This window comes from Lissotriton helveticus, chromosome 11 (assembly GCF_964261635.1).
Source record: "Lissotriton helveticus chromosome 11, aLisHel1.1, whole genome shotgun sequence".
NCBI classification, from domain to species: domain Eukaryota; kingdom Metazoa; phylum Chordata; class Amphibia; order Caudata; family Salamandridae; genus Lissotriton; species Lissotriton helveticus.
Window position 1 is genome coordinate 576,577,719 of NC_136072.1, and position 72,089 is coordinate 576,649,807.

Here is a 72,089-nt window from a genome sequence, read left to right on the forward strand (position 1 = left end):
GAGGTGGCAGTCCCCGGGGCTGTGGGGGTTCCCACGGGCCCTGCTATTATTTTTTGGGCAAGCCTCTGGGACCTGACCCACCCGGGGGCCCCATTAAAATGGAGCGCGGAAGTCAGTGCTTCATTTAAAAAAAAATGTTGGCAGGATTCGCGACCCCAGCTCAAATTCCACTGAACATTTTTTTAAACTAATGCTTTTTTTGTCCCTTGTGGGGCTCTCTGAACAGGCTTAGGGGGTCAGGGTGTTTCTACCCTGTCTCCTTTTCTTGTTTTTTATCTTTGTTTTACTGTTTTCTTGTGACTAGGTTCTACTGAGTCACAAGATGGCTGCCAACACTTCCTGGTTTGGAGTGATGGCAGTCAATCACAGTGAAGCTCGTGCTCTGGAGGGTTTGCCAACCCACCGCTGCCCTAGATATCAAAACTTATTCTGTTTCGAAATTCTCTGCAACTGCTGAACGGATTTGCACCATTTAAAAACGGGGCTCTTTCTGAACCAAAACCTACCTTTTTGCCAAATTTGGTGTAATTCGGTTCAGCAGTTCGGGCTGTAGTTTTGTCTAAAGATTCCTATGGAAAATAACATGGGGAATACGTGTTTTGGCACCCCCTTTTTTTCTCAGCCCCCCCCCCTTGGAGAATCACCCCGAAACTTACAAGACAGGAGCTGACCAGAGCTGGTCACTAGGTTTGAAAATTTTGCGAAGATTCATCAATCGGCGCCAAAGTTATTAGGAAAACAAAAAACGCTTTACCTATTGAAACTAGGTCCTAACTATAACTACCTACTGGTGACAACCAGTAGATAATATATATATATAACAGCTATGCGATTGCTAAACACATGAAAAGCCATCCAGGGAAAACTTGGAAAGACATAAAATATGCAGGGATTGCAATGATAAAAGAAAGTGAACGTGGTGGGGACAAAAAATAAGAAACTAAGACGGCTTGAATCCAAGCTAATAATAAGATTCAAAACCCGCAGCCCGTGGGGAATGAATGCGGATGAGGAACTGTACGTACATCTCTGAGACTGTAAATAATCACTAATAATTAATAATCAAGGACTTTATGTTTGACACCAATGAATAAACAGCTTTCTGTTGTAATTTAATCTTGGACATATAGCAAATAGGCGAATCATGACCTTCAATATGATGAAACTAAGATCTAAACTTGTTAAATGAATTCTAAGAAAGTATTTATCATCCAAAGCCTGTGCGGACCAGTAGATCGACATGGCCGTATAAAGTGGACCAATTATATACACCAAGGCACTCAGCCAACATGTTTAAACAATACCCAGTCAATACTCACAATATAGAAATAACCACCTGGGTTAACTTATTGAACAGGGGCACTTAGCCCTATATTTGTATATAATTTAATGACAATATAGTCAACTAAAATGACCTATGCCCTATCTTGAATCGAAAATGTCGAGCACAGGTCTGACACAGGCGAAGGATGAGCCCAAAAAATGGGTATGTATGAACAAACTACCAAACCCATAATGCAACGTAACACTGCCATATGGTGTCTATGGTATAAATAAGAGAAACAGACAAGGGACAAATGTTTGTTAACCGTGAAACGTGTAGGTGGGGAATACCTAAATGAAATAAAAACGAAAATAACCTTTGGAGTGGTGTGCGGCGATCTTCTTTATTGAAGGATTTTTGCTTCGAAATATATATATATATATATATATATATATATATATATATATATATATATATATATATATATATATATATATACTGTCAGGCTCTGCTTTCTGGCCTCTTCGGGGCTGTGTTGAAATACCTATAACCTCCCCTATGAACGACCTCAGAGTCTGAAGTTTTATAACACAGACTGCTAAGTGAGTCCAACCGGGGAGGGAAAGGAAGGGGACAGCGGGGAGGGAGATCTGAAACGACAAAGAACAACTTGTTTAGAAACCCCTCCCGGGTGTGTGATTCTATCCCACCCACTACTCTAGATTCCTATACATAAATGATTATCTCCAGGCCACACTCGTATCTGTAAAGGAAAATGCAACAGACTGTTTCTTTAGTAGACACGAAGGAAGGTGGTACCAGGGACTTTACCCAGCTGTAGAACAACAAACAGAGAGGTTTTTCATGAACATACTAATTTAGTACTAACTACGCTATGTCATTGGAGAACCCACACACCTACCTAAACATGGAAGACATACACTTAAATGGGTAAGCACCATCCCTCTGTTAAGGTACCCCTCCTGTGTCTCCTGAGTTGGGTAAATGATAAACAAGTGTTGTGGAGGGAAAAGTATAGGAAACAACAACATAAAATAATAAAGGAATGACCGTTCCTTCACAAATGATTGACGAGTCTATGCAGTGTGCATTAGAAACACACCCCAGGTTATTTGGTTCCGTAATTGTACATCCAGGTTACATCACTGTGTGTTGCTAAGAGTGAAAAGCAAACACCACGGTTCCCCGTACATGCACCAAAGTAAATGTCACTCTTAAAGACCCCCGGTTACCTCTCAGCCGAGAGGAAAGTGAACGAGAATCAAGTCTCTACGCCGAATGCGTGGCGCGTTTGGTCCAATGTAGCAAAAAAGCAAAAGAACAAGAGTACGCGGCAGAGTTCCACTTTCTTACCGCAGCTCTGTAGGTACCAACCGTTACCAAGGCAGAATCAAGGAATTATCGGCGCCGACTGGATCCAACGAAGCCCCTTTGTTTCCGCGTTGCGCACGCACCATGCGTCGCGTGCTTGGCATCCCTTCTGCCTGCCGGGAAATGTAGTTTTGGACCTTCCAATGCAGCGAGAGCGTGCTGCTCGAGTCGCCGCTCTCTTGTCCAGCGGATCTTGACATATACATACATATATATATATATTCCAAGAACATGATATATTTAAAACACAAGTCCTTTTAATTAAAATAAAAAATAACAACATAAAAAAGTTACTAAAAATATTAAACACAATAAAAACATTAAGAATAATAAACATTGTAATTTTAAATAAACAAAATATTATAAATTCCAACAGTATCACATAAATGATAACATTTTACATTTAATACATATACTGTTCCCACTACAATTTATACAAAAGTACGCAAAGTGTTGGGCTGAGTATGGATAACATTTTCTTCTCTCACTTCATGCAGTGCAACAGTAGGAAAACAGTTACATCGCACATGGTAAAATGTACTATTCCCACTACAGTCTTTGCAACAGTAGAGTAATTATTAACGTGCCTAGGGATACACTCTACTATTTCCAATACACTCAATGCAGCAATAGGGAAAGTTTTAGATTGCAGAGGGGTAAAATATACTAGTCCTACTCCACTAAGGACTTGATTACGAGTTTGGTGGTCCAGGGATCACCAGACTTGTGGGAGTGCAGCAGTGGTGGTCTTCCGACCGCCCTGTTACAATTAGGGGAGTCGGACCTCCATTGCCCTACCGCAGACGCCAGGGAACTATATTTACTGTTCCTCCTCCATGCAAACCGTGGCAGAGAGGAAACAAAGAGGGCCTTTATGGGCCCCTTGTTGCCTTTAGGCACTGGGGTGCATACATGAGGGCACAACATGCATCCCCAGTATGCATGCGCCCCAGTTCCTGTTTTTGCCGTTCCCATTGCAGTACCCATTTTCTGAGGCACCGCCGTGGAAACGTGATAACAAAAGCCCACCAGATATGACAAAGTGCCATAATCTGGCGGGCAGCCTAACTATGGAATTGCCGGTGCGACGGCGGGGCAGAACCGGTGCCGCACCGCTGAACTCTTAATCAGGACCTATGTGTAACAGTACAAAAACTGTTGGAAAGCGGAGGGGTACAAAACTATTTCCACTCCATTCACTACAACAGTACGCAAAGTATTGGATTGTGGAGCGGTAAAATTTACTATTCCCACACCAATCAGTGCAACAGTAGGGAAAGTGTTGGATTGCGGAGGGATATAAAATGTATTATTCCTACTCCAGTCAGTACAACATTAGAAACAAATAATTTCTCTTCAACGTAATAAAATAATAAAAAAAACAGTAAACAATTAAAAATATAAATATGTAAATAAAAGAAATACAAATATATTATATTTTAAAAATGTTATAAAATAAATAGGTACTATAATGTTAAATACATATCATAAATAGCTACAATTACAACCAATAAGTAAAATAATATTAACATTTAAAAAACACATCACAATTAACACATACAATTATAAATAACGTAGGGGCCGATTATGAGTCTGGCGGTGTTTGACCGCCAGACTTGCGGTGGTGCAGTGGAAGCGGTCATGTGGCCACTGCTGTGCCAGCTGCACCAGGGAACCGCCATTTCCTGGCAGTGGCACAGAGGAGAGGGGTATCCAATATGCGAGACGGGACCGCTGCAGGCCACCAAGCATATTACGAGTTTCTCCACAGTCAGCATTTTCATGGCTGTGAGCACACCATCAAAAACAAACCATTACAAGAGGGTCCAAGGGATATGAAATTTATAGACCCCACCTGGTTATTATCCCCAGCTCCTTCTACATATATAACACAAGAACACAGGGGGTCTAACAGACTAGTTCCTTAGCTGAGCTGCCAATCCGACTTGCCAGAATCTCGGAGTGTTTGAATCACATAAAACAGCCTATTATAAACGAGGGTGGACACTATGTTTATAGGAGACACAGACACAGTAAAGATCATTCAGAGATGGTTTTCAAAATCCAAAACATATAGCAATGGGTTACCATCAAATTGACTTGGTGATCAGTCCTATCATCTGACCAAACCCAGGTGTGAATAAGGCTGGTCCCCTGATCATTGGGACCTAGTAAGCCACACCATTTGTTGCTGGTTATGGATTTGGTCCACCAACACAAATGAACCGTCAATGATGGCTGATCTTTGATGGTAAAGTGAAAAATAGTGCAACAAAAACAGAATAGTGAATTTAAAATAGGATGGTGTGTCCTCCTATAACAAAATGTATTCTACGGTCGAACAACATCTCCTAATTAAAAACCTAGAACAGTGCAAAAGAGACAGTCTACAAATATCTGTCTAGTAATGGGCCAACATGTTTCTGCCTAACGGGCTTTTACGTCCCTGGGCTTTCATCAGGGCCTCTGTTCTTTCAATAGTTGCACTTAGTGATTATGAACAAAATCGACACCACCAACACCAAAGTGGAAAAATAATACGGTAAACGGTTGAATACGATACAACCTGTATCAACCCGAGACATTAACCCTCCATGTCAATTGAGAAGTAAGATTTCCGTCATGGTAGGGGACTTGACCTCACCTCACCTGGACCTTGCTCAGGTTCTACGAGGCCCCGCACTCTCTGTCGGTACCTCAAGCTCCCATCTGAGTCTTGGGGGAGGTGAGCACACCATGAAAAGGCTGTCAGTGGGGAAATAAAGGGGGGGCCTTACAGGGCCCCCAATCCCCCGACACCATGGGGATGCATTCAGGGGGGCACAACATGTGATCCATGTTTGCATGCACCCCAAGTTCCAGCACAGTATGGACTTCACTGTCCATGCAGTTCTAGACCTTCTTTTGTGTTCCTATTGCATGGCCTGTTTTCAGGGCACCCCAGTGAGAATGGCAAAAGAAAAGTCCGCCAGACATGAGTTATACAATTGGCAGGCAGACCATGCTCGGGGAAGCAGCGCCAAAATCATAATCAGGCCCATCATTTTTATACAATAATTTCCTATCTTTGAATTTGTTATAACTTAAGTTACATTCTACCCTATACTTTAATAAAGTATGCAACACATCTGAAAAAAACACTTAAAATAATGTTATTTACACGTTACATTAGTTAAAATATTAATAATAAACATGTATTCCTAATATCATTATGGTTAATTACCACCCCATCATTTATCCTTACAAAAAAATAGCTCACACCAAACAAATAAATTAAAAACTATTATTTTCAAAATTTTCATAATTGAATCTCAATTAAAAATATATTATTAACAAATTAATAATAATAATAAACTATTAATATATGTGATATATAATGTATAATATAAATAATATTGTATGTACATAGTTAGCATAATTATTTTTCATTTCTATAATTATTATACATTAACATTATTATTAAGTATAATTAAAGTCCTATACACCCTTCACACATAAACAAACTACAAAACACATTCACAATTTTTTAAAATATATTACACAATTTACACAATTGTTTTCATTTAAATGAATAATATTAGTTAAACACTATTTATTAACAAACAAATGTTTTTTAAATAATTCTTGTTTAGTGACTCTCCACCCTAAACCCATACAAAAAACACAACCTGCACCTAAAACTTACCTTTAGAAAAATTATTTACACTATTAACCTAAACATTTATCAATTAACTAATTATCATTATTTAACAATTAATTATTACTTGATTATTATTAATTTACTTCCAACAATATCCCCTATAAGACAAAAAACACGTTCCTAAAATTTAACTTAACAAAACATTAATTACACAATTAACATAATTTATTATGAATTTCATAATTAATAGTAATTAAAAATTAATTATTACTTACTTAAAATGTATTTACATCCAACTGAAAAACCTCTATGAAAATCACAACCCACACCTAAAATTCAACCAAAAAATATGGATTGCACAATTAACAGAATTAGTTATCAATTAAATCATTCATAATAATTAAAATCTAAATAATAATTAATTATAATTAGTTTACTTCTTACCCTCTACCCCTATAAACCCCACAGCTTGCATATAAAATTTAAATAAAAAAAATAATTGAACAGTTAATATAATTAATTTTCAATTCAATAATTATTATGAATTTAAAACTAATTATTAATTAATTATAATACATTTACTTCCCACTGTGTACTCCATATACCCCACAATCTGCACATGAAATGTAAATTAAAAAGAAATAATTTGCACAATTAACATAATTAGCTATAAATTACATAAATATTATTAATTTAAAATGAATTATTAAGTAATGATCATCAAATTACTTCTTACCCTGTACCCATATAAACCCACAACCCGCTACAGTACTAAAAATCACAAAATCTCATTCCATTTAATTCATTAACTACTAGAAATGTAACAATGATATTAAAAAAAGAATAATCATACAAAAAATGTACATCATATACATTTAAAATATATATTACAATACATAACAATCATTAGAAAACAATATTATTAACAACTATATTTTAGTAAATGATATTAATGATTTTGATATTTTCAAAATCGATATTACTTACCTTAAATTTGATATTCTTGGCAACAATATTCTTGCAGACCATATTTCCATATCACTTTATTTTGTACACAATATTTTGGTAGAAAGATATTTTGGATTCAATATTTTGTATGAACATCAAGGCTTGGCAAGTGATTTTAAATGACAAGTCAAAGTGGCAGTAAACAGCACACACAGGCCTTGAAATGGCAGGCCTGAGACAGGTTTAAAAGTCTACTTGTGTGGGTGGCACAACCAGTGCTGCAGGCCCACTGGTAGCATTTAGATTACAGGCTCTTGGTATATTTTATATCACTTTCCATGGGACTTATAGGTAACCTAAATATGCCAATTAGGCATACACCAATGTCACCATGTTTAGGTGGAAAGCACAAGCACTTTAGCACTGGAAAACACTGGTAAAGTGCTCAAAGGCCAATATAAAGATACAGAAAAAAGTGGCTGTAAAATGTTAAGCAGTTTGGGGGAAGACTACCCTAAGGATGATAGGTCTGACAGTACCAGATTACTTGTTTCATTGTCTGCCTAATGAACCATTACATCTAGCAGGACTCTGGTTAATTGCCAACAGACCTACAACTTAGGGCCCGGTATCGAAGTTGGACGTGAAGCCATCCAACAGACTGTCGGAGGCTTTCCGTCCGGCATCGAGGGTTTCCCTCCGACCACTGTATGATGATGACAGTGGTCAGAGGGAAACCAACTGGGGGATTCCGCTCCTCTTTGATGGGCTCTTTGAGCCCAATGGAAGAGGAGCAGAATTGTAATCCCATGAATGACATTGGAGCAAGGCTTTGCTCCGCCGTCAGGATCACAATTTCATTTTCTCACAGCCTTTCCATGTCAGCTTTTCTGACATGGAAAGGCTGTCTGAAAGTGACTTTGGGGGCACCTAGCAGGGCCCCTTTCTCCCCTGGCCTGGCGAGCACCTATGGTGTCACCTTGAAAATCCCTGCACTGTGCGTGCCACACGGTGCAGGGATGTTTCAAAACTACAATTTTACAAGGGCAGCTTGTGCTAAAGGCCTTTTCCGCCCACCGCACAGGCCTCCATTGTAGAATGGATGTTTCTGACTCCCCTATGGGCGGTTGCATCCTAATTCTGCAGTCAGAACCGCCAACCTATGGTCTGGCCATTCCTTTCAGATACGGTGTCCGCCCGACATTGTAAAGGGGTACTTAGTCTATATGAGGGCAAAACAGCAGCAAATGTAAACATTTAAAATCTTCCAAATCCAAAAAGACAGAATGTGCTAGAACCTGAAATGGTTGGTTTCCGTAAAGTTAAAAAAACTATGCATTGCCTACCGAGTCACAGCACCAAAATACTTGTAGATGGTAGAACTAGCTATGTTTCTGGCTGCTAAAAGAGATCTGACAATTCCAAACTAATTGTTAAATGAGCTTTAACAGGCATTTCGTGATGCATGATGTGCCAGTCACAAATTTTACTAAATAGATCAGTAAGTCTCCACACCAAAGAAACTTTAACATCTATTAAAAAAGTAGCAACCTCAAAATGTCTCAACACATCAAGTCACAATTTCCAAAAAAACAGTGATGATCTGATGACTTTCTCTTTCTCTAAAACAAATGTTGCCACCATCCGTGAATCAGTGGCGTAGCTAGACCCTATTCTGCCCGTGGCGGCCCCTGCTTTTGCCGCCTGGCAGCCGTAGGTTAAAAACAGGGGGGGGTGCTGGTGATTCCTGCATTTGAATGCCACCCTGCGACGGCCACAGGTAAGAGCGGGGGAGAGTGCCCGCCCCAAAACTCATGACCCCCGCATCCCCTTGCTGCGCCACTTCTGTGAGTCTATATCACTAAACCACATTTAATCTGCGTACCCCCATGTTGCTTCCTCCCATCAGGGTGTCACTCTGTTCGCATCAGTCTAAGAAAACAAAGTTTTAACATAAGCACTAAAATAAATCAAAGTATCTTTCATGGAAGTAGAGCCAGGTCCTACAGACGCCATGAAGCAATGTCACATGAATTTACCGGTTGAAAATATGTAATGCATTCATGTCCATGCAAAACTGTCTCTCGTCAGTTGAAACATGCTATTATTCACCTCCCCCCAGTAAAATATAAAGGCAAACCCAAAACACCTCACCAATCTTTCCTTCCATGCAAAATCCTGTTGGAGGTACTACATTGAACAAAAAATGTTTTTACACAACCCACACTCATGCTACTGACTGAGGAACAGGAGCTGCACTTGCAAATGTCAATGAAGACCTATGTAGATCCTTAGATGAAGACATGCAGCCCTTTCTGACCTGCCTAGTGGCCTATGACATTGAGGACCACAAAATCCTACTGACCAGATTAAATAAATGGACTGACTTATCTGGTGCAGCTCTAAAGTGGACATTCTGCTTCCAGCATAACTGCACAGAGGCGGTGTACATTCATCGAGATGAACCTTCAACTGGAAAGTTGACATACAGATCTCAACAGCAGGTTTAACTCATAACTTTTGTTTAACATTCACATGCTACCACTGGCCTATATACTATAAAATCTTCTAGTACTGTTTCAAATGCACGTCAATGATACCCACACTCATCCGCACATAAACAATAAATAGTGAACCATAAAAAACATCACTGAATGCCTTTGATGAAAAAAGTCTTCTTCTATCTGAATTCAGCAAAAACAGAGATCCTGGTGGAGTAGGGTCTAGACTCCAAAAAGTTTCAGTTCAAATGGCCCTTGGCTCTCCTTCAGACTCTACACAAATAGCAAGATATCTGGCAGTCATTTTCAAGAATGATCTTTTGTTTTTGCCACATTTCATTGCAAAGACTCGAAGGCAGTATTCTACAACACATGGTTCCGTAGAAGCTTGCTGAGAGATCAATAAAGGGTACAAATCTAAGCAGCTAAATTATGGGTCAATCTGCGGAAATGTGCCCCAGCCAAATTAGTCTGAAAAAGACTCCACTATCACCTAGTAGAGTTGAGGATAACATTCAAGATTCCCTGTCCCATACACAAAATTATCTACAACAAAAAATCCAGGATGTTCAAAACCTTACTTCACTATACACCCCTGCAAGGAACCTTTAATAAGTCAACTTGCACCTTATCCAACATCACACTGTCAATAAAAAGACACGTCGGCCCTTTTACTTGGAATTCTTTGAATTTCACCTTGAGAGCTGAAACTAACCACCTTCAACCAACTTTACAAGTTTGCATTTAGCAAAAAACTTGGCAGAAGTGGTCAGTGCACAAGACGAGTGCAGATGTGGTGGTAACAAGCGAGGAATATTGGACCATGCCTCACATCTGGATGAACTTCAGCGCCCCAACAAAGACCTGGAACTTCAATTCAGAAGTGTGTACCACTCTGAAATCACCATGAGGCAACATGTTGGATTATTTAGGCCATCAACATATCTAAAACTATCTAAATTAATAAATAATTTAATAGGAATTTAAAAGATGGTGAGATAGTTAGAGGGCAGGCGGAGGAAGATAGGTGTGGATGAGAGGAGGCAGAAAAGATAGGGTGAAGATAGATACAAGATTTCAAAAATATACCAGAAGGAAAAAAAGACCGTGCAGAAAGGAGTCAGGGGCAGTCGGTAACCATTGTCTTGAGACGTGGAGATGGAGGAGAAGTCTAAGGATAGTTTTCATAGGCGCCCGATGTGGATTCCCTTTCCGTGGTCATCAGTAGAAAGAAACATGTATCCATTCAACTTTGAGGTTAAAAACTAATGTAACCCGAAGAAGGTAAATTCAGAGACAGGATATTGGTCACTGATGAAATCCTGCACCCTGGCTAAGATATTTTACACTTGTGGTAAGCGGATGATCAGTGATCACAAGAGATGTGGACGTATTGCATACAGTAACCTAGTTTAGCTTCTTCTATGTGACGGGTGCTGCAGTTAGTACCTATTTCTTCCGCAACATATGTGGAGGATAGGTAAAGGAGACTATTGGAGGCTCTTTTCCTACGGCGTTAGCAAGTGCCACCTTTGGCTCTCCAGGTCCATGGCACTATCAGTTAAATTAAAGTTTACATAATATGTTTTAAACATTAATATAATGGTGAACTCATAGTATAACTGTCTTCCGACCTTTTCTCACGTTTGCGAGCCATAAAGGTATCAAAACTGTTTCCCCTTCTTTTTTCTCCCACCCCCACTGATAGTTTAACGTTTTTTGGGTTTCCATAAACACCACAAAATACGTTTTGCTCTATATCGCCAACTAGAACATCCTGACATTTATACTCTTGACCTTTACATCATTATGGAAATGTTCACACAACTGATACTGGAGTTACTTGCTGAAATTTGATGTAAAGGGGTCCTCCCCGCATACACATCACCATCACAGTTGTTTTTTGTTCACGCGCAGTGTTGGCTATTGTTTTTACGCAGTTTGATGTTCACTCTATTTGATATTGGATAGCACTTTATAATCAGATGCAATCATCAGAAGGACACCATATGCAACTTATGTAATATCTCCACTGCTCAAAGTACTTTCTGATGTTCTTAGTAAGGAGTAAAACGTAATTTTTATGTGTTTCTTCTAGCCCTGATGAAGTCCTAAGTTTGTCACCTGCTTGCCGAAACACATATTGACTGGCGCTCATGTAGTGATTGGAATGGAAATCTGTAGTGAAGGATGACTCTTTCATATTTACTTACAAGAATGAGGCCTTGTATACTGATTTGTGTATTAATGAACTTTGGTGTGTAAGCATTTGTTAAATTGTATTTTTGGAACATGCCAGTTCCAAATTGAAGGCCATCGGCGTAGCTGCACCACCTACATTACTGGGATCCTTTAGTTATATGAGCTTGTATTATTTCGTATGTTTTGATTTATGGTCTCAAACTGGTTTAAGTGTGCAACACCAATTCCTCGTGCTATTGATTATATTAAATAAAGCGTTAATATCACTCTTTACCCGTGAGAACTATAATGAGCATGCATCTGGCAATTACAAAAAATGAGAAATTCAAGTACAACTTAGACATCAAAGACACAGACAGATGCTTGTTGTTTAAACACTAAACCCAACACCAATATTAACAACATGGCAAACTAATAATGGAAATCATAAGCAAATTCAACGCTTCTGATAATAGCAACGATGTGTCTAAAACAATTTGCTAGTGTGCGAAGAAAAGATAATATTCCATAAGTGTTTAAAAGTAAAAGAGCAAGTGGGAATATTCCCAGCAAATAATTAAACACAAGTAAAAACAAAGACATGATTCTGAGGCTTTAACATTAGCTACAGCAGTGTATCAGATTTTATATTGTAGGTCGAATGGATCTTCCTGAGCTCAGGTCCTGTTACACAGTGCCTTTTTGGGTATTTTATAAAGTGCAAGCTTTCTGAATTATTATAATTTCAAAGCACTATATAAAAAATGCTAAAATAAAGCAGCATCCAGACAGTCACAAAGAACAGTGTGAGCCGCATGCATCGATGGGTATTTACTAAGACAGCGCTTGACCCAGTCTTCTCCTCCAGTAACCACAATTCCTTCAGCCACATCACCGGACTACACTGGACAGACCACAGCTGCGTCCACTTCAACTTCAGGAAAACGACGACCCACCACCACCAGCAACAGGCCCCCCGGAGATGCTGGAGCAAGATCACCACTGACCAGCTCACCGCCTCCCTGAGCCAGAACCCTCCCAACAACACCACAGACCCCAACGAAGCAGCCCGCAACCTCACATAGTGGCTCACCAACAGCGCCAATGCCCTTGCACCACTGAAGAATCCTCCCAGCAGAAAGCAAGAAAGCCTTGTGGTTCACCAACGACCTCAAAAACTCCAAGCAATCCTGCCGTACCCTCGAGACAGCCTGGCGCCAAGATCAATCTACAGAAAACTTGACAGCCCTCAAGACCGCCATCTGCAAACACCACCAGCTGATCCCCACCACCAAAAGGACAGCTTTCAAAGAACGACTGGACAACCACACCCACAACAGCAAGGAACTCTTCAGCATCGTCAAAGAGCTCTTCAACCCCAGCGCCAGCAACAACGACATCGCGCCCTCGCAAGACCTCTGCGACTCACTCGCCTCATTCTTCCACCACAAGATTGCCGACATACACAACAGCTTCAGCACCGAGACCGGACACCCAACCACCGAACCAACGCCCCCCACCGCCACCCTCAGCATCTGGACCCCCGTCAGCACTAAAGACACCACCCGCGTGATGAACACCATCCACTCCGGCTCCCCTGCCGACCCCTGTCCTCACCACATCTTTAACAAAGCCGACTCCATCATCGCACCCCAACTCCGGAACATCATCAACAGCTCCTTCGCATCTGCCACCTTTCCAGAGAGCTGGAAACATGCGGAGATCAGCGCCCTCCTGAAGAAGCCCACTGCGGACCCCACGGACCTCAAGAACTTTCGCCCCATCTCGCTCCTCCCTTTCCCAGCCAAAGTCATAGAGAAAACCGTCAACAAACAGCTCACCACCTTCCTCGAGACAAACGGCTCCCTTGACCCATCGCAGTCCGGTTTCCGAGCAAACCACAGCACCGAGACCGCCCTCAACGCAGCTACCGATGACATCAGATCCCTGCTCGACAAAGGGGAAACTGTTGCCCTCATCCTCCTCGACCTATCAGCCGCATTCGACACAGTCTGCCACCGCACCCTAACAACCCACCTCCACCACATCGGGATCCAAGGAAAAGCTCTGGATTGGATCACCTCCTTCCTCTCCGACCAAACACAGAGAGTCCACCACCCCCCCCTTCCGCTCAGCGGCCACCAAGAACATCTGCGGCGTCCCTCAAGGTTCCTCGCTCAGCCCCACCCTCTTCAACGTCTACATGAGCCCCCTCGCAGCCATCGCACACAAACACAACCTGAACATCATCTCCTACGCTGACGACACCCAACTGATCCTCTCCCTCACCAACGACCCCGCCACCGCCAAAGCCAGCCTCCAGGAAGGAATGAAAGACGTCGCAGAATGGATGAAACTCAGCCATCTGAAACTTAACTCTGATAAGACGGAAGTCCTCATCCTCTGGCCATCACCCTCCGCCTGGGACAACTCCTGGTGGCCCCCCGCTCTGGGCACCGCCCCCAAGCCCACGGACCACGCACGCAACCTGGGCTTTATCCTGTACTCTTCCCTCATGATGTCCAAGCAAGTCAACGCCGTCTCGTCATCCTGTTTCAACACCCTGCGCATGCTCCGAAAGATCTTCCGGTGGATCCCCATCGAAACAAGAAAGACGATCACCCAGGCCCTCGTCACCAGCTGACTGGACTACGGTAACGCCCTCTACGCCGGAACCACAGCCAAACTACAGATAAGACTGCCGCGCATACAGAACGCCTCCGCACGACTGGTCCTGGACATCCCCCGGCACAGCCACATCTCGGCCCATCTGAGAGTCCTGCACTGGTTCCCTGTCAGCAAGAGGATCACGTTTAGGCTCCTCACCCACGCTCACAATGCTCTCCACGACATGGGCCCCAAATACCTCAACAACCGCCTCACCTTCTACACACCCACCCGCCAGCTCCGATCCGCCAGCCTCACCCTCACCACCGTCCCACGGTTTCGCAGAACCACCACCGGAGGAAGATCTTTCTCCTACCTGGCGGCCAAGACATGGAACTCCCTCCCGACCCATCTGCGGCTGACCCAGGACCATCTCTCCTTCAGGAAGCAACTCAAGACCTGGCTCTTCGAATAGTAGCAGCACCTCCTCCCCCTCCCCCCAGCGCCTTGAGACCCTCGCGGGTGAGTAGCACGCTTTATAAATGCGATGATTGATTGATTGATTCTTAGCTGTTTTTAACCTTTTGACTTCTGTCTTCACCACTGGAAGACAGAGACCCCATGTACGCAGTTTCTATGATTTGAACCTCAGACCAGTGTACAAAACACAGAAAACAAATACACAATTTACAAAATATTTTATTCAATTCTCAAAAAAAATGCAAAAATCTACATTTTTATTTTAATGGAAAATTAGTGGCTTTTCAATATTTAATTTTATTTCCAAAGACAAAGCAATATGCTGGACTCTGGCATGTCACTCAGTCTTTCTTACTCTGAATGCATGCTCTCCTTTCGCCGGTGCATAACAATGCTTCACTTGAGGTCACCACTGGTGTCCATACTTGATTCAGTTTTCTGTACCTGCGCTGCTCCCATGATTCAAGCTAATACATTTAAAGAGCGTTTTAAAATGTCCAGTTTTCAATTTTGCTTTTTATGTATGTATACTTTATTAATCGGCTAATATTTTGGGGTCCATTATGATATCGGGCGGATTGCCTCCGCCAGGCTGGCGGTAGCCACCGCCAGCCTGGCGGAGGCAATCCGCCCGATATCATAACCAGATTTCCCCCCGCCATATTAGGATGGCGGGGGGGACCACGGCGGACGGAAAGACCGTCCGCCGCTTTTCCACCGGGGCGGAAAAGGTATAATATGGTGGCGGTGTCTAATAGACACCACCAGACATATTATGATGTGTGGTTTTCAGTGCCTTTCCGCGGCGGCGATGCCTGCCGCTTTGTAAATGACAATGTGAAAGTGCATTTTCAGCATTGTGGCGGGCGGTGCAGAGGGCACCTCCCGCCACAATGCTGAAAATACAGGATGTGCCCGCCACTGTGGCGGGCACATCCTAATGGCACCCCCGGGACCCCCGCCCTTATGGCGGGCGGTCCCGATTTACGATGGGATGACGGGTGGGCAAAGTCCGCCCGTCATCCTAATGAGGCCCTAAGTTTTCCAAAAAGTTACGGACCACCTGGGTAGACGTTGTGAACCCAAAGGGGTCCGCGGACAACAAGTGAACAACTGCTGTATTAGGAGGAGAAGTTTTCTCCTTCCAATGAACTCCTCTTGGTGACGCGCATATTCCCTAATGACGATTACCTATAGACAAGTAGGGACACTCACAGATTTGAGTGATCTTCAGTCTGAAGGTTCTCACAGTGCAAGTGCTCTGACCTAGCATCTATTCGGTACGCTAGTGCTGCAAGCAACTGTTCGGGTGTATTTAGATAGCTGCCTATCTCAAGCAAATGGTGGGTCCTCATGGGGTTTATCTGCATACACCAACCTCTTCCCAACACTCACTTTGTGCTACATTTGCCACCTTCTGTTGAAAGAGAGCGCGATTGTGACTGCTGAATTATAGAGGCCAGGGCAGCTGACTTCGAGCACAGGGTTCACGGTTCGATCCCTGGCTCCGGTGGCAGCTCAGCTCAGCACCTTGTGACTATGGGCAATAGGTCACTTAATTTCCACGAAGGCCCACAGCGCCTTGAGAACAGGGGCGTAACACAGGCCCCCGCATCCCCTGCGATGCGGGGGGCCTCTAGCTCCAAGGGGCCCCCTTGGCACTGCACGCTGGCAGGAGAGCTCTTGATTGAGCCCGGAGGGGGCCCCTCTAAGTACAGTGCAGGGAGACCCCCTCACTTTTTGTAATGCCAGTGCTTGAGAACCGTAAGGGCGAGTAGTTTGCGCTTTACAAATACGGATTTACATTTCCATACTTCAGCCTACTCGAGGGATCGATGTTGTTGTATTTCACTGATATCGCCCAAGGAAGACCCTTTGAAAGTTACGATATTTCTCTTTGAAGACAGGAACAACGGTCTCTGATCATTGAAAGATGGACAAAGATGGAGGAGATGAGCATCATTGCCCTTACTGTAGCGTACCTGGGGTTGGGCGGTGGGGATCACCAGAGCTCATGATGAAACTGTGCATTTTTGTGGGAGTGGGACATCGGACACACCTAAAGACAGTAATTACTAAGACAAGGAAGAGAAGACTCAGCATGATGAAAATTACAGGTAAGTCATTGAGATAGTGCCACATGGTGAACATGTTTACTTATGTTAGGCCTCGACATGCACAAAACTGCACATATTGAACATGGCAGGCTAAAACAGAGATATCCTAAAACAGAAGACTCCACATGTTCATAAAATTCCTAAACTCAGATTGTGTACATGATAAAATCTCCTCAGTACGTAAATGTTATCAGAAAACAGGTTCTCCTAAGTTGTTACTCATGTCTGATTTTGCAAAGACCTTATTAGATAGTGAAATCAACACTTTATTCCTAGGAAGTGCTGGAGACCACTGTTTAAATGTCAAATTCTTTTGACTATTTATTCTCTTATTATGGCCTGAAACCAGAAAGGGATCAAAATGTATGCTTTGGTGAACAGAAGCCTCTGTGCCCATGTTGGATTTGGGTTAAAATAGCTTTCAACAGTCAACTATAACACAAGAGGTTATTTTCTGGGGTTTTTTTTAGGTAAGATGCTCCAAATATGGCGACAAAATAAAGCAGATGCACTAACTCCAGTTGTAGCCTTGTTGGAACAAAGTATCTTACTATTATTTCAAGATAACGACTTTAATCATCTTAGTCGGATTGTATGGCCTCACTCTCCTTTACAGTTATTTTGGTGAGGAAAATTGATGTGTTTTGTGCATACTCTCCATAGCTTTGAATTTGCTTCAAGCAGCAACCTACCACAAAGCCGTGGAGGAGGCAGCTGAGATCTTATCCTTGGGCCCACGGTAGAGTCACCAAGATGTCATCTCACAAAGAATTTAACTTTACTTCAGCTTCATAAGGACAGTTGACTCACACCGATCTGCTACAATCTGTCCACGGATTGAGTCATAAAATAGTTAAAGAGTAAAGGAGAAGGATCATGTGTTTTTCAGATCTATTCAAAACAGGGAATGATTTCCTGAACCCAACAGTAATAACTGGAGTATTATCTAAATGCTTTATGCCAACATTTTCTTCTATTAGATTTTATTGTGCTTTTTTTGTAAAGTGTCAGTAGTCACTGCTAGGTATCGTCAGAGCAAATTGGACCAGATATGTTGGTTAGGTAGTGCGTCAACAGACAATAATTAACAAGAACAGGGGGCGTGGCTTAACGCGCGACCAAGGTGGCCGCGTTTTCGTGAGCTCCATCAGTCTGCTGTTGTGGACGCTCACTTTATCATGCTATTCTGGTGATTTTCGGTCACCAAACCACTGGATTAAGCGGTGGAACACCCTGAGAGCATTTAGGAGTGTGTACAGGTGATTAGTGAGCCTCCCTGTGCTGAGAGGAGTTTGACGAGTTTTCTTCATGTCGGGATCACAAAATGGCGGTCGTCACAAAGGTTTCCTAGTTTCAGAGCCTGACGACATAAAATCGTCTTGCTTGTCTGCTGGACCTCAAGTTCATTTTCTCTGCGCTGCTTGAGGTATTGTCTTGCCCTCTTCCTGACCTCCGTTTTTTCATTTTTGTCACCTCTGGAGGACACTTGGTACTGCATCAACATCTTTTTAAAATGGCGGCCGCTGACAGGCTTCTTCTGGAAGTTGCTTTCTACGTTTAATGTCTTACTCTCAGTTGACTGTACTTCAATGGATGTCTTTCTACATGTTTGCAACATGCTTTTCTGAAAAGTCTTTACTTTATTGTGCGGGCCCTGATATAAATGGTGGTTGCTGGTAGCCTTTCACCTGCACCACATGTTGCCTGCCATTTCAACACCTTTGGAGCTCATTTTGATTTTTGCTGATTATACAGTATCTACTTTGCTTCAATCCCAGGAGCTGGAGGGTGCCTGTTATTTCTCAATGTGATTTTTACCTGGAGGAGCATTTTTACAGCGTGTCTACACTTTTTGGGCTCTTTTTTGATCTGTGTGTGAATTTTGTACTATATTTGCATACTGGTTGGTCGCTCAGCTTCTGTTTATTGGGCATTACCACCTTGCTCTTCACAAAAAAAATTCATTGTATTCTGTGTTCACTTTCACACAACTACGTTTTTTAGTCAACTTGGTGTATCTAACATACTTGCTTCCAATGGCGGAGGGTATGGGCATTCCCTCCAAGGACATAGATACTAAAGGTCATTTGAAGAGGTCCAAGCAAAGGTCACCCACCCTGGATTCTCTGCCTAAGAGTAGTTTGGATTCTGCTTCTATGTTAGACACGATCCTATTTAAACTTAACTCAGCTGATGAGATAGCACAGAGTACAAAAATGAATAATGATTTACCATAAATTGAGGTGGCGGCAGTTCGTAATGATCTTAAAAACCTCTCATTATGTGTTTCCAATGCAGAATCTCGAATAAGTACTGTTGAGGATTTTACCAACAAACAAGCTAAACATGTCCATGGCTTAGAGCGTTCTTTGGCTTCCTTGAGGCGTGACCTAACTGAGCAAGAAGACAGAAGTCATAGAAGTAACCTTTGTATTTTTGGTCTTCCAGAGGATTGTGAAAAATCGGCTCCTTCTGTGCTGGATTTTCTACTTACCTGGATCCCTACTGCTCTGAATATTTCCTTTCACAAGGACTTTGAAATAGAGCGTGCTCATAGAGTTCCCACCTTTAAATCTAAGTCTCTATACTCTCCAAGACCGGTGATCTTTAAACCTTTGTGCCATCAGCATATTGAGCAAGTACTGGCCCAAATGAGGATAATAATTAACAAGACCAGCCAATAACCATGTAAGCTGATAACTGATGTTAAAGACTAAGTGACTGATTACGAGTTTGGTAGATGAGTTACTCCATCACAAATGTGACGGATATACCATCCGCCCTATTACGAGTACCATTATATCCATTGGAACATAATGGAACTCGTAATAGGGCGGAGAGGATATTCGTCACATTTGCGATGGAGTGACCTATCCGCCAAACTCGTAATCATTCCCTTAGAGACAGATGCAATATTCATTGCCATGATCCCATAAGGTGGGCAAAAGCTGGGTTAGGCGTCTAGCAAACATGCCCGGATCAAGACAAGAAACATAGATGGCAGCATGGGAATAGCTAACCATGCAAGTGCATGGATGAGACAGTTTTTATCAACCTTTTGAATTTGAAAAAGTTTGTTCCCTGTTTTTGATGTGGGTTGGGGAATTCCATATAAACGACCCTTGCACATGAAGGGTCCTACCTCCAAATGTCTTATAGCAGAATGCTGAAATGAAGAGTAAACCGGGCGAACCTAATATTCTATGAAGAAGGTGCTTGAACAGTGAGTATAAACGATTGATGAATTTAGAGGAAAATTAGCTACCTGTAAGGTAATTCCTGTTTAAAGTCAAGTAAATCTAAAGCTTGTAATTCTTCCATAGAAAGATGTGTCTTTTCATTTTATAGGGTTCTTGAGGATCAATGGGACCTATTTCAGCTTGTAGTGTAGTTCCTATCTTCCCAATAGGCTCTGCGCATTGGAATAGTACCTACAGCAGTAAAGGCCTAGGCCAGACGTTAACTAGGTCTACTACTGTCGATACTAGACTTAATTTTTGGGTTTGCCAGCTAAGCTCAGAGTTCGCTAGAAACTTTCTCGAATGTTCAAGGAAGGATTAACTCCCCTGATTAGACAAGAAGGGATTTAGTTTCTGACAACCATAGAACATGACAACTTTGCTCTCCCCTAATCAAGAGTCAATCTCAAGAGTCGTGTGAGCACAAGGCAATTATTTTACTCAGTCAGTACGTGCATTCTTAGTCTCATCAGAATGTAGAGAAAAGGAAGAGACGGGCGTGTTCAATAAAAGATGTTATTTATTGATCAGTCTCTTTTCTCGTACAAGAGAAATGGATCGATATTATTGCAATACTTATTGTTAAGTAAAGTGCATACATTAGAAGCAATAGTATAAAATAATACTGTAAAAACATTGATATGGTTTCTGAGCCATATGATGTTTAAAATGATTAAAATATATTTACATACACATATACATTTGACTAAACGTACTCAACTGGTGTTTCTAAATACGCCTACCCCGTGTACCTGACCTAAGTCTAATGCGTGGGCGGGAATAGAAAGTTACAGTTTAAGTTAAGTTTGTTTTTGCCAAGTGAATAACTAAAGAATTCTCTGTGAGGGGTTATTCAGTTCTGTACCTGGAATTTAGGATGAATGAGGAATGGTATCTCTTTCTCTGCTCTCGATATTCCAGGCTGCCTGCGAGGGCTACCCGGAAGCGCCGGTGCTGGGTCTCTCGGCTTGAGATAGCAGCGCGTCTCTCAGCACGTCAGGAAGGCGGGGCTGTTGCCTGCGGGGTCTGCTTCTGCTCTCGGCTTCGGCAAGTATGGCTGCTCCGTCTTGTCACCACGCGTGTGTTTGCATAGGGCAAGGTCGGCAATATTTATACCTTAAAGGTGCCGGGATTGACGTAAGGATGGACATAGGTACGTCAATAAAGATGTCATACGACTTGCTCGTTAACACATTCTTTACTAAAGTTCTCTGTGAAATCAAAACAATGGCCGCACGGATTATCCAGGTTGTCATAGGTTTGATTTGTTATGAGAACGTCGTATGCCTTATCAGGGGCTGGAGGAATGTCGCTTGTCTAATTAGATCTCAAGCGTTATGACCTAATCAGATAACACGTTCCTGTGCCGTAGTGTGACTGCGTCAGATAACGGTATCTGCATCATGGGGGTTTTCTTGCCTCATGGGCTGACTGTTAGTTAACTAGCTAGGTAGTTTAACCAGAATAGGGTCAGGAATAGGGGGGATCGATTCAGAACCTATAGAAATACACGACACCCACTCCACGCTAACTATGGTCATATCTACTAATCTATGCATAGTATAACATAGTACAACATACTATAGAGTATAGTGTATACCTTACCACCCCAAAATACATAAATGCATTTTGAAATTTTCAAATATACTGAAAAATTGCAGTCATATATATTGTATGCACTTAAGCTATGAATTAAATGCAAAAGTAAGCACGCATTTTATGCATTATTGCTTGTTGGTATATGAGAAATACACATGAAATGGCTCTTAATATGGCTATACAGAAAGAAAAGTCGAAACCATTTCATCACATAATATATTTTGTGAACATACCAGCGGGCAGCTAAAGTCTATATAAAGTCTATAAAGTATCTAAAAATAGAAATCTTAGTTCTCTAGGAATAGTTTTCTTACTTTAAGCAGAAGATCAGTGTCCCGGAAAAAAAATATGTAGAAAAATATTTTAAGGGCTTGCTGAAAAAAGTTGCTGTCCGTGAACTGGATTGTAATTGTTCATGTGACTTTATTTTTAAAGTTGAAGGCCGAATTCAGGGAATGCCGTGTGCGAGTTTACTCAAAAGTCTCTATTTCTGTTCCGGAGAGAACATCATATCATTCAGGCTTTCGAAAAAACTGTCAACAGCTTCATGGGAAAGTTCCTCTAAGTCGGAAATAGGGGTAACCATGCATTCGTGCGCATGATTGTCTCCATTGACATTCTGATTAGCATTGCTGACAGAAGGTCGTACCTGTTCGATGTTGCTTTCATCTTGAACTTCACTACTCTTCAATCGTAGTGGTGAAGATTCCAGGAATGCCGTCATCAGGATTGGCAGCCTTTGAGGGCAGCACAGTGCGTGAACCTTGGTAGGAACCAACAGTGTATCTGCATCCACCGGCGCATCCGATTGTAGCGTCAGACAGGTGTCTAACACGCATTCTTCTCCGCATAGCAGACACCTTAGTACAGGTAAAACTCACCTTTGCCACATTGGTCGAAATGATAGAAACCAAGTCATGTTTAGGTCTCTAAGCCGGGAGAGTCCCAGGATTTTTGATATCCGGTCCCGGTATCCAATGGCTAGGATCGTATCTTCCATTGTCGCGAGAGTTTGATCTGTGACATGGGTTGCCATAACGAAAAATAAGGACTAGGAATAGGATTCCTGCAATTAGTCCCAGGATCAGGGGAAGTCCGCCAAAAATCGAATGGACGAAATCTGGAAAAATACCCAGTATGGCTTTGAATGGTGTTAATGCCATCGAAAATACTGTCTTAAATACCTTTGAGACCCCAGTGGTATCAGAAATATTTAAGATTTCGCTCAGGATTTCCGCGAAATGTACGGGGGAATTAGTTGATAATAATGTATGTATCTCTGCAGTCGTCCTTGCGACTTGTAGATCATACGTTTCTTTAGATGACGTGAGCCTTGTAGGCGTCTGAAGAAGCACTGTTTTCATTCTGCTTAAAGTATCTATTCGAATAGAAGTAATTTTCAAACCGGGCCATGCCCTTGCCTCCCTGTCTGGAAAGGAGCTGGGGAATAAAGAACGTCCACAGCACTTGACCTTCGCCGTCGTAGTGACGAGATAAGGAGTCCCGGGCATAAGACTACAACATCTGCGGTCTACAATAAGAATGTAACTCCCATTATAGAGTCTTTGAAAGAATGGTTCTATTTCAGTTGCAGGTGCGCCTTGCTGGTGACATGAAAGGTTGTATGAATTCCCTTCACAGGCTCCGTGCAAACTAATACCGTTACACAGAAGCGTGCCGCTTAGTGACATAGCACAATTGTTGCCACTAAGAAACACTTTCTGTCCTTTGTTACTGACACATGCATGTGAATAGGGCAGGTTCCAAGTTGTTTTAAGGTACCCCTTTCCCAATTTCTCGTACATGCCAGCCTGTATATATTTTTGGCAGTATTGAAACCTGAAGGTTGAGATTGGAATATTTATGATTCCGTGGATTATCCATTCACTGACAGGTCGTTCTGACATTGTCATTGGTAATCTTTCTAGTTTTTCAATGCTCAAGATTGTATAATCAGCACCCTTCTGCGCCATACCGATTTGTCTATCAGTAAGGTTAAAGATTTGGAATAGTGACGTTGTGTTGATTAAACGCCAAGGCACGTAGCCTGAACGCAGATTTTGTAACGTCCAGCCAAGCTGTACAATAGAACGCAATTGTGACTGTCCATGTTGTAATAACAGTAAGTCTTGCGATAATATATCGATTGCTGAAGACACAATGCTGTCCAATGAAAAAATTCTGGAGGACAGAGTCATTAACCCATTGTCCACTACAGAAAGTGATTTTTCCAAATTAATACGATCAATTTCACGTATTCTCTCTGCTGTCTCAATTTGAGTAACCTTCCAGGCCTCATTGTATGCTGCATATACAGAGGCTGCTATGAAACGCTTATGACGCTGTTTGCGTGGTCCCAGTATGAAATCACGCAAGTCAGCACCATCAGTAAGTAAAGTTAGGTGTTGCTTAATTTCAGGCAGTGTGGAAGTTTGTAGCCATTGAAGGCATAATTTGCCCACACTGTAGGTTGTTATTATCCCTGGGTGGTGTCTTTGGGGATATCTAGGGTCTGGCCTGGTCAATTTGAAACCCTGTGTTTTATTCAGGAATCTATCTTGACAGTTATTTGTATCTGTGGGCCAGATCAACCATTGTTTCCAATCAGGATGTGTTCTGTTTTGGTTAAGTATATGGTTTATGTCTATTTCTTCATCTGTTTCAGAGCTATTGCTAAACATTGTCGGCTTTGGAATAGACAGGTTATTTAAATCTTTGATTTTGGCTAAGCCAAGACAGGTGGTTTGTTGAACAGTGTCATTTAAAAATATCATTTGTTCTGGGATCATGCAGGCTCTAAACAAAGCTTCTAAACCCTGTACTTGCCATTCTTTTGTACCCCAAACACTTTTCAAATCAACATTTTTGTCCCAATAATCAAATCCAAAAGTATTCATTTTTTCAAAGAACGAATCAGAATAAATCAATTTTGTGTTGGTTATCATGGTTTTCATCCCTGTCTTGTTTGACAATTTGTAATAAAATGTTTCAGCATTAGTTATGTTAAAACCTGAAAAATATGAATATTTGTCATAAACGGTTCTAGAGCTCCCTTTTGGAGGTGTAGCACAATGTTCCCATTGATTATAATTTAAAACATTTCTAGGTTGTGCAGATTTATGCAAGAAATGGTTACCATAATGGTTATAGCAATACATACTATCATAATTTGTAGAACCCTGCAAATAATCATGTTTTGTAAATTTAGCAGACATTACTAAGTCAGACATCATATTATTTATACTTTCAAAGTCCCAATCATCAGCAAATGAGTTTGGTTTTGCAAAATCACTCAAGGAGATCTTGATTTGGTGTGGATATTTCAGGATCTCGACCGGACCATAAATTTCATAGTCAGTGTTGTCCCAGGCTACCCCACCAGGTATTGGAATTGCTGTGAAGTTGGCTGAAGAAAGTTCTGAAGAAAGTTCTCGTTTCTTGACGTGTGAAGATGTGTGTGGTTTGAGGACCAAGTTGATGTTCTGACTTGCTGTGTCCATTTTAGCATATTTTCCCTCAATGAAGCGTCCCAAAGTAAATACCATGATGAGCCAAAGTATGAGGATAAATGCACCAAAACCCACCCAAAATTCAATCCATGGAGAAACCAGATATGTTTCTTTCAGTTGTTTCAAAAGTTCCTTAGCTTTGTCTTTAAAGGATTTTGATGATGGCTGTGTCTTTTGTTCACTGAAGCCGTCAGAGGAATCATCGAAGTTGATGAAGTAACCAGATGCAGTTCTGTCAATTGTTCCAATTGGTTCAGGATTTTTGTTTTTTGCATTTTCACTTGGTACTTCAGTATAGATTGGTGTCTCTCTGCTAAATGTCTTTATTTGGGTTTTCAGAGGTCTTAGTTCTATTGCATTGTTGCATAGTCCTTGTTGTTCTTCTGTAGGCGTTTCGAATGTGATGAGCCTCTTTGATAGGACCTCTGTACTGGTAGCAAACCTTGGTGTTCTGCTACTTATTGGGAGTCCACTTGGCCTACTGTTTGTTATCGGCCACATGTTGTGGTTTTACCAGGTCGATGGATACAACTCGGTTCTCCTTTTTTCCAGCAAGTGGCGGTAGTACAACTGATCTTGTCCCGTTGACAGACAAGACAGGAACTGCTTTTCTGTAAGAAGGCCCAAATTCCTTCTTTACCGCGATCTTCTCCCTGACTAGATCCCCGACTTTTGGAATCCAGACAGGTCTTGCTGGGACAGGTGGTGAATCTTCAGTGGTCGTTGGCTGTTGTTTCAACTGTATGTTGCTCAGGTCTTTTCTTGTTTTGTTTAAGTCCTGCAAAATAGCCAAACGGTCTTTGACATCAAAGGTTTTTTCTATTACCACTGAAGTCTGACTATCAAGGTCAGAGATCAACATCCTAGTTCCGAATAATAATTCGTACGGACTGAATCCCTTCAGAGAATTTCTTGGCAAGTTATTTAGACTACGTTGGACACTTATTAGATGTTTGACCCACCCAGCTCCCGAACCTAATATCCTTTCTATTATAGATTGCTTTCTGCCTTGGTTTTTTCTTTACACCGTCCCATACCCTCAGGAAGGAAGTGAGAAGATTCCCGCTGGGCTGTGCTCATTTGGCCATGTTTCCCCCCCAGGCTGGTTTGCTTGAGTGAAAGAAATGGTCGAACGTAGCATGCTCTTAGCGTATATGCCATTTAGACTCGCAAATCTTGTATAATAGTCCGGACGTCAGCCAAGTGCTGGTGATCTACATTATAAGTGGAAACTAGCCTGTATATGTTAATCGCAAGCCATTCTTTTTGCTGGTAATATTATCTGCCTTGATACGACGAGGTATTAAACTGCTTCTCTCCCCACTGCGATCTCTGTTGCAGTTTGGGCAGTTTTTTACAAACATGGTGTAGTGCAGGCTCATGCCTGGCCACCAGTACCGTGATTGTAATTCTTCCAGAGAATCTTTTAATTTAAGGTGTCTGTGACCCTCGCCCATGTGTGCGTCTGCGATTAACAAGTTTCTCCTGTCCATGTTTGGAATCACTCTATCCCCCACTCCAGGGATTCGAGCAAAAGGGACGGAGTTTGCATCGATTATGTATGTATAATTGAGTGGATAATTGATCGGTAACGCTGAGCAGTCGCCTTTTGATGACGTTTTCACCGCCAGCAATGTTTCGCCGTCAATGTATTTTAATGTACGCTTTTTTCGATCTACGGGAGCCGGTTTACTGGCTGCCGCTGCGGCTGTTTCAGCCAATGAATTCCCTACAACGTGAACGCCATCACGCTGGTGACTCAGTGAGTGTGTCACGTGAGTCTTTGGTAGTTCTTTTTTCAAAAGAGCTACTTGTTCCCAGAGCAGTCTCTGCTTTATTGGTGCATCTGTGTCATCTTTGTAACCGTTCTGAATCCATGTCTGCAAATCCTTGTTATATGCTTTGACGCAGTAATATGAATCTGACACTATAAGTGTCGGGAATTCGCGATCCGCATTATCTAGCGCCATTTTCAAAGCTAATATTTCAGTTTGTTGTTCTGAATTGGTTTCTACTGAGTGTGTCTTTGTTAATAGAGGTTTTAGTTTACCTCCGCGCCACACTTCTTTTGTAATCTCACATGTGGGATTGTATGCATGTTCTCCCCAAACGGAGGGTTGAGCATGTCCGTCTGTATAGATTACACAGGCGTAATGTCGTAGAGGCAGAATGTCGATTGGCAGAGGATACGTCTTTTCATATTTTAGATTTTTCAATTCTTCTAGTTCTTAAAAGACTGTCAACCAGGCAATACTTGATCATTCATATCCTCCGTACTGGATTTTCAGATGGGCAATTCTGGATTTTTTGAAGTTGAATTTGTAACCCTCTGCAGCGAAACCAAGTATTATGGTGTTCACTCTTTTCAAGTGAGTTTCCAAGTCATCATCTGTTAAGTAAATGTCATCGACATAAGATAATGCTTCATCATCATATAGTTGTAGTAATTCTGTTACTCTCGCTGAGAATACCCCCGGGCTGTTCTTGTACCCCTGGGCTAACCGACAGAATTGTTTTTGAGTGCCATTTACTGAGAAAGCTGTTAAATATCTGCTCTCTGGTGCTATGTTTTGACAAAAGAATCCATTGGAGATGTCCAAGGTTGTTTTGTATTTTTTGCGCACTATGTTATTCATTAGTGCAGCACTGTGTGAGTTTTGCACTGCAAAAGTTTTGCAACATGTGTTAAGGTGTCGGTAATCCAAAACTAGGCGATATGAATTGTCTGGTTTGGAGACCGGAAACAAAGGATTGTTCATTTGTGAGGTGCAAGTTTCAATCACCCCCTGGTATTCTAGCTGATCTAGTATTTCATTTACTTGTTTTTTAGCTTCTTGCTTGATTGGGTACTGCCTTTGTGCAGTTGGTTGTGATTTTAACTGGACTTTGTGAGGAGGAGAATCCTCATCCCATCCTACATGATTTTTATATAAAGCAGGTGCTAAGGCCACTGCCCACTTTCTAGCAAGTGTATATTTTTTATGAATCGGTATTTGATTCGAGAAGGCAGGCATAATTACTTCTTCGCCATGAGGGCACTCCCTGACAAACTCTGGTGGCCAGTCTTTTTCAGCTAGAAGGATGTCATAGCCTTTGGAGAGGTTATCCCAAAATAGTCCCCTAATTTTCCTAGTCTTATCTCCCTCTATACGTAATGTTATCTCGTATATTTTGTGGGGCTTGCTAACTCTGGTATCTGCAGTTTCCACTTGAAGGTATTCATTCGTGTCCACTGTCTCCAGATGATTCATAAGGACTTTGCGAGCTATGCTCACCTCTGCTGCGCTGTCTAGCATTGTCTGAGCCCACTCTCCGTTTTTCAGTTGTGTCCTCAGTATTCTCGGCATTGTTAACTACCTTGATACTGGCTACCTTCTTTTTTGGAAATTGTGATTTCTTTTTCAGTTGAGCAGGTTCCTTGTCTTTGGACTTGGCGTGCTCTTCTGATCGTCCTCTTCTTTCCGATTTCTGCGAGGAATTCTGAAAAGATTGAGAGGGACGTGTATCAATGTCTTGATATCTATCAGGTTTTTTAATATTATCCCTATTTCTAAGGTTATATCTATTCACTCTGGGGTGACCTTTGTCTCGGGTTTGGAGATTTCTCTCTTCGCCTAGGAGACCTTCCTCTGGACTGGAATTTCTTTTCTTTAGGATTGGATTGTTTATTTCCATCCCAGTTCTTTTTTGGTGAATTATTATTATTATTAAAAAACATTTTTTCTGGACTTGTAGTCAGTTGCGGTTTTACTGGTATTCCACCTAGACTATCTCTGCCTAGTTCTTCATAGGATTTTTCTATGATTCTGGCAATTTCAGCTGGTTGGTCTGCTATATCTGTCTCTTTTAACCTCTGGCGGATCGCCACGTTTGCTGCTTCACCTTTTATGTTGGCTAATAATATAGCCGAGACCTGCTTGAAGTCTTTCAGTAGTTTCATACCAAGAGTTAAAGCAGGTTCTGGACCGTATTCATCTTGAATTTGTTTTAGCACATCTGGTATTACCGAAATGGATGGAACACCGTGCGTTTTTGTATAGATGGAAGCAAAGACTGTACCCCAAGTGTCACAGTCCTCAATGTGTGGTGCGATTCCCATTGGGAGACATATAGTCAGAATCCTGTGTTTTTCCAGCGGGGTGGTGTCAGGAAACACCGCCTCTATTTGGGTAATTTTCTGTGCCAACCAGAATGGTATCTGTTCCCGTTTAGCTGGAACTTTACCTAGGCAGGATTGGATGTTCTGTGGTGTAATTTTATTTGTGTTCCCCTGGTGAGGGGTCAGCTGTGGAAGTTTAATCGCTGGCTGAATTGTTGAAGTCCGCATTACATACTGAACTAATTGTCTGTGAATTTTTAGTAGTTGTTTTAGCTGTATTAACAGCTCTGCTGCAGGCATTCTTTCGATGTCTGGATGTGGTGTGTATCCGGCTAAGACCGGCCACGTTGCTCCTGGTCTTCCTAAAGGACCGAGCCTTGTAATGTGATTGTTATGTATTAGGGCGCCATCAAATAAGAGCAAATGCTCTTGGAATTTGAGTGGTACTTCCACCTCCTCGAAAGGAGTGTACGTTTCAGGAGGTTCCTCTACTTTGTAATAGTGGAAGTACTTTGTTACAGCATTTGCTGCTGGAAAATGTATCCATGTATAGTATACCTCTGTCTGCCGATATTCGTGTGCCTCAATTACGAATATGACTGTGCCACCTCTAGGTGTCAGTCCATTTTCTATAAGTTTTAAGGTTATAGATCTCCTTTTAATGACCGGAATGAGTATTATATCCGCGTCTGCTGCTTGCATGGTAGCATCAGCATCTGCTATTTCAGTAGCTAATCTAATTGCCTCTCTTTCTCCATCACTGTCTCCCATTTTACTGACAGGATGGTATTATTTTTGTTTGCAGATCAGGTTTCTTATGGAAACAGAGATTAGATGCACAATATTCTGGAACTGTTTTATCCTTCAACGTTGACTAGACCAAGAACCATACATAGGAGTTCCCTCCTGCGAGGTTTTGGAGGATATAATAACCTTTCACCCACTCCAGACGTCTTTGGAGTAGTTGGGAAAAGGGGTCTGAGTGAGAAAGCACGACTGAGTTACTCTAAATGTCTTACGTTAGTTTTATCGCCCTTTCCAAACGCGTTGGGCGCCATGTAGTGTAGTTCCTATCTTCCCAATAGGCTCTGCGCATTGGAATAGTACCTACAGCAGTAAAGGCCTAGGCCAGACGTTAACTAGGTCTACTACTGTCGATACTAGACTTAATTTTTGGGTTTGCCAGCTAAGCTCAGAGTTCGCTAGAAACTTTCTCGAATGTTCAAGGAAGGATTAACTCCCCTGATTAGACAAGAAGGGATTTAGTTTCTGACAACCATAGAACATGACAACTTTGCTCTCCCCTAATCAAGAGTCAATCTCAAGAGTCGTGTGAGCACAAGGCAATTATTTTACTCAGTCAGTACGTGCATTCTTAGTCTCATCAGAATGTAGAGAAAAGGAAGAGACGGGCGTGTTCTATAAAAGATGTTATTTATTGATCAGTCTCTTTTCTCGTACAAGAGAAATGGATCGATATTATTGCAATACTTATTGTTAAGTAAAGTGCATACATTAGAAGCAATAGTATAAAATAATACTGTAAAAACATTGATATGGTTTCTGAGCCATATGATGTTTAAAATGATTAAAATATATTTACATACACATATACATTTGACTAAACGTACTCAACTGGTGTTTCTAAATACGCCTACCCCGTGTACCTGACCTAAGTCTAATGCGTGGGCGGGAATAGAAAGTTACAGTTTAAGTTAAGTTTGTTTTTGCCAAGTGAATAACTAAAGAATTCTCTGTGAGGGGTTATTCAGTTCTGTACCTGGAATTTAGGATGAATGAGGAATGGTATCTCTTTCTCTGCTCTCGATATTCCAGGCTGCCTGCGAGGGCTACCCGGAAGCGCCGGTGCTGGGTCTCTCGGCTTGAGATAGCAGCGCGTCTCTCAGCGCGTCAGGAAGGCGGGGCTGTTGCCTGCGGGGTCTGCTTCTGCTCTCGGCTTCGGCAAGTATGGCTGCTCCGTCTTGTCACCACGCGTGTGTTTGCATAGGGCAAGGTCGGCAATATTTATACCTTAAAGGTGCCGGGATTGACGTAAGGATGGATATAGGTACGTCAATAAAGATGTCATACGACTTGCTCGTTAGCACATTCTTTACTAAAGTTCTCTGTGAAATCAAAACAATGGCCGCACGGATTATCCAGGTTGTCATAGATTTGATTTGTTATGAGAACGTCGTATGCCTTATCAGGGGCTGGAGGAATGTCGCTTGTCTAATTAGATCTCAAGCGTTATGACCTAATCAGATAACACGTTCCTGTGCCGTAGTGTGACTGCGTCAGATAACGGTATCTGAATCATGGGGGTTTTCTTGCCTCATGGGCTGACTGTTAGTTAACTAGCTAGGTAGTTTAACCAGAATAGGGTCAGGAATAGGGGGATCGATTCAGAACCTATAGAAATACACGACAAGCTTAGGTGGTCAGTTCTAAGGTCTACTTTTAAGAACCTTTTTACTGTTGCCAAGGTTGAGATGGTGTTACCCACAAAGACACAGTTCTGAAGGTAAGTCTATTAGTATGTGATGTTGTCTTGTAGTTGTGTTGAACCTTTTCTGCATTTGGAAATCACTTGCTGGAGGGCATAGCCAGCGAGTTCAGGTAAAATGAGTTTGAGACATAAAAAGAAACTGATTCCTGAAAATACATTCCCCTGACTACCACATATTGTCTTTCCTTTTGTGTGCAGCCTATCTACTACTAGCATTGCTGTGACGGCTCGAAAGCCTCAGTCGCATTAGTTTAGCACCTTCCCCTAGTACAGACTTCAGATCATAAAAGACCACAGGCTCATTGAGGTGCACAATCATCAACTAGAAAGCCACAGATATAACGTTAATTGTAGTATAAAAGATGGTTCTTTTCTTGGAAGGTGACACTCAGTCAGTGCGAGGTAGGAAACATAATCTCCTGAACGTGTGCTGGGAGTTCAAGTGAGTTTGCGGGACAAATGGAGGTTTTTTAAACCAGACTGACCATTCTTCTGGAAGCAAAAGACACACAGATGATGGATGGAATGCAGAGCAAATCAAACATTCACCCCCCACAATAGATCTAGATGAAATCCGTTGTTCTTTTGCTCACTATGCCACACCAGTTTAGACCCAGCCATATGCAAATCGGTCTTGACCCTCGAAGGATCCACAATGACGCTCATTTTGGTAGACAATGAAGCTGTGTTGAGAACTTCGACTGACTGTATGATATTCCTCCAGCATCTACTCAGATTGAGAGATCTGAAAGGTAGGATGGTAAGTTAAATAAGGTGCGTGCATTTTTTAATGTCAAGCTTTTCACAGTCAGTTTATGAAGCCAGACAAGCAAGTTGTACCTTCATTATTGGGTGACCATTGAGTTCTTCTGTTCATTCAAATGTGCTGAAGCTTCGTGGTTGAGGCACAGGCTAGAAGTGGCCATTCACATATTAAGACAATGCTATCTATGGAGGCAGCAAGTACAAATAAACATTTTAGATCCAGGGACCAGTAGATAAAAAGAAAAGCGTGCGTTAGATTAGATTGTGGTAAGCACTTTTCAGAGATATAAACTGATGAAATAGGGTCTGATTCACTAAAACATTTCTGTGAGTTGGTGTGACTTACTAATGAGGTACTAGTTAATAGCAAGCACTTAGCGTACTCATGGAAAGGCTTTGTGAAATGGGTACATAGTTAATAATTTGTTTGCCATAAAACCTCACTGGTCCTAAAAGCATACCATGGCCAGAATATGATTAACCTTGTCCTCAAAAATGTGATCCAAGTGCTTGGCAGAGGGAGTCCTTACGTAAAGCAAATTTGAGGCTTTTTAAAGTAGGTAAATGTTGATGTATTCAAAATCTAAACAGCGAAAAATACTTAAGAGGGACAAGAACCTGTTTAAACTGAGATGTTGTCACAATATGGAGGAAGTTATTGCAGGACCGAACGATAGGACATTCTGGCCTTTGATAGCCAGAGGCACCATGCTTGTCAAATCCATTACTGACCCTTAGTCCTTAGGTACTGGAGACGAAGATTGGTAATCGTGTTTGTCCTCTCTTCAACCTATTATAAAGCGCTCTGATATCCTTCGGGATCTTGTTCGCGCAATATAAAACTTTATAAATAAATAAATAAAAATAAATACATTGTTTTGTAGTTTTATGTAGCGCAAATTCAACCCGAAGGTATTGGATCACTTTACAAGAGCACCAGTTACATAGCACAAGGAACATTTTTTTTTTAGGCACAGGAAGATTAAGTGATTTGTCCAGAATCCCAGGCTGTTGAGCCAATGTTGAGAGTTAACCGGTTCCAAAGTCGGCAGTTGTTAAGCCGCATCTTTTTTGGCATGCCTAATAAAGTTGTACCTGTGACCCCAAGGAGATCCAACAAGCCAGCTCATGTACAGGTGCGCAACTTGAAAGCAGTGTGTATTCTAACAGTTGAGAACCTGGGCCTGATGCAACAGCGAACCTCTTTCTTACTGTAAATTGGAGGCGATAGGCTGTGCAGTTTTAGTCACTGTCCACATTGATTTGGGAAGGTCTTAGCGCCTGTCCTCAAAGAATGGGTGGCCATTATTCGAATATATTTATCACATAAACATTAGTATATTTACTCGAAGTGCTGCAAAACGTTTTATAAGATAGGTATAGAAGGATTTTGAATCATGATAATTTGGCGAGGTTGTTAACCCTTTGAGTAAGAAGGGTTTACATGACAGCTGTGTACAATTCCCCCTTGTGGTTCCTGATCAGGAAGGTTTGTTTTTCAGAACACTGATAACCAGTCACAGCTGGTGCAGGTAAGCGTGGTGGAACAGGGTGGGGTGGGGGAGCCGACAGATGGAATAGGTTTTATTTATTTATTATTTATTTCCTTCACCTATTCCGTCGTCTGTCGACTTCCCTCCTACCTCCGTCCCTCTGCCTCACCACGCTTACCTGCACTGGCCGCCACTGCTGATAACAAAATATTGTCTGACAAATATTGTAGTCTGAATATCAGAGGATGGTGCCTGGGTATGAGCGTTGGGACACTGGGACATTGCCCCACACATATTTTGCCCCGATCCCTGTTTTATGTGCATATATCAATAAACTTTTATTTACAAAACACGCATCTGCATTAATTTATTTTCCCACTGGGCGCTGAACAATGTTCCATTTGGTGTCGATATTCTATCATTATCTCCAATGGGATTGGTATTTTTGTAAACAATATTTAGGGGGTAATAACTTTGTCAGATGATTTTTGAGACACAGTGTTCTGCTATCATACCACCAGGGCCTTTATAAGTGGTGACATTGGCCAACTTTACATTTGCTTCGTGAACTTCCAATCTGACGTTGATCAGGTAGACAATCCCTCTTCAGGTGAAGCTTGAAGCGTTAGCATTTCAAGGATGAGAGGTTTCTGAATTGGATAACAGGGTAGATGTGGTTGAGGACACAGGTCTAGGTCACAGTCAGGATTCTGATTTCAAAGCAGATCCAATCGGGCAGTTTGATTGTTTTTTTATTTTTCTCTGATCTTCACACCCAGTTGCCTTACCCAAACCCCTATGAGGTTTAATGACATGTTTGGGATGATCCATCTTAACCCCTAAAGGATTAACCCTTATTTACTTAAAACTCAACCCTTACTTAGCCCTTATTGAAGTAATCCTTACTTACTTAACCCTCTACCCTTAAAGAAGCAAAATAATGCTTTTCTAAAACACTGTTTTACAAGCATAACTTCAGGTGGACTTTGATCCCACACAAGAAGTCTTATTTTGTAACCTGTTCTCACTCACATCCAGTGTATTTGTCATACTCATTTAGGAATCACATTTGTGAGTATATAGAAGAAACCTTGCTTACCCCTTCTGCAACTGTGATAGGCATATTGAATCATAAAAGAAACCCTCTAATTGCATTACACAGTTCTGTAATTCTTGTTAGGTCCACACGAGGCCAAACTCTGATGTCCCCCGTCTTTAAAATTCACTGGTATGCAATAATATTAAACACCTAATTGGTGGCACTGCATTTAAATGCCTAGAGTGGGGACTGGAAGGGATATCACTCAAACGGCGGGTGTTGTGTGGAGTCCTTAAACTACTTGAGCAGTTACAGGCGAAATTTGGTATTCTGGATCACCAGAAATGGAAAGACCGCCAATCATCCCATTGTATTGCCTTTTGCACTCTACCTAAAAACCCAAACAAAGAGCCACTTGTTGCTTATCTAAAAATGTGGCACACATAGAAAGGTGTAGTTTTGCACTTTATAACATCATTGTTTAGGCTCAGTGTACTGGGCCCACAGAGACACTCTTGAGAAATATATGGCAAAATATAACAGAGGCTTATTATTCTGTGAAAGAAAAGACAAAACTGTTAATCCTAAGCGCCAAGGACAAGAGAGAGGCAAACCCGAAACGCGCCTGCAATTAATGCGACTGTGTGATCTTCTATATCCTTAACTTGTGCTCGTCCCTAAAGACATATTAGGATTACATTTGACTTCTATTAACTCATCTGGTATTGTTAAGGGTACACTGAGCTAGCAACGATCAATCAATAATCATTGAAGGTGATGGCTGAGGACGCCGTTGCGTCTAGAAAGTATCTGCATTTGGAGGCATGAGAGATCCAGCTCTATCCACACTCATGGAGATTTGATCTGGGAATTGTTGGTTGTTGCCACCCAGAAGAGGCTGATCTGTTAGCTGAAAGACTCACTTCAGGTCCCCGAAGAGACATGCAGACACCTCCTCCTGGAATGATGATATTGACCTCAAGGCACCACAATGTTTAGCGACTGACCTCTGTTTAATTGTAAGAAAAACTATATGCTGGTCAAGTGAGAGGAAAGATATAACAGAGGTACTACAGCGTATAGCCACCAACAAGTTGAATCTGTAAGACATACAAATTGATGGAAAAGTAATATAAAAGAAAGAACAAAGCAGGTGCCCACAGATATTGTAGAGAGCCACCCGGCCTCTCACCAACATTGTATCAATCACTATCACGCATACATGCACCCTCGGGACGGGCACGCCCCGAGTTATATAATAAAAGGCGGAAGACCGCTCGGGGTCTTTCCGGCATACCTTCCATCCAGTGTGCCCGTGTGGTCATTATCAGTCTCCTGTGATCACGTGCGAGGCCCCGACCTCGCACCCGACATTGGCGACGAGGCCGGTAACGACCCGCGCGTGCCTGGCCGCCTGCCGGAGCCGTCCGCTCCCATCTGCTGGTGTCCGCCCGTCGAGGCTGCCTGCGCAGTCTGACCCTGGCCGCGGAGCTCGTCCGCCTGGCCGCCTCCCCTGCTCGCCGTTCCTCAGGCACGCGCATTCTGTGGCTCCCGCCCACGCGCCTCCCGCCGCGGAGCGTGTTCAGCTGGCGGGAGCGGTGCCTGTCACTGCGAGCATTGTCCGGGTGAGTGCGCTCCACTGCGGCCCTGCCTGGGCCCTCCCCGCGCTGCACGCGTCAGGAACCGAGCGCTGGTTCTGCGCTCTGACGCGTAGCGCACGCCCTTCACTGTGTGCGCTGCCCCGGAGGGGGAGGGGTGAAGAGGAGAGACGGTGCACGTCTGCTCCAGGCCTGCCGCTGGCCCTTCGTCCTGTCTCCTCTCGCACGTGGCGCCACCAGCAACTTTCCCGGAAGAGGCCTCGGAGCCCTCAGGCCCTGCCCCTGCAACAGAGAAAAAAAAAATAAACCAAACATATTACGTTTATAAAGAACATTTCACGGGAGCAATCAAGCACTGGCAAAATCAACAGAAAAAAAACGTAATCAACATACTAGTTCCTCGTACACTCAGTGTGCTTTCCACCCGGCTGCCCACACAAGCACAAGTGGATTACAGCCTCCTCACTCCATTGGCCCGGTGTCTAGAGAGGGTTGCACGGAAGTCTAGGCACCAAGATGATGGACAATGCGACGGGAGGCGCGGCAGCTGTGCCCGCCACCAATGCTGCACAACCAGGCCCTGCCGGCCTGCCTCAGCACCGCGACGCTGGCCCACAGCTAGTCAGTCATGCCCACACAGGGGTAGCCCCCATTCCTCCCTTCAGCGAGACGGCTGACCCAGCGATCGCGGCACCGCGGTGGAAAGCGTGGCTTGGGCGTCTGAATCTATACTTCAAAGGTACTGGAGAAACGGACAACACAGTGAGGAGATCACTCCTGATCCTCTATGGGGGCCCGGAAATCTATGACCTCTTTGAGTCTCTCCCAAACACAGGTGGCGAAGACGACTACGACGCGGCGGTGAACGCGTTAAATGCACATTTTGATCCCCAATTGAACAATGACTACGAAAAATTTAAATTCAAACGAGCATGGCAAACATAGACCGAGTCGGTCGACATGTACTACGCCAGGCTGCGCCGGCTGGCCAGCAGCTGCCCTTTCACCGACCCGCGTGAGGAGATCAGGGATCAAATCATCGTTGGGTGTATATCCAAACTGCTCAGAAAGCTCATCCTCAGACAACCCGGGATCACGCTGGACGCCATCCTTGTCCTCGCTCGCTCTCATGAACTGTCGGACTCAAGAGCGGATGAGATGGAGTTGGCGCTCCGCTCCCCCATGGCCCCACCAGCTACATCTAAGATGGCGCCCATCAAGGAGGAAACGATAGACGCAATACAGAAGAGGCCGGCTGGTGGTCGCGCACGTCAGTGGCAAGCCCGGGATGCCCAATGCGCCTACTGCGGTGGAGACCATTCGGCGACGGCAGTGTGCAACGCAAAAGGAAAGACATGTTCAAAGTGTGGTAGACTCAACCCCTTTGCCGCAGTGTGCCAAGGAGGGAGGTACAGGCCTAATGCCCCCAGGTCGCGGGGCGGGTATGGGCCTAGGTTGCTGACATCAAGGGTGATACAACTATCGCTAGAACCAGAGCACCCATCTCCTGACACGCAAGCCCAAGACAGGAGGCCGTACTACGAAGATGAGGACGACGACGAGGTGTACGTCATATCGTACGTCAGCCGGGTCTCCACAAAGAAGAGACCACCCCCCATGTGTACGGTATCTGTGGAAGGCTCGGAAATCAGGGCGCTCATCGACACCGGGGCCTCGGTGAATGTAATGGACTCCGATCAGTATGAACAGATGTCGCCCCGACCCCCACTCACTCCTTCAAGCGCACGAATATACACATACGGCGGCACTGAACCACTGCCGCTGCGCGGGGTCATCAGCACCACCATCATCAATGGGGAGTACACTACGGAGGCCCAATTCCACATCACCGAAGGCAAGAAGGGTACGCTCCTCAGCTGTCACACCGCCGAAGACCTGGGACTAGTGTTCTTCGCCAACCAAGTTCACCAATCGCACACCGACAACATGCTACAAGACTTCCCCGAGCTGTTCAGTGACCTCGGGAAACTAAAAGGGAAAAAGGTCAAGCTGCACATAGACACCTCCATACGTCCCGTCGCCCTGCGACACAGGAGGGTGCCATTCAATCGCCGACCCCAGGTTGAGGCGGAGCTCAAGAGACTTGAAGATCTAGACGTCATTGAGAAGGTGTCGGGGCCAACGCCCTGGGTGTCCCCACTGGTCGTGGCACCCAAGCCCAAGCAGCCCGGCGCCATCAGACTGTGCGTCGACATGAGGCTGCCCAACGCCGCCGTGAAAAGGGAGCGACACATTATCCCAACGATGGACGATATCATCGCCGACCTCAACGGGGCGAAGTGGTTCTCCAAGCTGGATCTCAACGCGGGATACCACCAGTTGGAGCTTGAACAAGGAAGCCGATATATAACAACTTTTTCAACTAACGTCGGACTCCGACGATACAAAAGGCTGAGCTTCGGTGTGTCCTCAGCGGCCGAGGTATTTCAGAACGCGATCAGAGAAGTTCTGTCGGGACTAAGCGGAGTAATTAATCTGAGCGACGACATCCTCATCTACTCAAGTACGCTGGAGGAGCATCATGCCCATGTACGTGCCACCCTGCAGAGACTCCAAGAGCACGGACTAACTCTCCACAGGGCGAAATGCTCGTTCTATCAAGAGGCCGTCGACTTCTTCGGCTACATGTTCACGCGTGAGGGTCTCAAGGTAGACCCGAAGAAGGCAGAAGCATTCAGGAATGCGAGTACACCCCGGAGCCCGTCCGAAGTCAGAAGCTTCCTCGGAATGGTCACGTATTGTGGCCGGTTCATTCCCAACCTAGCGGCCCTAGCAGAACCACTGAGAGCGCTTACAAGACATGATCAGGAGTGGGAATGGACCTGCGCGGCAAATCAAGCATTCCAAGATGTCAAGGCGGGCCTTCTGGAAAAAGCCACGATGGCCTACTTCCAACCGCGCAGGAGGACAGAGCTCGTCGTAGACGCCAGCCCCGTAGGCCTCGGGGCAGTGCTGCTCCAAGAGTACGGCCGGGACGAGTGGAAACCGGTGGCGTACGCTAGCAAAGCCCTCACGGACACAGAGACTCGGTACGCCCAGATCGAGCGAGAGGCGCTCGCCATCAAGTGGGCCTGCCAACATTTTCACCTATACCTCTGTGGTCAAGAATTCACTATAGTAACTGACTACAAACCACTCCTGCCACTTTTCACTGGATCCTCCAGGCTAGCTCCCCCACGGATCGAGCGATGGGCAGTCCAGCTACAGGGCTACAATTTCAATCTGGTGTTTCGACCGGGTGCCCACAACCCGGCGGACTATCTGTCTCGACACCCTGATGTGACCAAGAAAGCACTCCCACTCGCAGATGGGCAAGTCGCGGAAGAATTTGTACATATGATATCCATGGCAGCCTGTCCTGACACGCTGACCCTGCCGGAGATAGGTGAAGCCACCAACTCAGATGAGACACTGACCCGAGTTAAGAGGGCTCTTGAAAATGGAAGTTGGACTCGATTCCTCGACGGGGTGCAAGGGCTGCGACCAGAGGTGAGCCATGCCCGGCAACAGATATGGCAGATCCGCAACGAATTGAGCGTAGGAGACGAAGGAATCGTGCTGCGAGGACATCTCATCGTCGTGCCTGCAAGCCTCCAACAACACATGCTTACGATAGCTCATGTGGGCCACCAAGGGATGGCTAAAATGAAGGCCCGGCTGCGAAACAAAGTCTGGTTTCCGGCCATGGACCGCATGGTGGACGACATGGTACGATCATGTCATGTGTGCACCATTACCGGTTCGGATCCAGCACCGGCCCCGATAATCACGGAAGATGCGGCGACAGCCCCATGGACTCATCTGAGCATCGATTTCGGGAGTTTCCCGGATGGCAGACACACCCTAGTGGTGCTGGACTCTTTCTCGAAGTTCCCAGTGGTGGAGATTCTCACATCCACAGCATTTCGTCAAGTCAAGAAAGCGCTAGATCACATCTTTGCCACGATGGGGCTCCCGGGAGAAGTAAAGTCAGACAACGGGCCCCCGTTTCACGGAAAAGAATTTCAAGCTTATCTGAAAGGCCTACGGATAAAGCACCGGAAGATCACACCCTTGTGGCCGCAAGCAAATGGCGAGGTGGAACGACTCATGCGGACCCTCAACAGAGCCCTCCGCATCGCCGTGGACAACGGGAGTGATCCGGAGGCAGCTCTCGATCAATTCCTAAGTGCGTACAGACAGACCCCACACTGCACCACGAAATGCGCACCTGCACATGTTCTATTCAAAAAAGCGCCACGGGGAAACATACCAACATCCCCCACATGGTCACCAGAGACAAGGGACAGCGATGCGATCCAGTCACGCAGAACCATCACTAACCAAAAGGCGAGTGAGGTGCGACATGCAAAACAACCTGGGCTAAAGGAAGGAGATACCGTGGTGGTTCAAGACTGCCATCCAGGATGGAAGTTCCGAACCCCATTCGAACCGGAGAGATGGACAGTTGAGAGGGTTCAAGGCACCATGGTGACTGCCCGCCTGGGCAGCCAGACTGTCACCCGGAATGTATCTTGCTTCAAGAGAGTGGGAAGGCCGGACGGCACTCCCGCAAGCACCGAGGATGTGGCAGGTGCAGAACCAGGCTGTCAAGACGAAGAGGGGCTATGGGCCGAAAACTCGGCGTCCTGCCAAAATCCGGACAGATCGGGCGAAAACATCAGTCAACACAACGCGCCTCGAAACACCGTAACAGAACCTATGGCTTCAGCTCGGGACGCCGAAGCAACCCCGGCCGGGGTTGTTGGCTCCCCTGCCCGTCAAAACCACCGGTATCACCTACGGCCTAATCACGGTCCAAGTCAGAGACTACGAGACTTTGTGTGGACATCGCCTTAATTAAGATAAAAGGGTCTCTGCAGCAAACTAAATTGAAGGAGGGATGTAGAGAGCCACCCGGCCTCTCACCAACATTGTATCAATCACTATCACGCATACATGCACCCTCGGGACGGGCACGCCCTGAGGTATATAATAAAAGGCGGAAGACCGCTCGGGGTCTTTCCGGCATACCTTCCATCCAGTGTGCCCGTGTGGTCATTATTAGTCTCCTGTGATCACGTGCGAGGCCCCGACCTCGCACCCGACAGATATGACCCTTTAAAAATGATTCCACTTGGCAAATGGGCTGGCTGCCTCTTTACGATAAAATCGTATTTCAGATTTCGTTAAACTGCTGCTATTTTTGACATCGAACACTCGTGTTGATCAGTCAATGCACATTAGATGTCAACAAATGCAAATGTGGCTCTTTTTTATGGGAGGGATGTAGATTGTTCTTGTACATAGTTTAGAATGAAAAAAAATAATCCATTTGACGATCTCTAAGGCATACATTCGTGCCCCCTGCACTGTAGTATTCTCATATTAGTAATGAAAACACTGTGGTTTTTAGAGTTTTTGTTCTGTCTGTCTGTGGACCTCAGGGCGAAGGTATGATTATTCTTCATGCCGAACAGCCTTCTGTTTTAATAGGACACAGTTACCAGAAACTACCAAACTATTAATATGTTTAACTTTTGAGCTGCTTATCGTATAGTATGATCTGTTGAAGTAAACAAAACTCTTTGTCACTGTTATTTTTTATTATTGCTATTGACCCCTCCAGATAGGAACTAAAATTGAGTTATAATGCTACTGCTAAACGTAATCTTTGCTTTAAAAAAAAGTTGCAAAATAAAAAAGATGAGTTTGCAAAGCAGTTCAATTTGTCTTGTGTGACTATCTGGACTAAGGGGCAGATTTATGTTAACTGGCGCATCCTCAGGGATGTGCCAGTTAACATGCGCCACAGTGCGCCACAGCTCCGCCACCCATGGTGCGCCGCATTTATGATGCGGCGCACCATGGGGCAAAAACGGCACAGATGCGTGACGCATCTGTGCCGTAAAGGTGACGCATTGCTGGAGTTGCGTCTCAAGCGCGACGCAGCTCCAGCAAGGCTCGGGGGTGCCCCATCTCCACAATGCTGCGTCAAGACCTACGCCTGCTTCAAGCAGGCGCAGGCTTTTGACGCAGCATTGGCCTGAAAGTGACTGAGTGAAATCTTATAGATTTCACTCAGCCACTTTTGCGAGGCGCACCTGCCCCGGAACGCCCACCCTGCGCCGGAACGCCCACAAGCGGCGCAGGGCTTTACAACGTGACGCATCTGCCTAGATGCGTCACGTTGTAAATCGTTCGTAGGGATGTGCCACGTTTACGCCGCCTTGCGTGACGCAACAGCGGCATAAACGTGGCGCAAGTGCCTCATAAATCTGCCCCTTGGTACTAAACTTGGTGTGTCCAACACAGATCCTGCAGAAATAAATAAATAAATCCATGTCATATGTTAGGATAGTCACATTCGAATAATTAACATGCAAAGGATTTAGAAAGTAACTAATTTATTTAATGACTGGTAGTCCATAAACCATGACCTGGATCCGGTAAGACTGGTCCTGCGGTGAACACTCTGTTCATTTGACTAGAGAAGCTGGTGCTGGCAAAGGCCTTTGCCCTAACTTGGGTCTTCAATAAATCAGCCAATTTATCTGGAGGTGGTCTGTGTTTCTTTAAAAGGCAAGAAATTGTCGTCACATCAATATTTCTGAGTACATTTAGACACTCATCTATGAACTAGATATCAAAGAATAATTACTGAAACTGTGTGAAAGTGAGCAACCCTGGTGTGACATAGGAAAAGCTAAAATTAATCTTTTGTGGACGAAGTAGGAATCAATTAGGTTATGACAGACAAGAAATGACAGAGTCTTGGAGGGAACAAAGAACAGTTTAAAGTGAAATCAGGTTATTAGTGCCACAGAAGACTACGATTAAATTGAAATCCTGGTCAGGGTGGACATCTGATCCTTCTTGATGGCATGCAGTTTTAAGAGGAAGCGTGGGGCTGATGTCAAGCGCTTTTGTTGAATGAGCTTGGATTAAAATCTGGAGGGCGGGCAGGACCTGCTCCTGCACAATGCAAAAGGAAAGCATAGCAGCTTTTATGTTTTTAATCTGTCCGTCATTTTTAAATGTGAGAAAAATATATTTTAGGCCTAAGTTTTAGAAAGTCTGTTTGTCAATTAAAAGTGTAGTGGTGCTCTTCTTTATAATGCAGACAGTAGGTTTCCTGATTCCATTTATACAGATATCTAAATAAAGTGTGTAACCTAAAGAATTCATTTTATTTTAAAACGGGGGGAAATGGGCCAAGTTGTTGATTTGGAATGTACCATAAGCATTAAGGTATTCATGATGGCTGTAAAGTAATTGAACATGTATGCTAATTCTCGGTATGTATGTATGGATATTTTTGTGTCTTAAATCCTATTTTTTGCTTTAAGAGTGTTCTGAGGCAAAATGACGTCACTAGCCCTGCTTCCTTTCAAGTTCCTTCTTCAGACCACTCTACAAGCTCCATGTGAGATGCAACCTCATTCTGCACCTCCACACTCACCTCCTCGAGTAGAGCCCACAGACCATACTACTGTACGTAGAGGAACCCCGCACGTTGTGGTTGCGCCAGTCGCGTAACACAGGCCCCCGCAGCCCCCAAGTTTCGATACGTCAGTGGGTTGAGCCACAGATATGATACAAGATTAGCATGGACAGTCAATGGAGCAAAAGAACAATATCCCCAAAAAGCATCGGCAGTACTGGATGAACCTATGCCTGTAGCACCATATCTAGTACACCTTTGCAAAAAGTGAAATTGACGAGGAGGGTACTCTGGGCCACTTGTCAAAGTCTCAACAAAGGTATTCCAGTGAGAGAGCTAAGCAATGTGTTTGAAAACTATGCGAAGTCTACTGATGTCTTCCTCCTCAAGGGTAAGGCATATTGCTTCATGGTCTGTAAATTCAAGCAATGAGAGCGAGATAGCAAAAATCTGAGCTCCCAACCTGTTGTTGCAGCTCCATGTTCTCGTGGTAGGTCAGTGTGTGTCCCTTGCGGTCCCCAACCGTTGTATCTTCACTGAGCTCCTTCGGGATGCCTTCTCAACTATTGGTCTGTTGGACAGATCTCCGCTCATCATGAATAGCGATGGGGAAATCAGTGATCAGACATTGTTCGGTTTTTGAAAAACTCTGCTTTCAGGAGATCCATAGAATGATGTTACACTCTTTCTCTTTTCCTAAGCACATTCCCTTATTCAGTCGCTGTGGATAAAAGTAGGAGCAATTACAGAAAAGGCTCAATATCAGAATTCAAAGAATTGTAGGTGAGAACGTATGAGCAGTTTCATTGCTTTGCCATCATGACTCCTCTGAGTACTAATGTGCTAAGTACAGGAAGGTTCTGACTGAAATGGAAATGCAGCAGCCTAAGCAGGCGGGTAAAAAGAACCTCAAAGAATTGCCTAAAAGTAAGCCTGTGCTAAATTTTTATTAAACAAAACGAGCCTCGAGGAGACTGAGATGCTACTTGATGCTTGTAGAACGTCCTCTTTTTATTAGGCTTATAAGTACTGCTAGCCTGCTCCCTCAAAAGAGGTGATTCGAGTAGAAATGTCTTCATGAACTGCGAACTGTGTGTGCTGCACTAGCAATGTTGACTTACAGAATCTTGACCCTCCAGAGGGAAGGATACACAAGGTCATGTATGCTTGCGAACAGATGCCATTTTCAAGTGGACACTGGCGCTGATTTAGGGTAGGCAAACTAAAAGTTCTCACAAAAATCTTACATGCAATTAGAGCAAAACACATACCAACCCATTAAGAGAAGATGGAGGACAGTGCTTAATTTGGGCCGGTGGTTGCTGCTGCTCAGCACCAGCACTTAATTGTCGGCACTGGTACCTATGACGGTCTGCCACATGGTGACACAGTTTGTTTAATTTAGAGACGAACACAACAACAGTTGTTTATTTATTCAATACACATTAAGAATGACTAATAACTGCTGCCAAAGCCATTCCTTCACCTTTGGGATTCTGGAATTGTCCGAATTGTCACACTTGTAGGAGTGTGGCGGTTATTTGTTATGCTGTTACTGTAATTGACAGCGGCAATGGGCAGTGCAATAGCCAAATTGGAAGTGGAAGTGGCCTGCTGATTAGGACCCTGGCACAACAATATTTATACAAACTAAGCACTGATGGTGGGTGAAATTGGAGCTACGTGCAATAGCCAAATCATGCTATTAGAGATGAGGAGGAGCTGAGGAGAATAGACTAGTATTACATAGCAGAAGTGCATACACGAACACAATAGAACGCATAATGAAGAAGTAATCAATGTGAACAGAAAGCCTTCAAAGCCTAAACCGCGGTTTGTGAGAACTCAAAGTGTTGAAGGAGGTGGCAGCCTACAATCAACACACAGTCATCTACTTGGCACCAGCATCAGAAGGAGCAGCTCAGATTGGAAATGGGAGCTGCAAATAAGAATGGAACAGATAAAAATGGGAGGTACCAGAGGGATAAACAAATGTAACTGGATTTAAAGTGCTCAAAGTGTTCAATGTATAGCAACACCAAGTGCACCTAGAGCCCAAGTGTTGATGCCTGAGGGCACAGACAAGGGAATGCACCAACATTGAGGAGGGGTTTTGCTAAAACATTGCATTGGAAGGAGCTGTGACAGCAATTGTGCAAGAGAGGCCATAAACTATGAATCCTGGTAGGGACCATCGGCTCAAAAACCTTTGTACATATTTAAGGCTGTCCCACTGGTGGCAGTCCAACAGCGGTGGTCCGACTGCTCTTTTACGAGTTGCATGCATTGGATTTATGAAGACTGTTGCCGAACCGCTGGCTCTGCCAGCAATCCGCTGACCACCGGGGTTGAAGGCAGCCTCCATAGGGCAGTACAAAGGCACAACACCGCCATCAGTATTACGAGTTGGCTTTCCCACGAGCCGATTGTGGCAGTCGGACTGGTGCCCAAAGGACAGTGGAGACAAAGGATTTGGGAAGAATACTCACCTCTTTCCAGTTCTTCGCAGCAGATTTTGAGGTGGATCCCTTTCTCCAGGTCCCCTCTACACAGCAGCATCTTCACCCCAAGGAATATGTTGCAGTCTTCACCGAAATACAGGTAAGTACTTTGGCACCATATACCCATTACCAGGACTGCTCACATATGGGTCGGACTCCAGAAATGGGTAGGTGGTATTTTTCTACATAAATCATGCGTATGTGTACATTTGACACATATGCAGTTGGAATGTACTCACAGGCATTGATATATATAGAAATACATTGCCCATCTTTGCAAGACCGCCGCAGCCATACCGTTGGCCCCTGGGGAAACTTGTAATACAGCGTTCTGAATGCCAAAGGCGCAGCGGTCTCCTAGTGGTTGCCGACACGGTCCTTCGGCGGTCAGACTGCCAATGTCAGGCTCTGCTTTCCGACCTCTTCGGGGCTGTGTTGCTAAGCCTATAACCTCCCCATCAGAACCACCTCAGAGTCTGATAGAGCAGAAACAGACAACCAAGGGTGTTCAACAGGGGAGGGAAAGGAAGGGGACAGCAGGGAGGGAGACCTGTAACGACAAAGAACAATTTGGTTTAGACAAACCCCCCCCCCTGTTTGGTCAGCAGACACAAGTACTCTCTCTCTACCTTATACCCCCAGGATGTCCCCTTCCCTTTCAGCGTACCTGTAAAGAAAAATACGTATGTAATGTAATAGTAGACTCGCAAGGTTGAGGTATCAGATTCTCCACCCAGCTGTAAGGGGAACAAAGCACAAACACGTTGTTTTATACACCTACTCTCCCTACAACATCAAGGGGCTGTTCCCAACACCATTTAACGCCCTCACCTACCTACTGGGCTCTGGACGCTTTCATCAATGGGGGGAGATGCTCTGGTCTACTTGTACCTCACTTGGAGTTTCCTTTATAAACAACTCAAAAGAAACCATGAACTTGTGGTAGAAAGAAACAACCATAGAACAACAGAAATGGTTATGTCATAGAACCTGGTGTTAGAGTGGCACACCAAGTTACCACCAGACCCTCTCGTTCCTGATGGTGAGGGTAGCGTCTATTGTGTACCTTTGTTTCACCCTCACAGCAATAACCCCTAGAGTCTTTTCTCTAACACTGTTCAAAGGGGAGTTCAAAAGAGGACAATGTTTTTTCTGCACAACAAAGAACAAGTTCATTCGGGTATTCCCGAAGTGCTGCACTGCTTCGTGCAACTGACTTTCCAATGTCTGAATTCAAAACGCCGGGTGTTCCTCTCACACCCAGCGCGATAGCGTTCTCCCTCAGCCGAGGGAAACACCTAGAGAAAGAGCCGCGTTACACGCCTTCACGTGCAACCCCAAGCGCCAATCAGGAAACACGGCTAAGGAATCGCCGTCTGTAAAGAAAGTCCGCTGCCTTACCGACCTCCGCCGCACCTCACCGCACACTCCAGGACCAAACCAGAATTATCGGCGAAGTCTTCTTCCGCCTTCCGTCTTTTGTTGTTTGGTGCGCACGTTCGTTGCGGTACGTGCGTAACGTGCACAGGCATGCCGGGAGTTGTAGTTTGTTGATGTCCCGTTTCTCGCACACAGGAAACGGGCTCCCGAACTCCCTCAGGCTGATCATGACAGTACATCCCCCCTTACAAAGGGACGGACCCGGCCGTCGGACGATCCGGCCGCAATCGATGGAACCTGGCCACCAATCTAGGAGCATGGACCCCCTTGGCCGGTTCCCATGAGTTCTCCTCCGGACCATTGCCTTTCCATGAAATCAAATAGTGCAAGCAGCCCCTCACCAACTTGGAATCAAGCACCTTATGTACCTCGTACTCTCTGTCCTGCCGAACCCAAATGGGCAGGGGAGCACGGCGCACCAGGCACGGTGAAGGCTTCAAGAGAGAAACATGAAACACAGGGTGAATCTTAAAGTGAGCGGGCAACCGCAACCTAACAGCAACCGGATTCACATGTCCCAACACCCTGTAAGGCCCAATAAAACGGGGATTGAACACGCTATGTTTCTTGAACGTGATGTTCTTGGTCGACAACCACACCAAGTCCCCTTTTTTGTACACAGGACCTGTTCTGCGGTGTTTGTCCGCCTGTAGTTTATATTGAGCTTTGGATTTCTTGAGGTTTTTTCGAGTAGCCAGGAGCACCCTACGAATGCGTACCACTCTCTCCCTGACGTCAGGTATCTTAGTGCACGCATTAGGAGCCAACAAGGGAGTGAACCGGGGATGAAACCCATAGGTGCTAAGGAATGGGGAATGAAGGGTAGAGGAGTGTTGACAGTTGTTATAGGCTATTTCCGCCACCCATAACCAATCCACCCAGGAGTCAGAGTTTTCCTGCACGTAACAACGAAGATACTGTTTCAAGGTTTGATTCAGTCTCTCCGTTTGTCCGTCGGTTTGCGGATGAAAACTGGTAGACAAAGAAGACTGGATACGTAATTCAGAACACCAGGCCTTCCAGAATTTAGCTGTAAATTGTGCCCCCCTATCAGACACGATATCCTTTGGAAGCCCGTGTATCCTGACTATGTTTACGAGGAGAATGTGTGCTAACTGGCCTGCCGTGTCAGGTACGCTCCACAGGATCCGGGTGTCGAATATAAGGCCCACCTCCAAACGTCACAAACACTCTGATAGATTTGTCAACAGAGGATTTGAGCCATTAGGCGAGGGGAAAAGTAAAATAATAAACAGGGAAGGGAAGGAAGGGAACAGCTGGGAAAGGGATGTACCTGAAACGACAGAACATACAGGGGTAAGACCACCATTCGTGCAACACCGTAATATCTAAAGCACTTTGTAGTAGACTAAATACCTGTGGGGAAAAAGGCAGGACTTTTCTATAGGTTTTCTCGGTTCCCCCTTTAGATCGACAAGCTTGAGACCTATAGGGAACACACATTGGTTAACATCTGTCTGATAGCAATTACTGACACCCACATGACCCAGGCAGGACACTTCCTCTCATACCTGAATCACAGTCTAAGCCTGTTTAAGAAGGGATTCCGGGTGGGAGTCACCACCATGAAAGAAGAACAGGACTGAGAGGGAACAATGTAGCAGGTAAAGGGCAAATCTCCAGGACACGGTAATGCGTGGGAAGCACTGCACTCCGCTCCGTCGGAAACAGTACACCCAAAACACCAGGCAGTCCTCAGGTACCAAACAAAGGAAGAGATCAAAGTAAATAATAATGGAAGGTTGTTGAAAAACAAGCACATAGGCTCCACCAGGACAACACAACCTTCTTAGGCGTACCTATGAATCTCACGGCAACGCGTAGCTGCGACCGCCACCGCGCTCCGCTAGTACATAGGAACCAAAGGTCCAAAAGAACAACCACAAGCGCTTGTTCTGGCTACACGGAGCTGCGACCGCCACCGCGCACCACCTACTTTCCGTAGTCGATAAACAAGTATGGCCACAAAATAAACAAGAGAGGAAGAAGACACGGCAGCGTGTGGCGCCCTACCACTCCGCTCCGCTCTTCAGAGAAAATCCAAAACAAAGTACAAGGCGCGGCAGTTCCTTCACTGCGCGCTCCAGAAAACGGCAACGCGTGGGGCACCACAGCGCTCCGCTCAATGACGGGTAAACGAGATGCGAGGGGCCGCTCCTACCTGAAAGCATAACACCCACTGCAACCGTTCAGGACGAGCCCCAAGCAAAGCAGCAAGACGCGACCTCCCTTCTCCGACTCGCGATCAGGAAACAGGATAACACGCAACAGGAAGCGTGTCTCACGGACTGAAGTAGCCTCAGCCGAGGCCTCTGGGAAATGTAGTCTTTCCTACCTGGAAAGGTGAAGGCAGTCGTTTCTACCCCACAGCGCTGTAATGCAGGCGCTCTGACGGGCTCTGACAGTATGCCCTCCCTTCTAGCGCCTACCAGGACCGGGGCGCAGAGGGAACCGTCTATGGTAGGAACGGATAGCCGCCGGAGCATGGATGTTGGACACCGGTTCCCAGGAGTCATCCTCAACGGAATACCCCTTCCACGACACCAGGTACCATAGCACCCCCCTCCGAAACTTTGAGTCCTTGATGCTGCGCACCACATATTCGAAACCCCCATCACACAATACCGGTGGAGGCGCCCTGCGCCTGTCCGAGAACGCAGGTTTCAGCAGATTACAATGGAATACTGGGTGGATACGAAGCGAACCAGGCAGATTCAGTTTGTAGGCCACCGGACTGAGCTTTTTCACTACTACATAAGGCCCTATGTACTTAGGGTGAAAGATGCTGCGGAGTTTGAACCTGATGTTCCTGGTCGAAAGCCACACCTTATCACCCACTGCGTACGATGGTCCTTGTCTTCTGTGTTTGTCTTCGTACTTCTTGTATTCCTTCTTGGCCTGTATTAGATGAGATCTGATTTTCTTGTGCACTGCCTGAATTTTTCTCATCTGGCCCAAAACTGTAGGTTGATCGGCTTTGACAACAGGAATGGTAAGGGGAAGGATTTTAGCATCATACCCATATGTTGCGCAAAATGGAGACACCCCCAAGGAACAGTGCCAGGCGTTATTATAGGCCACTTCGGCCATCCACAATAACGAGACCCATGAGTCATGAGCATCCGCAGCGTAACACCGGAGATATTTCTTTTGGGTTTGGTTCAACCTCTCCGTTTGTCCATCCGTTTGCGGATGGAAGCTGGTAGAAAGAGAGGAACGGATACCCAGGGCCTGACACCAAAACCTCCAAAACCTAGCGATGAACTGCGGACCCCGATCAGATACAATGACCTCAGGTATCCCATGCAACCTGATGATGTTGGACATTAGTAGTTGGGCTGTCTGTCCTGCTGTAGGCAAATTTACGCAGGGAATGAAATGTCCCAGTTTGGAGAGACTGTCTACCACCACTAGGATGGCGGTCATACCCTGATCCGGGGGTAAACCAGTAACAAAGTCTAGACTGATGTTTTGCCATGGTCTATTGGGAGTCGGTAGCGGACACAACAACCCTTTCTTTTTTCCAGTTTCGGTTTTTGCCATAGCACAGTCGCTGCAGGATCTTACCCAAGCAACGACGTCTTTCTTGATCGTGTCCCACCAAAAGTACCTTTGTAACAACTGCACAGTCTTACACACCCCTTGGTGTCCCACCAATTGGGACTCGTGACACCATGCAAAGGCAGTCTTTTTTAGCGCTTCACTTGGGAGGAACAGCTTCGCGTTACGAAAAGGGAGACCTTTCTTCAGTGTGCGACCACTCCCCTGGGTAGCCCACACAACCCACTCCCCTGGGGTCTTTGCTCGACTGACGCGATCCAGGAACGAGTCAGCATGGATCACACACAACACCTTTCTGGGTTACACAATGGGTTCCAGCCTGGCGATCTCTGTTGACACCTCCCCCTGCTGTTGTCGGGAAAGCGTATCAGCTTTTTTGTTGTCAGCCCCAGGACGAAAGGTGATAACAAAGTCATATTCTGAAAAAAAAAGCATCCACCTCATTTGTCTCTGAGTAAGGTTGCGGGCGGTTTTCATATACTGCAAGTTTCGGTGGTCGGAATAAACAGTAACAGGAAACGCAGCCCCCCACAAGTTCTGGCGCCATTCCTGAAATGCCTTTTTAATAGCTAGCAGTTCTTTCTCCACTATGGTGTAATTCCTCTCTGCCAGGCTGAGCTTCTTTGAGAGATATGCCACTGGATGCAATTGGCCCGTGAGGTGATTCCTTTGAGACAAGATGGCCCCTATAGCTTCATCCGAAGCGTCCGCTTCAACGATGAATGGATGTTCAGGTTTAGGGTGTGCCAATATAGGAGCAGAAGTGAACGCGACTTTCAGGGTCTGAAAGGCTCTGTCGGTGTCTTCTGTCCATTTGAAAGGGACCCCTTTTCTTAACAATTTAGACAAAGGGGCAGCCACCTGAGAGAATTGTGCTATAAATCTGCGGTAGTAATTTGAGAACCCTAAAAAGCTTTGTACTTCCTTCATGCTCGTCGGAATCGGCCAATCCTGCACCGCCTTCACCTTTCTGTCCGACATCTGTAAACCAGCATGACTCAACACCACCCCCAAGAATTCCACTTCAGTCACACTAAATTCGCACTTGGACAATTTACAAAACAGTTTGTTCTCACCCAGTCTCTGCAAAACATGAGACACATGAGCATGATGTTGTATGGTGTTGCCTGAATAGATGAGTATGTCGTCTATATAAACAACAGCGCAGATATCCACAAATTCTTTCAGGACATCATTCAAAAAATACTGGAATGCCGCCGGGGCATTGCACAGCCCAAACGGCATTACAGTATATTCAAAAAGGCCATAACGGGTTTTGAATGCAGTCTTCCATTCATCGCCTTCTCTTACTCGGACCAGGTGATAGGCACCCCTTAAATCTAGCCGAGTATATATCCGAGCATCCTTCACCTGATCCAGTAGAACAGTAATAAGGGGTAAGGGGTATCTGTTCCTGACGGTGTTCTTGTTTAACACCCTGTAATCGACACACACTCTTAACTCTCCGTTGGCTTTTTTTATGAAAAACATAGGGGAGGCAGCCGGGGACCTAGAGGGACGGATAAACCCAATGTCCACATAGTGGTCAAGATAATCCCTCAAGTGAGCTGTCTCAGGAACCGAGAGGGCATACACACGACAAGAAGGCAGAGTAGCCCCATCCACTAAGTCTATCCTACAATCATAAGGACGATGAGGAGGCAGTCGTTCCGCCATACATTTACTGAACACCTCCTCATAGGCCTTATATTGCTGAGGCAAAACCACCATCTTCTCGGCTGCTGTGGCTACTATCAAAGGTAGATAAGACACCGCTGCGCTCGTCATGCATGAGGAAACCCGATGCTCTCTACATTCCTTGGATGCAAACCGGACCTCCTTGGACCTCCAATCGATAGTAGGATTGTGGTGGCTCAACCAGGGCATACCCAAGATGACCTCGTATTGTGGTGCCTCTATGATATTCAGCGTCAATTCTTCCCTGTGCAGACCTCCCGGGATTTCAACCGACAACACCAGAGTGTCGGTTTGTTCAGTAATCTTTCCTGACTTTAGTGGCTTTCCGTCCACAGCCAATACTTCCTCCGGAACGTCTCTTGGCACTCTTTCCAGTGCCAGCGCTGTTACCAACCCGCTATCGATGAAGTTCCCACTGGCCCCGGAATCTATCATGACCCTCACTTGATGGATTTGGCAGTGACTCTCCAAGCACATGGGAAGGAGTATATGTGTTTCTGTCTCCAATAGCGTCATGACTGTTAACGAAGGGATCTGATAGGGGGGAGAACTGGCATCGAAGGAAGAGTCTGTCTTACCTCCTTTTTCTACTGCCCCCATTGCCGTGATGGCAAACCGTTTGCTGCGATTCCACACACCACTGGTTTTAGGTTTGGTAGGGCAGTCCCTAACATAGTGGCCTTTTTTGCCGCAATATAGGCAAAGGCCCAAGGCTCGCCTGTGTTCCTTTTCTTCTTTGGATAACGGGGCTTTGACTGCCCCTATCTCCATGGGTTCAGAACTTGGTTCGGTAGCCGTTAACGCTCTTCGAGGGTTAGCGTCAGACCCAAGGTACCCCCGATCCCATCTTCTCCTATCACCTCCTCTGTCACTCATCCTACCATCCAGACGCAAGGTCAGGTTTATCATGTCTGTGCAGGTGGCTGGCTGAGGGTCTATCTGGGCTATGCGAAAAATAGAAGAATGTTCCCTGGGTTCTCGGTTGTAGCGGGGGAAGTTAAATCAATCACTCATTGCCACTTGTTCACTTTCATACTATTCACTAGTGAGTGCTATAATGGAACCACAAAAACAGGAACTATTTTATGTGCATAAAACATCAACATTTTATTATAAAACAGATATTCCTTAAAAAGGTATTTGGTACATTAAAAACATGAATTCATTAAACAAAATAAAAAGCAATGTCAGTCAATTCAATGTTGTTTCAATTTCAACGCTTTTTAGTCAGATCTATGGGTGTTAGAGTTCACAGATCAGCGTACTAATGAAGACATCAATTGCAATAACACATCATTATAAAATATACAAAAAACATCCCCAACGGGGTAGTCGACGCGTTTCGGTGGTTTGTAGGCAATATGCCCCACCTTCCTCAGGACAGTTTTGGTGTACACATCTATCTGTGAACAGAGAATATCAGCATAAGAATATATTTATATGACAATAACAGTTTTATCATTTTTTTCGTCCCATCCTTTTTACTTTTTTTTAAAATCTATGTATCATTTTTTGTGGTTCCATTTTTCTTTTCAACACTATGGTGACCCTTGGAGCCGACCCACCTTATTTTATAAAAAAGAACCCCTAAAGGGTTTCGTTCTAGGGAGTTTGGGCACACTTATTCGCACAATCACACATTTCCCTCCATTTTCGAAAACACGCAATCATACCCGATTGCATACCTTAAAAATTATCCCTTGTCACTTGGGATATTTGCTTGAAGAACTTCTGGGCGGCTAATTATAGTCTCGCTCTAGCAACACAAAGGAAGGATGTTATTCAGAATTATTTGTCTAATTCTTAAATTTTTAGATATGCTGAGTTTGTTCCATATCCTACCTTATGTAATTCAGCGTGATCTTTATTCTTTCCCCACTTGTTCTGGCGGTTTATTATCACTCTGTGGGGAAGCGGGGAATTGCATATTAAATTTTCCCCTTTTGCTTATATGGGTGGATTGTTTCTCAATTTTCCTATTTATTTACACACCTTGTTTCGGATAATCCGCTCTTTACATCGGTGTATGCTTCTCTGTAATGGTCGCAGTGTTTTTCCAATTATTGATTATTCTGAAATAATGGGAATAATGTTTTTTAGTTCCATATTCCCTTTCTTGTTTCTTATTCCCTCTTTAAAGACATGCTCACCTTGTTTGTTTTATGGTGTCACTGGTATATTCATTTCCGGCTAGCTGCTTGTCTCCAAAAGGTTTCTTTCAATTTCACCTATAGGGATAGAGCGTGCATGAACTATAACCGAAAATTAGGGATTTTGGGCATAAGTGAGCCATCCTTCAAAATGAAACTAACAATATACTCCTCCCTATTCCTTACACAGCTCACCTTCTAGATCTGTTCTCCAGAGGTTGTTGGATCCTCACTGCTTCCGTGATGCTAAGGGCTTCTTTCACTTATCCTTCTTAGCGCAGGGCACTGAGGGAGAATGTTATATTCTGTTGTTATTCCCTTTCTACCTTATAATGTATGTTAATAAAATTTCTAACATCCTGGGGAGATTTTTTTTAAATATATATATATTGTTTGCACCCATCCGCTATTTATCTGCATTTTTTAAGTGCGCTCCGTGCAGTTAATGCTACCATTGTCTTGGCGGTTTTTATTACGCGCGCCGCGTATTAGCTGTCATTTTTGGGTCATTATTTTTAAGTCATTATTTTTTGACAGAGAGTTCCGTCTGGTGTGCATTTAAACCATGCGTGTATTTCCTAGTAGCCAATTTTTAATCTAAATTAATTAGTTATTCATAAATTATATATGACTCCATGCAGGTTTCTTTTCATGCTCCAATTTGATCCTTTACTCTTATGCACAAACGGAGCGTCCTGCTTGCGTCAATTAACGTGAACTCAGGCTCACAATGCCTCTCCTCACAGCTCCTTTTATTTTATTCAGACATTTTAGTTCAAAGTGCTTTAAAAGGGCTCTCCTATTTCTCCGCATTATCGCGCTGTAGTGTTCATGCACATCATCTAACCGCGTTCGCTCTATCTGGTTCAAGCCTTAAACTAAACTAAACGTCAAGCCCTCAGCTTCGGTTTTGACGGCGCTTAGGCGTTCCCCTACATTTGCAGGTCTCTTACCTTTTCAGTGTACGCGTGTCTCCTCCACCGATGCATTTCCAATTCCGAGCGTGGGAAAGACACGTTATCGGAACCGCTCTCTTTTTAAAGTGGGTCTAAATTACATCGCCTCCCACATCCAGGTCACAAGGCTCCTCTTTTTTTGGCACTAAACATAGAAGAGGTATCTGGAATGGGTTCTACTAGGCGCGAGTGTGGGCGCCATCTTAGAGTGTTTAATTCCTGCTATAGTAGGTACTTTATTGCGTCAGATACAGTGTACCGCTTTCTCTACTTATTATTAGAGTTATATATTCTAATTTATTAGTTGCTCTTCAGTTAAGATAGGATAAGGTAAGACCCAAACCCTGTGTCTATTAACGCATTGGGAACTAATATTATAAGTTTATATCCCATTGTTGACTATACGTGACTTTATCGGTATATTCTTTCCCATTCCTCCCGGTTGTTAAGGCCCTCACAATGCGTTTTGAATTTACACATAAAAAATTGCTCTCTCATCTTGCGTTTTTTATCCCAATTACCGCCTCTTCTTGACATTGTGATTTTTTCCACCACACACCATCTGAGGTCCTCTACTCTATGGTTGTGCTGTGCCCAATGTTCTGTTAATGGGGCATTGCATTTCTGAGTTCTAATTGCTGAACGATGTTCGTTCAGCCGTACCTTTACTTCCCTACTCGTCTCACCGATGTACCCTAAGCCACATGGGCATGTTATTAAATAAATACCTTATCCTATCTTAACTGAAGAGCAACTAATAAATTAGAATATATAACTCTAATAATAAGTAGAGAAAGCGGTACACTGTATGAGACGCAATAAAGTACCTACTATAGCAGGAATTAAACACTCTAAGATGGCGCCCACACTCGCGCCTAGTAGAACCCATTCCAGATACCACTTCTATGTTTAGTGCCAAAAAAAGAGGAGCCTTGTGACCTGGATGTGGGAGGCGATGTAATTTAGACCCACTTTAAAAAGAGAGCGGTTCCGATAACGTGTCTTTCCCACGCTCGGAATTGGAAATACATCGGTGGAGGAGACACGCGTACACTGAAAAGGTAAGAGACCTGCAAATGTAGGGGAACGCCTAAGCGCCGTCAAAACCGAAGCTGAGGGCTTGACGTTTAGTTTAGTTTAAGGCTTGAACCAGATAGAGCGAACGCGGTTAGATGATGTGCATGAACACTACAGCGCGATAATGCGGAGAAATAGGAGAGCCCTTTTAAAGCACTTTGAACTAAAATGTCTGAATAAAATAAAAGGAGCTGTGAGGAGAGGCATTGTGAGCCTGAGTTCACGTTAATTGACGCAAGCAGGACGCTCCGTTTGTGCATAAGAGTAAAGGATCAAATTGGAGCATGAATAGAAACCTGCATGGAGTCATATATAATTTATGAATAACTAATTAATTTAGATTAAAAATTGGCTACTAGGAAATACACGCATGGTTTAAATGCACACCAGACGGAACTCTCTGTCAAAAAATAATGACTTAAAAATAATGACCCAAAAATGACAGCTAATACGCGGCGCGCGTAATAAAAACCGCCAAGACAATGGTAGCATTAACTGCACGGAGCGCACTTAAAAAATGCAGATAAATAGCGGATGGGTGCAAACAATATATATATATATAAAAAAACGCTCCCCAGGATGTTAGAAATTTTATTAACATACATTATAAGGTAGAAAGGGAATAACAACAGAATATAACATTCTCCCTCAGTGCCCTGCGCTAAGAAGGATAAGTGAAAGAAGCCCTTAGCATCACGGAAGCAGTGAGGATCCAACAACCTCTGGAGAACAGATCTAGAAGGTGAGCTGTGTAAGGAATAGGGAGGAGTATATTGTTAGTTTCATTTTGAAGGATGGCTCACTTATGCCCAAAATCCCTAATTTTCGGTTATAGTTCATGCACGCTCTATCCCTATAGGTGAAATTGAAAGAAACCTTTTGGAGACAAGCAGCTAGCCGGAAATGAATATACCAGTGACACCATAAAACAAACAAGGTGAGCATGTCTTTAAAGAGGGAATAAGAAACAAGAAAGGGAATATGGAACTAAAAAACATTATTCCCATTATTTCAGAATAATCAATAATTGGAAAAACACTGCGACCATTACAGAGAAGCATACACCGATGTAAAGAGCGGATTATCCGAAACAAGGTGTGTAAATAAATAGGAAAATTGAGAAACAATCCACCCATATAAGCAAAAGGGGAAAATTTAATATGCAATTCCCCGCTTCCCCACAGAGTGATAATAAACCGCCAGAACAAGTGGGGAAAGAATAAAGATCACGCTGAATTACATAAGGTAGGATATGGAACAAACTCAGCATATCTAAAAATTTAAGAATTAGACAAATAATTCTGAATAACATCCTTCCTTTGTGTTGCTAGAGCGAGACTATAATTAGCCGCCCAGAAGTTCTTCAAGCAAATATCCCAAGTGACAAGGGATAATTTTTAAGGTATGCAATCGGGTATGATTGCGTGTTTTCGAAAATGGAGGGAAATGTGTGATTGTGCGAATAAGTGTGCCCAAACTCCCTAGAACGAAACCCTTTAGGGGTTCTTTTCTATAAAATAAGGTGGGTCGGCTCCAAGGGTCACCATAGTGTTGAAAAGAAAAATGGAACCACAAAAAATGATACATAGATTTTAAAAAAAAGTAAAAAGGATGGGACGAAAAAAATGATAAAACTGTTATTGTTATATAAATATATTCTTATGCTGATATTCTCTGTTCACAGATGTGTACACCAAAACTGTCCTGAGGAAGGTGGGGCATATTGCCTACAAACCACCGAAACGCGTCGACTACCCCGTTGGGGATGTTTTTTGTATATTTTATAATGATGTGTTATTGCAATTGATGTCTTCATTAGTACGCTGATCTGTGAACTCTAACACCCATAGATCTGACTAAAAAGCGTTGAAATTGAAACAACATTGAATTGACTGACATTGCTTTTTATTTTGTTTAATGAATTCATGTTTTTAATGTACCAAATACCTTTTTAAGGAATATCTGTTTTATAATAAAATGTTGATGTTTTATGCACATAAAATAGTTCCTGTTTTTGTGGTTCCATTATAGCACTCACTAGTGAATAGTATGAAAGTGAACAAGTGGCAATGAGTGATTGATTTAACTTCCCCCGCTACAACCGAGAACCCAGGGAACATTGTTCTATTTTTCGCATTTATTACCCTGTTCCTGTGGGTGCAGACTAGAAGGGTACTCTCTTTCTTTTTGAACCATCTATCTGGGCTATAACATCCTTGAGTCCATCCCTCAACCCTTGATAGAATAAGGACATTCTTTTTTCCTCTGGCCAAGCAGTTTCAGCTATCAGCCTGTTAAAATCAGTCATGTAAGATATCAGGTCTCTCTTTCCCTGTCTGAGAGTCAGCAACTCACGGTCTGCACTGAAGGTAGTAGCCCGGCGGTCGAACACTCGCTCGAATTCAGCCCTAAACGCTGACCAGTTGTTTAGTACAGGGTCATCATTGCGCACCAATGGTACGGCCCAGTTAGCCGCATCTCCAATCAAATAGGAAATGGCGAAAGCCACTCTGGAATGGTTGGTCGGGAAGGAGGCCGGTTTGCATGAAAAATGCATCATGATTTGTGTCAGAAAGATCTGGGTTTTCGCTGGGTCCCCTGAATATCTCTCTGGGCTGGCAAGGGGTATAGGAGGAGGAACCGTAACCTGTATTTGTGAGGGAGAGGCATCAAAGGGGTTCCTACTCAATCTGTCCACCTTTTCCTTAAGGGCAGAGGCCTCAGCTTTGGAAGCAGCAAGTTCTTGCTGCACCAATACCAACGCCTGAAGCACATCCTCCAAGGTAGCCATACAGTCTCCACCCGGATCGGGTGTAGCTAAATTCGTGGGCGTGTTATTCTGTCAGGTACGCTCCACAGGATCCGGGTGTCGAATATAAGGCCCACCTCCAAACGTCACAAACACTCTGATAGATTTGTCAACAGAGGATTTGAGCCATTAGGCGAGGGGAAAAGTTAAATAATAAACAGGGAAGGGAAGGAAGGGAACAGCTGGGAAAGGGATGTACCTGAAACGACAGAACATACAGGGGTAAGACCACCATTCGTGCAACACCGTAATATCTAAAGCACTTTGTAGTAGACTAAATACCTGTGGGGAAAAAGGCAGGACTTTTCTATAGGTTTTCTCGGTTCCCCCTTTAGATCGACAAGCTTGAGACCTATAGGGAACATACATTGGTTAACATCTGTCTGATAGCAATTACTGACACCCACATGACCCAGGCAGGACACTTCCTCTCATACCTGAATCACAGTCTAAGCCTGTTTAAGAAGGGATTCCGGGTGGGAGTCACCACCATGAAAGAAGAACAGGACTGAGAGGGAACAATGTAGCAGGTAAAGGGCAAATCTCCAGGACATGGTAATGCGTGGGAAGCAAGAACCACTGCACTCCCCTCCGTCGGAAACAGTACACCCAAAACACCAGGCAGTCCTCAGGTACCAAACAAAGGAAGAGATCAAAGTAAATAATAATGGAAGGTTGTTGAAAAACAAGCACATAGGCTCCACCAGGACAACACAACCTTCTTAGGCGTACCTATGAATCTCACGGCAACGCGTAGCTGCGACCGCCACCGCGCTCCGCTAGTACATAGGAACCAAAGGTCCAAAAGAACAACCACAAGCGCTTGTTCTGGCTACACGGAGCTGCGACCGCCACCGCGCACCACCTACTTTCCGTAGTCGATAAACAAGTATGGTCACAAAATAAACAAGAGAGGAAGAAGACATGGCAGCGTGTGGCGCCCTACCACTCCGCTCCGCTCTTCAGAGAAAATCCAAAACAAAGTACAAGGCGCGGCAGTTCCTTCACTGCGCGCTCCAGAAAACGGCAACGCATGGGGCACCACAGCGCTCCGCTCAATGACGGGTAAACGAGATGCGAGGGGCCGCTCCTACCTGAAAGCATAACACCCACTGCAACCGTTCAGGACGAGCCCCAAGCAAAGCAGCAAGACGCGACCTCCCTTCTCCGACTCGCGATCAGGAAACAGGATAACACGCAACAGGAAGCGTGTCTCACGGACTGAAGTAGCCTCAGCCGAGGCCTCTGGGAAATGTAGTCTTTCCTACCTGGAAAGGTGAAGGCAGTCGTTTCTACCCCACAGCGCTGTAATGCAGGCGCTCTGACGGGCTCTGACATGCCGTGGGGACCTGTGGACACGCCACAAAGTGCCCCATCTTGGTCAGAAAATCAACTACAACCACTATGGCAGTTTTCCCCTGATCTTTGGGTAGACCCACTATGAAATCAACGGAAAATCTTTCCATGGGGAGCTCCGGAGTGGGCAGAGGCTGTAACAGTCCCTGTGGTTGTCGACGATCGGCCTTCATCTGGGAGCAAATCGTGCAAGCAGCAATCCACTGACGTAGATCCGGCCTAACCGAAGGCCACCAGAATTGTCTCATGACTTTCTCAAGTGTTTTTACGAATCCCATGTGCCCAGCACATGGCACTTCATGGCACCATGAAAACACGGTTCGACGCAAGGAAGACGTAGGAACTAGGATCTGTGCTCCCCGCATCGGAATCCCCTGTTTCATCTTCCATTCAGGGTGGTGTCTTAACCACGTTCTCCACACGCACGTTTGACTTCCTGCTCTCACTTTACTTAGAAAGTCCTGTGTTTGTGTGGCTCCCACGACTTTTGAGGGGTCAATGATGGATCGCACAGGGGTTTTGGAATGTAGACCAGGACTTTCCTGTCTTGGTAGGGCGTCTGCTTTCTTGTTTTGAGCACCGGGTCGGAAGGTTACTACAAACTGGTACTCCTCAAAAAACAACATCCACCGCAGTTGTCTTGGCGTTAAATGTTTTGCTGCACGGAGGAATTGAAGATTTCGGTGGTCTGTGTAGACCGTAACCTGATGTTTTGCTCCCAACAACCAATGTCTCCACTCTTGGAATGCATCTCGAATGGCCAGCAGCTCCTTTTCCGCTATAGTGTAGTTATTTTCGCATGGGCTGAGTTTCCTTGACATGTAGGCAATGGGGTGTAGCATCCCTGAGTTTTCCTCTCTTTGAGAAAGCACGGCTCCCAAAGCGGCTTCCAATGCGTCTGCTTCAACAATGAACGGCAGTTCAGGGTTAGCATGGGAAAGCACGGGAGCAGCCGAAAACGCCGCTTTCAAATTGTCAAATGCGGATTGAGTTTCCGCCGTCCACTGGAACATAACGCTCTTCCTCGTAAGACGGGTTAAGGGAGCCACCATCCCCGAAAACCCCCGTATGAAACGTCTGTAAAAGTTCGCAAACCCTAACAGGCTCTGAATGTCCTTGATATTGAGAGGGCGTGGCCAGTCTTTAATAGCTTGGACCTTCCTGTCGGCCATTACCTGACCCGATGGGGTGAGCATGACTCCTAAGAACTCCACCGTCGTCACGTGGAACTCACATTTCGTGATTTTACAAAACAAATGGTGGTCTTGCAATGCCCTTAGTACTAGACGAACGTGATGTACATGTTCCTCCTTGGAATCCGAATAGATCAGTATATCGTCGATATACACAACCACATGTTTGTCCAAATATTCTCGTAATACCTCGTTGAGGAAGTATTGGAACGCAGCCGGGGCGTTGCATAGCCCAAATGGCATGACTAGATACTCGTAGAGCCCATACCGCGTCTTGAAGGCCGTCTTCCACTCGTCTCCTTTCCTGATTCGAACAAGGTGGTATGCTCCTCGGAGGTCCAGCTTAGTGTATATGGCAGCGGATCTCATTTGTTCCAGGAGCACCGGAATCAACGGCAACAGATATTGGTTTTTGACGGTGATGGTATTCAACGCCCTGTAATCTATGCAACACCTTTTCTCGCCGTTCGCCTTTGGGATAAAAAATAAAGGCGATGCTGCAGGAGATCTGGACGGCCGGATAAACCCTAATGCTAAGTACTTATCCAAGTATTTCCTGAGGGTTTCGTTTTCTGGTAACGTGAGGGCATATATTCGACCACTGGGAATAACTGCCCCTGGTACAAGATCGATACGGCAATCGTAGTCCCTATGTGGCGGAAGTGTCTCTGCTTCTTTATCGCTAAACACAGCTTCATATGATTTGTAACATGGTGGAAGAGACACCTCTTTTTCAGCGGCTGTTGCTATCCTTGCAGCTTTGGCCAATGCTTGCGAAGGATTGTGGACCCCAAGGAAACAATGGTCTTTGCAATAAGGCGACTGGAACTGGACCTTTCCGTCTTTCCACTGGATAACCGGTTCGTGTAGTTGTAACCAGGGCAGCCCCAAGATTATGCCGTATTGGGGTGCTTGTATGATGTTGAACACCATGGGTTCCTGATGCGTGCCTTTGTATGTTAGTTTGCATTCCACGGTGTGATGCGTGATGGGCCCTGCCTCCAGTTCTTTTCCATCAACGGCATACACGATTTCGGGTCTTTCTTTGGAAATGAGTGGTACTCCAAGCCTTTGTGCTTCGATACTGTCCATAAAACACCCTGTCGCTCCTGAGTCCACCATGGCTCGCACTTCTTTCTCCTCCTCCTCCACTAACAGTGTCATATCCAAACACAAATGACTCTTTCCTTGGTCCCCGTTGGGGTTTACAGAAGGGATGGTATACTTGCTTGATGGTTCCCCTTCACACACCCTCAAGCTTTGGAGTTTCCCGTCTCGTTACCGGAGAGAGCTGCAAAGGATTGTCCAGATCTCACCTTCCTTGGTTTGGGTTTTACTGGACATTCCCGGAGGAAGTGGCCTTTTTTCCCACAATAGAGACACAGCCCTTGCTTTCTCCGATAGTCTTTTTCTCCGGCTGTAAGAGAAGCCCTTACTGCACCTATGTCCATGGATTCCGATGGCGGAATGGCTTTCTCTCCCGCAGTAGGGCTTTCACATGGTGTGACCGGTCGTTCTCTTTTCTTATGGTCCCCCTTGCGTTCCTTCATACGATGATCAAGTCGTAAGGCAAGTTCAATAAGAGCCTTACACGTTCTGGGTTGCGGATCTATCTGGGCCAGAACGTCCTTAAGATCCTCATTCAGTCCTTGATAGAATAAAGCGGTTTGTTTGGCTTCTGGCCATTCGGTTTCTGCTACCAACCGACGAAAATGGTTTAAGTACGTAACCAGTTCTGTGTCTCCCTGCTTGAGTTTCAGGAGTTCACGGTCCGCTGTGAATGTTTCTGCTCTCCTGTCAAAAGTCTTCTCGAATTCTGCACGAAAATCATCCCAATCATATAAAAGGGGATCGTCTCTTCGAACCACAGGGACTGCCCACTGCGCTGCCTCACCCCCTAGATACGAAATCAGGAAGGCAACCCTGGCTTGGTTGGTACCGAACATCTTCGGTTTGCACACGAAGTGCATTAACACCTGTGTGATAAACACTTGCACCTTTTTGTTATCTCCATAGAATCTTTCGGGAGGGGCCAAGGGGATTTGAGCGGGCATTTCCACCACTACCGAGGTGGCAGCCGTGGCTCCCCCACCACCTGCTCCCGAGCCCGTGGGCATTCTATCTATGCGAGCTCGCAGCTGAGCGTTTTCTGCTCGAGAAGCTGCCACTTCACTATTGGATGCTGCTAACTCCACTTGAATCTGAGCCAACGCGGCCAACACATCCTCTAAAGTCGTCATCTCAGGGATCAACACAGCCAAGAAGGGGATAGAATTCTTGGGCCGATAATTCTGTCAGGCTCTGCTTTCCGACCTCTTCGGGGCTGTGTTGCTAAGCCTATAACCTCCCCATCAGAACCACCTCAGAGTCTGATAGAGCAGAAACAGACAACCAAGGGTGTTCAACAGGGGAGGGAAAGGAAGGGGACAGCAGGGAGGGAGACCTGTAACGACAAAGAACAATTTGGTTTAGACAAACCCCCCCCCTGTTTGGTCAGCAGACACAAGTACTCTCTCTCTACCTTATACCCCCAGGATGTCCCCTTCCCTTTCAGCGTACCTGTAAAGAAAAATACATATGTAATGTAATAGTAGACTCGCAAGGTTGAGGTATCAGATTCTCCACCCAGCTGTAAGGGGAACAAAGCACAAACACGTTGTTTTATACACCTACTCTCCCTACAACATCAAGGGGCTGTTCCCAACACCATTTAACGCCCTCACCTACCTACTGGGCTCTGGACGCTTTCATCAATGGGGGGAGATGCTCTGGTCTACTTGTACCTCACTTGGAGTTTCCTATATAAACAACTCAAAAGAAACCATGAACTTGTGGTAGAAAGAAACAACCATAGAACAACAGAAATGGTTATGTCATAGAACCTGGTGTTAGAGTGGCACACCAAGTTACCACCAGACCCTCTCGTTCCTGATGGTGAGGGTAGCGTCTATTGTGTACCTTTGTTTCACCCTCACAGCAATAAGCCCTAGAGTCTTTTCTCTAACATTGTTCAAAGGGGAGTTCAAAAGAGGACAATGTTTTTTCTGCACAACAAAGAACAAGTTCATTCGGGTATTCCCGAAGTGCTGCACTGCTTCGTGCAACTGACTTTCCAATGTCTGAATTCAAAACACCGGGTGTTCCTCTCACACCCAGCGCGATAGCGTTCTCCCTCAGCCGAGGGAAACACCTAGAGAAATGAGCCGTGTTACACGCCTTCACGTGCAACCCCAAGCGTCAATCAGGAAACACGGCTAAGGAATCGCCATCTGTAATGAAAGTCCGCTGCCTTACCGACCTCCGCCGTACCTCACCGCACACTCCAGGACCAAACCAGAATTATCGGCGAAGTCTTCTTCCGCCTTCCGTCTTTTGTTGTTTGGTGCGCACGTTCGTTGCGGTACGTGCGTAACGTGCACAGGCATGCCGGGAGTTGTAGTTTGTTGATGTCCCGTTTCTCGCACATGGGAAACGGGCTCCCGAACTCCCTCAGGCTGATCATGACAGCCAAACTCATAATAAGGACCTAAGTGTTTCTCCCCAGTAATCAGTAGCAGCCGTAGAAATGTTACCACTATGACATTTCATGTTTTAAAATTTTGCGGACATAGCTGGTGCTGTTTGGCACATCTATAATCTAATGTTTGATTTTCATTTGTAAGAAATGGTGTCAAGCCTCGTGTTCGATTTGTATTAAGCACATTTTTCCTGGCCTTCAGCCTTGGTGCCTTCCTCTGTAATGCTGATATAATTTGGAATAGGCAGGAAGACTTTTTGCCTATTTCCTCCTTGAAGGAATACTGTTTTTCGGTTGGACAAGCCCTTGTCCGATATATGAAGCTTTTTTCTGGATGGAAATTTCTTCAATATAGGGCCTGGGACAGCAGAAGTGACATCATGTAACCTTTCCCCATCCAATGGGTTCTCATGTGTACCAAGTTATCCAATCCTTAGGCCCATTAAATCCTTTTAAGTGCTGCTGAAAATATATGGTTAAGGGAGGTTAATTACATTCCTGCTTACTTTGTATTCCTGTCTACTGTTAAGATGCAGCCCTATCTGACCCTTGTTATCTCGGACTATGAAAGATTCCTGCTCACACGTTTTAGGATGGGCATCATTCATAGGTCACTTAGTTTCCCAGTTATTAATGGCTGGTCTAGGCTGTTGTCCAGATGTCCATGTGATGAGCTGTCAGCACAATCAACTTTGCATGTTCTATTTTTCTGTAAATTGTATTCAGTGCAGAGGAAAAGGTGGATACTCCCAGTGCTTAGATCACTTGGTCTGCGACAATGTTGTCCTGCTTTTATGGTTATGCAATCATTTGGGGAAGAACTTGTAATTGTATCTGCATCCCTGTTTTTAAAGTCTGTCTTTTCCTGTAGAAAGACCATTTTTATGTGAGAACCTGAATTGTTTAACATAACTCACTTCTCAATATTATATATTTCCTTAAGATGTGATTTTAATTGCTTTTTTAATGTGCTTTTATTATTATTTTATAAATAGTCGACTAAAGCTTGATTTTACTGAACCTGCTGCTGTTTACATGACCCCTGAGACCTTGGGTAGCAGGAGCAGTGAGGAGAAGTGGAATAAAAGTAGTGGCAGTAGATGTTTACCCTAGCTACCCCTATCTTATCATCCTTGGGCTTAAGTTAAGGTCACTTACCTTGCCCCATCTTCCAACTTCGTTTTCTTCTTTGGAGTGTCTGCCCCAGTGTTCGGGAGCCAGTTGCTACAGGGCATCACATATCCAGATTTGTTGTCACTCACAGAGAACAAAGCATAGAAGGGTTTAGGAGCAGGATGATATGACATCTATTGAAGCCGGGTGGGGTGCCTCAAGACGCACAGCTGGGTGTCTCTCACTTGTCTTTCATCCGCAAGATTTGTGGCATCATGAGGTGCCTATAGGTTTAGCGAGCAAGAAGTGTTTGTTCACATGATGGCTGGAAGGGACAGCACAAGTGTCCTGCATAATGCTAACGAGGAAGTAAATATCTACAGAGAAGTGGCCCTGAGTTATTGGGGTGATTTTGAAGGGGGAATTGACCAAAGTCTCTAAGGTCTGCCAGGGCCCTGAATTAACCTGACTGACGTAATGGCTTGGAGACTCTGCTCTAAGGGGGCCGGGCGATTCCAGCGAGAGCCAGAGTGGAGATGCAGGGGCGTTAAGAAGAGGTTAAATAAAACAAAGCCTCATTAACAAGTGAATGGTCTTTTAAAGAACTGTGAAGTACTCTGGTGTGGCTGTGTGTGAGCCCGGGAACCTGTCTCAGTCCGGCTGCCACACACGCGGGGTGAAGTGACAGAGGATGACAGAGGACAGCAGGGTGTGAGAGCCGGCTGAGGTGACATAGGGTGACAGAGGGAAGTAGGGAGTGATAGCTGGGTGAGCTGACAGAGGGCAGCAGGGAGTGAAAGCCAGGTGTGGTGTCAGAGGGTGACAGAGGGTAGCAGGGAGTGAGAGCCGGGTGAGGTGACCGAGGGTAGTAGAGAGTGAGAGCCGAGTGAGGTGACCGAGGGCAGTAGAGAGTGAGAGCCGGGTGAGGTGACAGAGGGCAGCAGGGAGTGAAAGCCAGGTGTGGTGTCAGAGGGTGACAGAGGGTAGCAGGGAGTGAGAGCCGGGTGAGGTGACAGAGGGTGACAGAGGGTAGCAGGGAGTGAGAGCCGGGTGAGGTGACCGAGGGCAGTAGAGAGTGAGAGCCGAGTGAGGTGACCGAGGGCAGTAGAGAGTGAGAGCCGGGTGAGGTGACAGAGGGCAGTAGGGAGTGAGAGCCTGATGAAGTGAGAGAGGGCAGTAGGGTGTGAGAGCTGGGTGAGGTGACAGAGGGCAGCAGTGAGTGAGAGCCGGGTGAGGTGACAGAGCGTGACAGAGGGCAGTAGGGAGTGAGAGCCTGATGAGGTGACAGAGGACAGTAGGGAGTGACAGCTGGGTGAGGTGACAGAGGGCAGTAGGGAGTGAGAGGCAGATGAGGTGACGGAGGGCAGCATGGAGTGAGAGCAGGGTGAGGTGACAGAGGGCAGCAGGGACTGAGAGCCAGCTGAGGTGACAGAGGGCAGAAGGGAGTGAGAGCCGGGTTAAGTGACAGCAGGTTGCAGGGAGTGAGATCCGGGTGAGGTGACAGAGGGTGACAGAGGACAGCAGGGTGTGAGAGCCGGGTGAGGTGACTGAGGGTGACAGAGGGCAGTAGGGAGCGAGAGCCTGGTGAGATGACAGAGAGCGGCAGGGAGTGAGAGCCAGGTGAGGTGACAGAGGGTGACAGAGGGTGACAGAGGGTAGTAGGGAGTGAGAGCCGGGTGAGGTGACAGAGGGCAGCAGGGAGTGAGAGCCGGGTGAGGTGACAGAGGGTGACAGGGTTGCAGGGAGTGAGAGCCGGGTGAGGTGACAGAGGGTGACAGAGGGAAGTAGGGATTGAGAGCCGGGTGAGGTGACAGAGGGCAGCAGGGCATGAGAGCCGGGTGAGGTGACAGAGGGTGACAGAGGGCAGCAGGGAGTGAGAGCCAGGTGAGGTGACAGAGGGTGACAGAGGGCAGTAGTGAGTGAGAGCTGGGTGAGGTGACAGAGGGCAGTAGGAAGTGAGAGCTGGGTGAGGTGACAAAGGGTAGTAGGGAGGGAGAGCCGGGTGAGGTGACGGAGTTCAGCATGGAGTGAGAGCCGGTTGAAGTGACAGAGGGCAGCAGGGAGTGAGAGCTGGGTGAGGGGTGCGTTAAGAGCCTGTAATGAGATGTTTCCCACCAGCCTCTAGTCAGGGAATTGAGCCAAGGCCAGGGAGCTCAGGCATGGACTCCGCTCTCACAGCACATTGCACAAATGCTCACCACCAGGTTGTCGCTATATATTATGGATGCATGCATACCTACACGGACGGGTGACTGGCACCAAAGGGGGGCTTTGATCTGACAGTTCGGGTGAGAGTCAGAATTAAAGCCAGCGACAGAGACAGATAGAGGTAGAGACAGATAGAGGCAGAGACAGACAGAGAAAGAGACAGAGACAGACAGAGACAGGGACAGGCATAGACAGATAGAGGCAGAGACAGGGACAGGGGCAGACAGATAGAGGCAGAGACAGACAGAGACAGAGAGACGGAGAGGGAGACAGAGGGAGGGAGACAGAGACAGGGACAGACAGAGACAAGGACAGACAGAGACAGATAGAGGCAGAGACAGGGACAGACAGATAGAGGCAGAGACAGAGGCAGACAGAGACAGAGACAGGCAGAGAGACAGAGAGATGGAGAGGGAGATGGAGGGAGACAGAGGGAGAAAGATGGGGAGAGAGGGAGGGAGGGAGAGAGAGGGAGACAGAGGGAGGGAGTCAGGGGGAGACAGAGGGAGGGAGAGGAAGACAGACAGAGGGAGACAGAGGGAGATAGAGGGAGGGAGACAGGGGGAGGCAGACAGAGACAGACAGAGGGATGTATTATGCCTGGTCTGGTGGCTCAGTGGACGAAGGCGTCCACTGCAGGGACCTGTGTTCAAACTCATGGTCACAGTTTTGTTTTGCTCTAGCCCTGCCCCCTCCCCTACTGGCCCCACCCCCCATCGGTGCGGCCCTCTGCCACAAAGCACACAGTAAATTTGGCCCCAGAGAGAAAGTTTGTGAGTACCCATACTCTAGAGAGTGCCTGAAACCGCAGTGCTGAGCAAGGTGTTTGACTAATGTTACTGTATGTGAAAAAGAAACTGCAACCTATGACTTCAGAAGTCTTTGTAATACATTTTAAAACACAGGGCTGAGTTGAAAGCTTTGGGGCATATTATCAAGAATGGCATTAAAATTATCTCTGGTTTAGGGGCAGAAAACTGCAGCTAAAGCGGCAATAATGGGCTCGATAATATGCCCTGGAGAATTCCAATAGAAGCCCATGTTCACACCAGAACATGGAATTATATTGGAATTCTCAAGGGCATATTATCAAGCACATTATCGCAGTTTTAGTGGCAATTTTCTGCAGCTAAACCAGCGATAATTCTTAACGCTCTTCTTGATAATATGCCCCTTGATATTTTGACATCTCTTTTTTGCAATATGAGCCAGGACAGAACTAGATACTAAGGGCCTGATTATGACTTTTGGCGATGCAGGAGCGGGTGGCATGCCACTGCTGCGCCCCCACACCACCAAGAGTCGCTGCTGCCCGCCAACCAGATTTCAAGTTATTTTGTGTTCTGGCGGGCGGGCGGCTTGGTGGTCCCACGGTGGTGCTGTTTAAAGGCTCATTGTGAGCCTTAAACAGAACACTGCCGGACCACCAGCATGTTGATATCTGTTTTGGTGCTACTTTTCTGAAAATAGACTGGATGTTGGTTTTAAATCGTTTTTGAGTCAAATACTGTTTCCCAAAACTCAATGCAGCACTAATCATGGCTGTCTCTTAGCCTTGTTCTGTATCATTCATTTTTTTTCATTAAAGTTACACAAACTGACCAATAATAATACATTAGTGTATTGAATCTCTTTCAATGAAACCCTACCACGCGCTCATGCACTCACTCAATGTGTGCCATTTATTTTGGTTAATGCCCAGGAGGGTTTTTCATGTATTCAATTATTTTAAAAATAAAAACAATGATAAAAGTATAACAAATATACAAAACATTTTAAAAACCTCAGTTGCTGGAGGATAAGAAAAGAAATTATAGAAGTGCGGTACAAACTGTAATGTGAGGCTGTGCGTGTGAGTATCTCTCAGGGAACGGTGTGAGGGGAACAGTGCTGGGCAGAGGAATACAAACTTGAAGGGATGTTAGTTGAGCATTATGGGAAGACAGCGGATTGTTATGTACTGCAACATTTATATAATGCTTACTATCTCTATGCGGGGCATGGAAGTGTTTCCGATCCTGCGCAGACACGATTAGAGAGAGCAATGGTGGGGAGATCTGCTCAG